The 72089-nt window shown below is 36.4% G+C and overlaps 3 protein-coding genes and 1 pseudogene across 7 annotated transcripts; 1 reads left to right on the plus strand and 3 right to left on the minus strand.

The window, feature by feature from the left end:
- Window positions 1-28331: 28331 nt before the first annotated feature.
- LOC308699492 (aerolysin-like protein) lies at window positions 28332-29283 on the plus strand (annotated as a pseudogene). Its single transcript has one exon. The product of its transcript is annotated as an aerolysin-like protein (transcript).
- A 1509-nt stretch (window positions 29284-30792) lies between these two features.
- LOC308699498 (pyrroline-5-carboxylate reductase 1, mitochondrial-like) lies at window positions 30793-40032 on the minus strand. 4 transcript variants are annotated; one of them, XM_081380345.1, is made up of 9 exons: window positions 39961-40032; window positions 39016-39051; window positions 38822-38894; window positions 37582-37652; window positions 37320-37499; window positions 36461-36682; window positions 34666-34758; window positions 34400-34563; window positions 30793-31813 (listed from the first exon to the last, which is right to left on the minus strand). In XM_081380345.1, the coding sequence occupies exons 3-9, from the start codon at window positions 38886-38888 to the stop codon at window positions 31648-31650; spliced, it is 963 nt and encodes a 320-aa protein (XP_081236471.1). In that variant the 5' UTR covers window positions 38889-38894; window positions 39016-39051; window positions 39961-40032; the 3' UTR covers window positions 30793-31647. The 4 variants fall into 4 exon arrangements, with proteins under 4 accessions (XP_081236471.1, XP_081236469.1, XP_081236470.1 ...); XM_081380343.1 differs by lacking the exon at window positions 39016-39051; XM_081380344.1 differs by lacking the exons at window positions 39016-39051; window positions 39961-40032 and adding an exon at window positions 39112-39322.
- Window positions 40033-41910: 1878 nt separating this feature from the next.
- On the minus strand, window positions 41911-45355 carry myadml2 (myeloid associated differentiation marker like 2). The gene has a single exon (XM_081363659.1). It carries the CDS (start codon window positions 44670-44672, stop codon window positions 43761-43763), a length of 912 nt encoding a protein of 303 aa, XP_081219785.1. The 5' UTR covers window positions 44673-45355; the 3' UTR covers window positions 41911-43760.
- A 5013-nt stretch (window positions 45356-50368) lies between these two features.
- Window positions 50369-62118, minus strand: notum1a (notum, palmitoleoyl-protein carboxylesterase a; the record flags this gene model as incomplete). The annotated part of the gene is made up of 11 exons (XM_081389005.1): window positions 61823-62118; window positions 57704-57756; window positions 57521-57616; window positions 56936-56996; window positions 56745-56803; window positions 54557-54659; window positions 54284-54475; window positions 52325-52422; window positions 52089-52236; window positions 51936-51983; window positions 50369-50675 (listed from the first exon to the last, which is right to left on the minus strand). Exons 1-11 carry the CDS (start codon window positions 62113-62115, stop codon window positions 50369-50371), a joined length of 1458 nt encoding a protein of 485 aa, XP_081245131.1. The 5' UTR covers window positions 62116-62118.
- Window positions 62119-72089: the final 9971 nt, after the last annotated feature.

Consider the following 72089-nt stretch of genomic DNA (forward strand, 5'->3'; position numbering starts at 1 on the left):
TAACTTAACTGAGTTACATTGACCCAACATAAAATTTTCCAATAAAGCTCAGGATGGACACATGCGCACTATGACCGCACCAGACCTATAGAGGGCAGTATAGTCATGACTCGAGTCCACTACAGGACATCTGCTCTGAAGGACAAAGAAGAAGAAAAGGTTTGTGTTTGGCTGCTTCTTTCTGATTGGAAAAATTTGCTTTGACGAGAAATTGTGATTTTGGGGTTATTATACACATTATGTTGCATCAAAGTGAATATCACAATTGACAATATAAAACAAAAAATACTCTCAAAATATTTTTTTTTTTTGCCCCTTAATTAATGAATTAAAATCAACTTATGTAACACAATTTAACATTTCGTCACAACTTAATTTAATTGTGTTCAATCCACCAAATATTACCGTGCTGCGTTTCTGTAAAGCATTGTAAGCCTAAGTAGATGAAAATAGCCTTTGTCACCAATGGTCTCTAAGATCATCTTAGCTCACAATGCTCTTGAGAAACAGAAACTCTTCCCAGCATGCTTTGCAAAGGACTGCATTAAGAGAGTACATTTAGGGATTAAAGCAACAACATGGAACTTTTCCTCTGCGGTCGCCCTACAGGTTGGAAGCGGAATTGTCCATTACCGCTGTCGTAAAATGATTTACGGTTACTGTATATGAAGCATGCAGGTTTTTTTCATATGGGCAATGATAATATTATTAATCTTCCCCCTTTCATAATTTATACATGTTTAGTAGACTAAACATTTTAACTCAAACATTTGCGATTTGCATGTCGATTGCAATGCTCAAATCTGAACGAGAATGATAGCGATAGCATCCTAACCATCTAAAACTACCATGTTAGTGTTTACTAGCTACCAGATTGATAATTCGCTTATCTACTAGCTGATTCATGAAGATAAATAAATGGAGGACCAGATGGTTTCCGTAACGTAGCCAGGCAGACAACAGATTAGAAAAACTAAAGATAGTTTGAAAGCAATTTACAGTTACTTACTAGTTCAACAGCATGACGGCCAAGTCAGCATCGGTCTGGTAACACTCCTCCTCCATTAGCTCACGCCAGCGAGCAAACGCTCGACCAATATTGATCCTCGTCCTGACTTTCAGTTTATTACTCTCCCTTTTCCTCTTCCGACTCTATTCCGACAAAACCTTGGACTTCTTACGTTTCGCTGCTGCTTCAGCCATGACGAAAACAGACGTACGAAAACAAACGCGCTGGTTGGCCACATTTGAGGAAGTGGTGGGCAAAGTGACGTATGCCGTAAAGCAGTCGAATTTTGTAGTTCTTTTAGAGCGCTGGTTACTACCCGCACCCCGAAGTTACATAGTGCCAGTAAAAGCGATACAGACCCTGTCAGGCTCTGGCAGACGTCTCATTCAACCTATTGTAAGTCGATGTACTATCACAAGGGTCTTGGAAATATATTATGAAGGTTGAAAAGTTACATGTTGTTACTTTAAGTGTTATTTTATGTGTTTTTCAGTAAAGGGAAAGATGATGGTATAGTTTATGTTAATGTTTAAAGGTCCCGTATTATGCCCCTTTTCACAAGATGTAAAATAAGTCTCTGATGTCCCCAGAGTGTGTATGTGAAGTTTCAACTCAAAATAGCTCGCTGTTTTAGTGTGTGCCCTTTAAATGCAAATGAGCTGCTGCTGGACGACACAGGGGGCGGAGCTTCATGAGCTCGCGCTCAGTCTGTCAGGACAATTTCATCTCACGGAATGATGATAATATCAGAAACTCTCAGTAACGGTGTTCAGTTCGAGTCAGACAATAGTCACAGTAAGAGCTGAGTAAACACAGTAATTATAAGAAGTGCGCAAGTACATTACGGTGGTAAAACACGATTTCACTTTTCTAACTTTAGTTAGTGTGTAATGTTGCTGTTTGAGCATAAACAACATCTGCAAAGTTACAACGGTCAAAGTTTAAAGCAAAGGGAGATATTTGCTTTTAAAGAAATTAATTTCTAAGACTAAACGGCCTCTAGGGACTACACGACATTCCTGCGGGCTTGCTGACGTCACTAAGCCCAATATTTACATAAACCCATACTATGGGATCAAATTCCCGCCAAATATATAGCGGTCGCGTATAAAAAATAATAAGCGTGAATCAAAAATTTAAAAACACATGTAAAAATATATTGCACAAACTGAAAAAAAGAATGCAAAATGATCAGAATAGCAAACAACGTGGTCACGGGTCAAAATATAATAAGCGTGAATAAAGAAATAACAAGCATGAATACAAACTTTAAACACATTAAAAGTTATTTTGCACAAAACTTAAACTTATGGTCATGCTTTGTTAAAAAGTATGGTTTTATTACTGTGTACTTTGTGCTTTCTTGCATTTTCTGCTCATATTTTACTCTTTTGTACGCTTGTGATGTTTTTCTCTTCGCTCTTCTTTCTATGTTCTGCGCTTGCTCTTCCAAATGTTGCAGTTCGAGTTTCATGTAAATTAGGGCGGGCTTAAGCGTCACCATTGGTCCACTAGTTCTAGATTGACAGATACTCCTCTAGCCAATCAATCGAAGAGGGGAGTTGACGTCACACTAATGCGACTTGTGGTACAAGCTGTTTATGTTTGTACAATTTCTTCAATTCCATTATAATATACTAAAATTTTATTTTTCTAATACTCTTATATACTGTTCAATTTCTTATTTGTGCTTTGATATGTGCATTTATTAAATTAATTATTTTCGCTTGGCATACCAGCGTGATTGCGTCACCGCCATGGACTGTAAAAAAATAGGTCACCGCACACTTCAGTGGGTGGTGCGCGCCCGTGATGCACTTCATTCTGAGTAAATATAACAACAAAGAAGCACTGCTGCACTCTCTTTTATTTCATTTTTCTTTAATCGTTATACTCCTTTTCAGGAGTGCTACACTTACAAGGGAAGACGGCAGTTCAATTTAACTTTACAAAGACTTTCATCTGAACTCTGGACATAAATAATTAAATTCTTTTTTTTTTTTTAGATAGGCCCTACATGAGAATGTTAATGTGCACACTGGTAATTGGTGTTAAACAATATTACTTGGCTCATGATGTCAATATGTTAAGGCTGCTGTAAGCGAAACATCCTGCAATTATGAAACACTACAATTCGTCGCAAAAACTAAGTTAAAAACGGCCATTGTCTGAAGACTTTAGGACTTTGACCTGTCGCCGCTACGCATTGCCTACCTTTTTTTATCAACCTCGCCAAATTTGACAAGATTATTGAAAATGATTGTTACAGAGAAGATATAGAGAAACCAGTTGAATTTAATACAGTGATTTATTACAAACTTACTGTGTTTACTTACATAGCTACATAATTGCATATTACTTTAGAATTAATGTTTTAAATATAGCTTAAAATTTGAATACAGCAACATCTCCATCAGCGATAGGTAACGTTGTTTCTAGAGTGCCGCTGTCCTGCAGAGTTTAGCGTCAACTCCGATTAAAAACCTCACCTGTCTTAAATATCCTAAAGACGATGATTAGCTGGTTCAGGTGTGTTTGATTAGGGTTGGAGGAGCTAAACTCTGCACCCAGGACCGACATTACACATCCTTGTTATTGATTAAATATGATTTTAAATATGAAAGTAAAACGGCCAGTAGGTGGTGGCTGCTCGGAGAAGATCGACGCTCGCGGTGCCAGGTCAAGTGCATTAGAGGTGAATGATGGATCATCAGACAGGCATAACTGTAACAGGTCGTTGTTAGGATGACAAATTTAACTATACCATATTGCCAGGTATACGTATACCGGCAACAGTTTGAGTTGCAGGCACACATGCAGTTTAAAGGTGTCCTGTTGATGGTCGTCTTCCCCTGTATAACAAGTAAGCATCAGTAGCCACGAGTCGCATTGGTGTGACGTCAACTCCCCTCTTCGATTGATTGGCTAGAGGAGTATCTGTCAATCTAGAACTAGTGGACCAATGGTGACGCTTAAGCCCGCCCTAATTTACATGAAACTCGAACTGCAACATTTGGAAGAGCAAGCGCAGAACATAGAAAGAAGAGCGAAGAGAAAAACATCACAAGCGTACAAAAGAGTAAAATATGAGCAGAAAATGCAAGAAAGCACAAAGTACACAGTAATAAAACCATACTTTTTAACAAAGCATGACCATAAGTTTAAGTTTTGTGCAAAATAACTTTTAATGTGTTTAAAGTTTGTATTCATGCTTGTTATTTCTTTATTCACGCTTATTATATTTTGATCCGTGACCACGTTGTTTGCTATTCTGATCATTTTGCATTCTTTTTTTCAGTTTGTGCAATATATTTTTACATGTGTTTTTAAATTTTTGATTCACGCTTATTATTTTTTATACGTGACCGCTATATATTTGGCGGGAATTTGATCCCATACCCTCCTCCCAGAATATTAAATAAGGGGGGCGAGACAATCTATTGCTTTGGAGAAGAGTTGTTGTGTAGTAGTAGGCTGGAGTGTTGTTGCCGCAATGCCGAGGAGGAGACGTTGTTATTTTCATCCTGATTGCTTGTCCACTTTGTTCAACCTTCCTAGGGACGAGGGAGTTAGAGATCAATGGTTGAAATTTATTTTTAACTCGGTCCCTCTTAATTGACCTTTCGCCGGCCCCTCCCCCAAAACGGCCATTGTCCAATCACACATCATAGCAACCGTTACTATGTGAGCAGGTCCGACAAACATTAGCAAGATGGTGAAGCGTGCGCCCATGGCGTTTGTAAATCGGACACTAGATACCCCGAGAGATTGTCTGGAGGAGTTGTGTTCTTTCCATTCCCAAAGCCGAAAACACAAACAGTGTGGACGGCACTCCCAGTTAAATGTGTCGAACATTACGAAGCATAAATACGTCTGCTGGCTGTGGTATCGATATACTTAAAGTTTTTTCTGTTTTGTTTTTCTGATCTGAAAAACTATCCTATCTGTAACTCAAAAAACATAATATTGTCTGAACCGCGAGTTTTATGATCCGTTGCCCCACTAATAATGTATGGTAAGTGCATTATGAAAGACAATCAAGGAAAGTTATTTAGATGCAAATTTAGGCTATGTCTGGTTAAACAGTTATTGTGTGATTTCGTTTGTGCTTTGTCAACTTGAAGCATGAATTTGAGAAAGAAAATCATTTTTGGAAGAAAATGCGCTACATACTTTTGTCAGTGATATAAGTTATAGCTAAAAGATTGTAAAAGCTTTCAGTTCACCCTGCCTAATTGTAGTTGAAAAGTCAAATTAAGCTTGATTAATGATATAGTGACTGATCAAATAAACTAACTTACATCGGAAATATAACTCCCATATGTTTTGCAGCATTTCAAATTTTAGTCATTGTGTTATGCGAAAAAACACACATAAGAAATTATTGCTGACAGCACTTTTATTTTCAGAGTTTTTTCTTTCACACAAAAACACAACAGTAAGTGTCTTTCAATGCTTTTAAAGACTTGATTCCTCGTTCTTTGTCATATCACAAATGATGTGTGGACACCGGTAAGCAAGCCTCGGTAGAGACGTAGATAGTAGTGTCTCCTTCATTGCGTATTTTTATATTTTGAATATATCCCTCCACTGCATACTGTAACCCCTTTTGCCTCGATCTGGAGGATATCGCGGAGCTATTGCTCCAAAAATGGTCACTGACACTCACGGGTATACCTCTTTCCGTCATGGCAATCTGTCGCGCTGGTCGTGTTTGACCATTTGTTTGTCGGACGTAGCAACAGTAACTAAGGGGGGCGGGTATGGAGCGAATTATGTGCCATAATTTAACAAACAAATCCAGCATTTTGCAAACAAACTCAATCTACTTCGCAAAGGAAAACTCGACTCGCAAACAAACTCGATCCGCTTTGCAAAGGAAATCTCGACTCGCAAACAAACAGAAAGCAATGTGCAAGCACAAAGGTCACAAATGCGTGCAGGCAGATTTTCTCACAAATGCGTGCAGGCAGATTTTCTCACAAATGCAGTTGAGCAACTTCCTCCTCTAAAACAGTAGATGGCGCTAAACTATAGGCTAATTTAGCGCTAGTCTCCCAGGAGAAGCACTGATTTGAAACTTGCCTTTGCCTACAGCTGAGGAAAATGTTCTGTCTTATTTGATCTATAATTAACCTTTTTGAGGTTTTCTCTTGCCAAACGTTTATTGCATATCTAGACAGAAATCCACATTAGCACTAGTAGCACTTCACTCTCTCTAGGATCGGGGAATCTATAAGCTGAAAGCTCTGCCATCTTGTTGCTTTTTGTCATTTTTTTCTGCATCGGACTCATGCGAAATTACTAAATTAGTGATTATGTCTACACTTGAACGAATCTATTTCTTTCGTTCTCCATAAATGAATGAGAACATTTCATTTAATTGAGCGGCGGGTTTCATTTGTGTGTCCAAAATAATAATTTGGGCACTGCATAGGCTACGTCACAGGCAAGATAAGAAACAATTGTAATTTTTTTTTTTCATTAATTATTTTATTACATTAACTGTTAAGCTGACTGAATTCCAACTAAATAAATAAATAAGTGGGAGCCTCCTTTCAATTAAATTAAATGTTCTCATTAATTTATGTAGAACGAAAGAAATAGATTCGTTCAAGTGTAGACATAATCACTAATTTAGTAATTTCGCATGAGTCCGATGCAGAAAAAAATGACAAAAAGCAACAAGATGGCAGAGCTTTCAGCTTATAGATTCCCCGATCCTAGAGAGAGTGAAGTGCTACTAGTGCTAATGTGGATTTCTGTCTAGATATGCAATAAACGTTTGGCAAGAGAAAACCTCAAAAAGGTTAATTATAGATCAAATAAGACAGAACATTTTCCTCAGCTGTAGGCAAAGGCAAGTTTCAAATCAGTGCTTCTCCTGGGAGACTAGCGCTAAATTAGCCTATAGTTTAGCGCCATCTACTGTTTTAGAGGAGGAAGTTGCTCAACTGCATTTGTGAGAAAATCTGCCTGCACGCATTTGTGAGAAAATCTGCCTGCACGCATTTGTGACCTTTGTGCTTGCACATTGCTTTCTGTTTGTTTGCGAGTCGAGATTTCCTTTGCAAAGCGGATCGAGTTTGTTTGCGAGTCGAGTTTTCCTTTGCGAAGTAGATTGAGTTTGTTTACGAGTCGAGTTTTCCTTTGCGAAGTAAATTGAATTTGTTTGTTAAATTATGGCACATAATTCGCTCCATAGGCGGGGCTCGGCGAAAGGTCAATTATTACCCAAATCTCGCTCTCTGTGCTGCACATTTTACGGAGGAAAGCTTCCACAATCTTCGCGAGTTCAATGCAGGATTCGCAAAACGGCTTGTTCTGAAAGATGGAGCAGTTCCAACGTTAAAAACAGAAGCTGTTTACGGCCCACAACCTGTAAGTATGATTTATTTTTCGTCGTTGTGTTTTCCTGTAATAGTTCGTATTGTTAATTGTACGTTGTAGCAAGGAAGTAAACAAATGACAACGCTGTTTGTTAAATGCTCTTCATATTTAAGGTTATCCGACAAACACCTAACGTTACAAACTTTTTTTAAATCTCAACAGCGAACTTTTAGGCTAATTAGTGTAAATTATTCTTTGATTAGAGCTTTTATGTGTGTTTTTTTTTTGTAATCTGCATGCATGCTTGTTTATCTACAGTCATGCTAAACAAGGTTCTAAAGGGTGCGGTAAAGTAGGTTTTATGTTGGACATTCGTTAGACATTCGCCAAGCAAATTAAGGGACTGTCTCAAAACTGCACACACACACACACACACACACACACACACACACAAATAAGCATTCCAAGGTGCGAAACCACGCAAAGCATACTAATAAAATGTAAAGATGTGAATTAAGTGGACAACCTATTTTTTTGTCAAATAGGCTTAGATAGTTTTAAGCTGTGCATGGGATATTCACTATGAATGGGTACATGGTTATTACATTGTACTCCCAAAATTTCATTTTATCTTATAGAAACAGGTGATGTCACACCACCTGGAATTTGTTCACCAACCGTTGGAGCACACCATACACAACTTGAATTTGGAAAATGTCATTTAGTCTATTTTTAATGAATTTTGGAAATACGCAAATCTATATAACTTCCTGGTCATGTGACCTGATGATGTCACACCACATGTAATGTATTCACCAACCGTTGGAGCACACCATACACGACTTGAATTTGGAAAATGTAATTTCGTCAATTTTTAATGAATTTTTGAAATAAGCAAATCTATATAACTTCCTGGTCATGTGACCTGATGATGTCACACCACATGTAATGTATTCACCAACCGTTGGAGCACACCATACACGACTTGGATTTGGAAAATGTCATTTCGTCTATTTTTAATGAATTTTTGAAATACGCAAATCTATATAACTTCCTGGTCATGTGACCTGATGATGTCACACCACATGTAATGTATTCACCAACCCTTGTTGCACACCATAGCCTACACGACTTGGATTTAGAAAATTTCAATTTGTCTATTTTTAATGAATTTTTGAAATACGCAAATCTATATAACTTCCTGGTCATGTGACCTGATGATGTCACACCACTTGTAATGTATTCACCAACCGTTGGAGCACACCATACACGACTTGGATTTGGAAAATGTAATTTCGTCTATTTTTAATGAATTTTTGAAATACGCAAATCTATATAACTTCCTGGTCATGTGACCTGATGATGTCACACCACATGTAATGTATTCACCAACCCTTGTTGCACACCATACACGACTTGGATTTCGAAAATGTCATTTAGTGTATTTTTAATGAATTTTTGAAATACGCAAATCTATATAACTTCCTGGTCATGTGACCTGATGATGTCACACCACATGTAATGTATTCACCAACCGTTGGAGCACACCATACACGACTTGGATTTGGAAAATGTAATTTCGTCAATTTTTAATGAATTTTTGAAATAAGCAAATCTATATAACTTCCTGGTCATGTGACCTGATGATGTCACACCACATGTAATGTATTCACCAACCCTTGGAGCACACCATACACGACTTGGATTTAGAAAATTTCAATTTGTCTATTTTTAATGAATTTTTGAAATACGCAAATCTATATAACTTCCTGGTCATGTGACCTGATGATGTCACACCACTTGTAATGTATTCACCAACCCTTGGAGCACACCATACACGACTTGGATTTAGAAAATGTCATTTAGTGTATTTTTAATGAATTTTTGAAATACGCAAATCTATATAACTTCCTGGTCATGTGACCTGATGATGTCACACCACATGTAATGTATTCACCAACCGTTGGAGCACACCATACACGACTTGGATTTGGAAAATGTAATTTCGTCAATTTTTAATGAATTTTTGAAATAAGAAAATCTATATAACTTCCTGGTCATGTGACCTGATGATGTCACACCACATGTAATGTATTCACCAACCCTTGGAGCACACCATACACGACTTGGATTTAGAAAATTTCAATTTGTCTATTTTTAATGAATTTTTGAAATACGCAAATCTATATAACTTCCTGGTCATGTGACCTGATGATGTCACACCACTTGTAATGTATTCACCAACCCTTGGAGCACACCATACACGACTTGGATTTAGAAAATGTCATTTAGTGTATTTTTAATGAATTTTTGAAATACGCAAATCTATATAACTTCCTGGTCATGTGACCTGATGATGTCACACCACATGTAATGTATTCACCAACCCTTGTTGCACACCATACACGACTTGGATTTAGAAAATTTCAATTTGTCTATTTTTAATGAATTTTTGAAATACCCAAATCTATATAACTTCCTGGTCATGTGACCTGATGATGTCACACCACCTGGGATTTATTCACCAACCCTTGGAACATTTTTACAGGTTTTCTAAAGTTTTCTATTTTTTTATTTTTCTAATTGATATTAAAAGAGGAATTTGACAAAGCTGTGAAATTAGATTGATTTCACAAGTAATGACCATTCACATTAAGAAATACATGTTTTGTCATATTTTCATAGAAGAAAAAGAAATTAAGTGCATACAGTTAGCTCATGACATCCCTTTATTGAAGAAAACATACAGAAGTTAAACAATCAAGAGTTTTATTTAATTTTCGTCTGTTTCTTTAAATATTAACAAATGTGAACTTATGGTATTGGGATTTATGTAGGCTAGTATAACAGTGAAAAAAGTAGTTGCATGTCTTATAACTGTAAAACCAAATGCTATATTTCAAAAGGCACCAGAGTTTTTACTAAAATGCAATTTTGATGTTAATAACATACACTGTAAAAAATTTTACAGAAAATAACTGTGATTTTTTGACGATCATTTTCTTTCATTTTAAATTGTACTCAAAACACTGTAAAATTACAAATAATATCTGTAAAATAAAAATGCAGCTGTTATTTTAGGTATTATGACATTAATGACAAATTACAGTAATTCACATTTTTTATACAGAAAATTGATTGTATTTTTCATACAGTATTTTTTCTGTTTTCTTAAATTTAATCTGTAATTTAACAGTAACAAAACAGTTAAATGACAAAATGGTCAAATGACTGTCAGCTCCCCAAAAAACTGTAAAACATCCTAAATTAAATAAACTGAAAAACGCTGTTATTTCACAGGTATTTCCTGAATAATCACGATCATACACCTTCATTGTAAAAAAAAATTGTAAAAAAAGGGTCAAATGACTGGCAGCTGCGGCTGCCAAACAAAAACCTTAAAATTAAAGTAAAATATTCTAATTTAAATAAACCGAAAAAACACTGTTATTTCACAGGTATTTCCTGCATTATTATGATCATATACCTTCATTGTAAAAGAAAATCGTAAAAAAAGGGTCAAATGACTGGCAGCTGCGGCTGCCAAACAAAAAACATAAAATTAAAGTATAATATGCTAATTTAAATAAAGTGTAAAAAACTTTAAAATAAATTTGATGTCACCATGATTGAGATCAGTGTCTGCTTTAGTTGGGCTCATGACCCTTGAGTTTTTAACTTTAGTTTTCTCATGCTGCTTTAACTGTGTATTTGATACACATTTGTTATAGCAATAAATGCAGGAGAAAATATCAGATGATCTTAATCATTCATTCATTGATGATGTTACAGTCATCATATGATGATCTGATTCACTGATGTATCAGTCAAATCTCTGAATATATTAGCTTAGATTTCATAATATGTAGATTGAGTTTAGATTTACACAAAGTCTATAATTAATGTCATAATTTTTCACATAATCCTTAAAATATTGTAGCATCAGTATTATAACACTCTGAAAATATATATATATATATATATATTATACAGAAAAAGTTTTGAGCTGGTTCATTTTTTTAGTAGTATAGAGACATCAAGAATCAACATATGAATCTCAACAATGGTGACAACCAACAAAGCCTTTTTGTGACTTTATAGTAATTCAGATTTTTTTTTTCATTGTCACCATTGTTGTGATTCATACGCTGATTCTTGATGTCTGAGTGAGTCTACATGATCCTGTCAAAACATTTTCTGTATAATGACTTCATAAAATCTGAGTATCACAGCACTGCAGGATCTGCTATAGCAGTTTTATCATGCAAAATGAACAACTAATATTTAACCATTTAATCAGATGTTTCATTCAGGTGTATTAACAAAGCAGGACACTACATGATGATTCACTAAAAAGTGACCAACATCATCTGATCTGAGTTTCTCTTGGATTGCTACAATTACCAATATGCATCAGAGACACACAGTTAAAGCAGCTAGAGAAACATTAAAGTTAAACACTAAAAGGTCAAGAGCCCAACTAAAGCAAACACTGATCTCCACCATGGTGACATCAAACTTTATTCTTTTCAATAAAGCTTCAACTTCTAAACCTCTGTTAATTCTCAATAAGAATGTTAGTATGAAAGAAATAAAGTCTGGATTGTAATAAGTGAAGATGCTGAGATCCTGAGAGATCTGGTAGTGTTTAATGATCTGTTGGGGTTTAAAGTGTTTCTGTATGGTGTGTGTCGTGTGTCACCATTGTGTTGAAGAGTAGAGCCTGAGCTTCAGTTCAGGATGAGCAGATAAACATTGATGATATGCTGCATGTTGCTTTATTTAACTGACAGTAACTGTGTAGTTGCTGATGCAGTGACATATAGTCACAACAAATCATGCATATAATTAACTGCATGTTTTTCAGTAAAAAAATCAGAAAATAAATGTGTTTTAACTGTGTGTTTCTGTTAAAAAAGATTTATGAAGATTTCTGTAAAAGTATTTTGCACTTATTTAAATGAGGATATTTTACATTAATTTTACAGTTTTTGTATGTCAGCCGCAGCTGACAGTCATTTGTTATTTTATAGGATTTTTTTACAGGGAAGGTGTTTGACTGTAATAATTCAGGAAATAGCTGTAAAATAACAGTGTTTTTCTATAAAACATTTAAGGAAAATTTCTGTAAAATTTTTTTGCATTTCATTTAAATTAGGATATTTTACTTTATTTTTACGGTTTTTGTTTGGCAGCCGCAGCTGACAGTCATTGACCGTTTTTTTACGATTTTATTTTTTACAGTGTACCAATTACACTTATGCACTCATAAATAGGTTTTACTTTGTGCAATAATAATTTCTTCCTCCACAAAGGATTAATGCACAATTTGGAATAGTAAATAAATCAAAGTTAGAAACAAAAACTTTTTTTAATGACAATTGGTTTGGGAAAACAGTGAAGTTTTAGATCATGACTTTGCTCTCTTGCAGATTCAATGTGACAGGTGTTGTAGGTTGTTTCACATTTTATGTGTAGGCCTACAGCTACCGTGCAGTAGTTCTGAAACGGAATGGTTCTGTGTGTTGTGCAGGACGCAGTAAAAAGGGACAAACAACAGGTAAACAGTTAGCCTATATGGTAAATATGTGACATGGCCCATCATCATTTTGAGTTGCTCCTTTGACCAAGACAATTTTTCCATTAAATCTCTGTTTTTTTGTGAAATTTAATTTTAGGCTTTTTTTTTTTTTTTTTTCTGACACAATTTTTAAATTGCTTGCTGTCATTAACACTTTTTGTTCTTATATATACACTACTGGTCAAAAGTTTTAGATCGGTTAGAATTTTTATGTTTTTAAAAGAAGTCTCTTCTGCTCACCAAGGCTGCATTTATTTGATAAAAAACAAGAAAAGAAAAAAAACAGTATTATTGTGAAACATTATGACAATTTAAAATGACTGTTTTCTATTTTAATATATTTTAAACTGTAATTTATTCCTCAGATGAAAGCTGAATTTTCAGCATCATTACTCCAGTCTTCAGTCACATGATCCTTCAGAAATCATTCTAATATGCTGATTTTATGCTCAAAAAACATTCATTATTATTTTCAATGTTGAAAACAGTTGTGTACAATTTTTTTCAAAACTTCTTTGATGAATAGAAAGTTCAAAAGAACAGCATTTATTTAAAATAGAATATTTTCTAACATTATAAATGTCTTTACTGTAACTTTTGATCAGTTTAACTCATCCTTGATGAATAAAAGTATTGATTTATTTTATTTCTTTCCCCCAAAAATAAAATTAAAATTCTTACTGACCCCAAATTTTTGAAGGGTAGTGTTTAATGTTACAAAAGCTTTCCATTTCAGATAAATGCTGTTCTTTTGAACTTTCTATTCATCATAGCATCATGAAATAAAAATGTAAAAAACTGTTTTCAACATTGATAATAATCATAAATGTTTCTTGAGCATCAAATCATCATATTAGAATGATTTCTGAATGATCATGTGACACTGAAGACTGGAGTAATGATGCTGAAAATTCAGCTTTGATCACAGGAATAAATTACACTTTACTGTATATTCACATAGAAAACGGCTGTCTTAAATTGTAATAATATTTCAATATTTCAATATATATATATATATATATATATATATATATATATAATTTTTTTTTTATCAAAACAAAAAATCAAACATTTTTAGTCATTACTTTAGAGAAAGAGAATGAAGCATTATAAATAAACATTGTGATATCAAAATGATAGATCACGTCACATCTTATATGAATAGAGATGTCCTTCTATTTATATATGAATTTATTTTATTTGTTTGTTTGATGTATCAAAGACATTTTTTTCTCTTTTTTAGAAAACATCAAAACAATGTATAGTGACAATGGATTTTTTTATTTTTTTTAAACATTAAATACATAATAATACTAAACAGTTGCATGGTTCGTATTGATTTTAAAGTTTTACTTTTATAAATAGTTTCCATATATGTAAATGTCAATTTTAAATTGTTTAAAAATATTTATTTTTCAATCCACTTTGGTTATAGGCCTAGTAATAAGCCATAATAGTTATGAAATCACATATAAATATTTATCTATATCAATTGTAAAACATTTAAATATCACTTTCTTCAAAACAATATCAGCTTCAATATGAGTGGCTCATGGGCATAAAATATACAATTGTCTTCCACATCAACTTTAAAGCACAAGTGTCGAATGAGTGTAGGCCTACTACTCAGTGTTATGTATCTTATATGAAAACTCATTAACTTTGTTCGTTATAGAATATCTATGAGGTGTCATCTATAATTTACTCCAATCTAAAACATGTTTCTTGAACAGAGAGTTCAATGTATTTGTAACATCAAGAATATATTTTGTTTAGAGTATGGAGCATAGGCAATTATTACATCCGTAACTTAAAAAATGTTTATTATTCAGCCTAAATTGGGAAGTACTCCAAGTGTCTCTAATCCAATAAGCCTCAAAAGTTCTCTGGGAATTGCATACAATTAAATATTAGCTAAATATTTGTAAGTTCTATAAAACTAAAGATACCATCATCTTTAATCAATTTCCACAACCAAAATTCCCAAACCAATTGTCATTAAAAAAAAGTTTTTGTTTCTAACCTTGATTTATTTACTATTCCAAATTGTGCATTAATCCTTTGTGGAGGAAGAAATTATTATTGTACAAAGAAAAACCTATTTATGAGTGTATAAGTGTAATTGGTATGTTATTAACATCAAAATTGCATTTTAGTAAAAACTCTGGTGCTTTTTGAAATATAGCATTTGGTTTTACAGTTATAAGACATGCAACTACTTTTTTCACTGTTATACTAGCCTACATAATGGTGATATTACAAAATCCCTATACCATAAGTTCACATTTGTTAATATTTAAAGAAACAGATGAAAATTAAATAAAACTCTTGATTGTTTAACTTCTGTATGTTTTCTTCAATAAAGGGATGTCATGAGCTAACTGTATGCACTTAATTTCTTTTTCTTCTATGAAAATATGACAAAACATGTATTTCTTAATGTGAATGGTCATTACTTGTGAAATCAATCTAATTTCACAGCTTTGTCAAATTCCTCTTTTAATATCAATTAGAAAAATAAAAAAATAGGAAACTTTAGAAAACCTGTAAAAATGTTCCAAGGGTTGGTGAATAAATCCCAGGTGGTGTGACATCATCAGGTCACATGACCAGGAAGTTATATAGATTTGGGTATTTCAAAAATTCATTAAAAATAGACAAATTGAAATTTTCTAAATCCAAGTCGTGTATGGTGTGCAACAAGGGTTGGTGAATACATTACATGTGGTGTGACATCATCAGGTCACATGACCAGGAAGTTATATAGATTTGCGTATTTCAAAAATTCATTAAAAATACACTAAATGACATTTTCTAAATCCAAGTCGTGTATGGTGTGCTCCAAGGGTTGGTGAATACATTACAAGTGGTGTGACATCATCAGGTCACATGACCAGGAAGTTATATAGATTTGCGTATTTCAAAAATTCATTAAAAATAGACAAATTGAAATTTTCTAAATCCAAGTCGTGTATGGTGTGCTCCAAGGGTTGGTGAATACATTACATGTGGTGTGACATCATCAGGTCACATGACCAGGAAGTTATATAGATTTGCTTATTTCAAAAATTCATTAAAAATTGACGAAATTACATTTTCCAAATCCAAGTCGTGTATGGTGTGCTCCAACGGTTGGTGAATACATTACATGTGGTGTGACATCATCAGGTCACATGACCAGGAAGTTATATAGATCTGTGTATTTCAAAAATTCATTAAAAATAGACAAAATTATATTTTTCAAATCCAAGTCATGTATGGTGTGCAACAAGGGTTGGTGAATAAATCCCAGGTGGTGTGACATCATCAGGTCACATGACCAGGAAGTTATATAGATTTGCGTATTTCAGAAATTCATTAAAAATAGACGAAATGACATTTTCCAAATCCAAGTCATGTATGGTGTGCTCCAAAGGTTGGTGAATAAATCCCAGGTGGTGTGACATCATCAGGTCACATGACCAGGAAGTTATATAGATTTGCGTATTTCAGAAATTCATTAAAAATAGACGAAATGACATTTTCCAAATCCAAGTCATGTATGGTGTGCTCCAAAGGTTGGTGAATAAATCCCAGGTGGTGTGACATCATCAGGTCACATGACCAGGAAGTTATATAGATTTGCGTCTTTCAAAAATTCATAAAAAATTGAGGAATTGACATTTTCTAAATCCAAGTCGTGTATGGTGTGCAACAAGGGTTGGTGAATACATTACATGTGGTGTGACATCATCAGGTCACATGACCAGGAAGTTATATAGATTTGCGTCTTTCAAAAATTCATAAAAAATAGACGAAATTACATTTTCTAAATCCAAGTCGTGTATGGTGTGCTCCAAAGGTTGGTGAATAAATCCCAGGTGGTGTGACATCATCAGGTCACATGACCAGGAAGTTATATAGATTTGCGTCTTTCAAAAATTCATAAAAAATTGACAAATTGACATTTTTTTAAATCCAAGTCGTGTATGGTGTGCTCCAACAGTTGGTGAATACATTACAAGTGGTGTGACATCATCAGGTCACATGACCAGAAGTTATATAGATTTGCGTATTTCAAAAATTCATAAAAAATTGACGAAATGACATTTTCCAAATCCAAGTCATGTATGGTGTGCTCCAAGGGTTGGTGAATACATTACATGTGGTGTGACATCATCAGGTCACATGACCAGGAAGTTATATAGATTTGCATATTTCAAAAATTCATAAAAAATTGACGAAATGACATTTTCCAAATCCAAGTCGTGTATGGTGTGCTCCAAGGGTTGGTGAATACATTACATGTGGTGTGACATCATCAGGTCACATGACCAGGAAGTTATATAGATTTGCGTATTTCAAAAATTCATTAAAATAGACAAATTGACATTTTCTAAATCCAAGTCGTGTATGGTGTGCTCCAAGGGTTGGTGAATAAATCCCATATGGTGTGACATCATCAGGTCACATGACCAGGAAGTTATATAGATTTGCGCATTTCAAAAATTCATTAAAAATACACCAAATGACATTTTCCAAATCCAAGTCGTGTATGGTGTGCTCTAAGGGTTGGTGAATACATTACATGTGGTGTGACATCATCATTTTTCACCAATCTAAGTTGTGTATTATATGCTGCATGTGTGTATAAATACATTGTTGGTCATTTGAGGTATTTACATAAAACAACCACAAAGTTAAATAGCCTAGATGTATTTAATTTAAAATTGGCTTAATCTATTTTTAATCCATTTACTAACATCAACTACATACGTAAAAGGATCACGTTTTTAGTGTTTTTGTGGAATAATGCACATACTTTACCAACTTTGTTGCCGATTTGGCACTTTTGAGACACTCCCTAACTTTAAGTGCCCAAGTGGGGATAGTTGTGAGGACATTTTCACTTCCAATTCTTAAAACAATTACATCATCGAATAATATTAAAATTCACATTTGACATTATGCTTTACAATGTGACCTAGACGAGATACAGCATCATCCACGACTATTAAGCCATTACATATCAATTAATGCTGCAGAAAAGATCGAATGTCTAACGAATGTCCAACATAAAACCTACTTTACCGCACCGTTCTAAAGCCAATGTTTAGTGTTCGTTTTGAGGTTAATAGTTCTTGCGACAGATATTTGGCTACAATCGTTCAAAAAATACAAAAGTAACTGTGCCATTCAGTAGTGATCACTATAGGTCCGCAGTCTTTACTAAAAAAAAAATCCATTTGAGGACTGTAGTATTATTTGTTAGAATGATTATATCTATATGAAATTCTTGTTTATGAAGCTTATTTTTTTGTGCTGTAATGATTATTACACAGTAAAACATTTTTTTTGTACTCCTTTACATGTCAAATGTATTTTTCCTCTTATTTGATTATTGATTACATATTGTAATTATTTCTAACAGACAACATCTCAGCAGGGTTCGAGTTCCCAAGAGATCTACACTACATCTACACTCCATGAAGTTGGATGTCAGTCAGACCCTATAGAGACTGAAACTGTAGCCACAGAGATAAAGCCCAAGATGAGATCAGTGGGCACACAACTTTCAATGGGTACATTCAGCAATTTCCACTTCAGGAGCATAGGTATGAAATACATACATTAAATGTGTTTTTGTGTTACTTTATCATATGCAGTACTAGTACATAATGTTTTATTTTAATTATAATTGTTATACAGGCTATTTAAAATTATGTGCATTAGAAAGTGGCTTATGCGTCTCACTTTAAAAAAAAAATTGTAATAGCATGACAGATTTTATTGTAATTATGTCTATAGGTGGAGGTGTTAAATAAGCCCAGTTGGGTTTTTTTGCCTCTTCCTGCACATCATTAAATTGATAATATTTGTCTTATTTTTGTTCATATATTTTATGTTTTGTTATTATTATTTTTGTCATTTTATATATTTAAGGTGCAAATAAATAAAAAGAAAGAAAGAAAAAGATGTTTTTGATTAATTGAATTATTTACTTTTTGTGGGCTTGATGTGGGCACTGAAACAACTGACATGTTTCCTGATGCACCGCTGTCATCAACACCAGTAAGGGACTCAATCTTTAGGCCCAGCAAGAGACCTCGTCTGGTGTTAGATGAGGAGGAAGAATCAGAATTACATGTCGAACCCAATGACTCCACATATAATTCTGTTGTTACTCAAGAATCTGAATTGACGTAAGATATAAATACATATTTACATACATTTTTACCAATACATTTGTGTTTTCAAAATATATATAACATGAAAGCAACTTCCTAATATTTATTCATTTTATATTGCCTTAGGATAGATCCACAGCCCGACCACAGCGATAACAAATACATTGTTTTTGAAGGCTGTCTTCGAGAGCTGTTTGTGTCATGTCCAATTTGTAAGATGAAGTGTGTTGTCCAGAGCAGACGAAGGGGGACATTTGTTGCATTCACCCAGCTTTGTGAAAAGTGTAACTACCACAGACAGTGGCAGAGCCAGCCCATTGTAGGGAGTACCCCACTTGGAAACCTGCTATTGTCTGCAGCAACATATTTTACCGGTGGATCTTTTAAACAACTAGAGAAGGTATTACAATTACATTAAAATACAATAAAAAGTACTGTGTTGTTTCAGTATACGTACTGTATCAATGTTATTTAATTTCTATTTTCATAGATTTTCAAGGCCATGAAGCTCCAGATGATGCATTATGTAACTTTTAGGATTCATGCCAGGAATTTCATTGAGCCTACCATAATACACAAGTGGAACCGAGATCGACTGAATCTTATTAGGCAGCTGCAAGAGGGAGGAAATGTTGCTGTGGGTGGAGATATGCGTGCTGACACCAGGTACGTTTAGAGTATAAAAAAAATCATGCTGTTTATTTTATAGTCTTTGATTTTTCCTAAAATATTATGAAACTGATATTCTCAGTAATGTTATATATATAATTATGATGTTTACAATAGGACACTCAGCCAAATTTGGCAGCTACACCATTATGCACATGGAAACCAACAAAATTCTGGATCTTCAGCTAGTTCAGGTTAATAATTCCTAAGCATATAAAATAATTTTGACGCTTTCTTTAATCTGTTATTGTTTATACTCCTGCATTTGAATTGTTGTGTACCCAACAACAGAGCAACAAGGTTGGTGGCAGTTATCATATGGAAAAGGAGGGATTAAAGCGTTGTCTCGATAAGCTGGAGTCTAATGGTTTAGCTGTTGACTACATAGTCACCGATCGCCATCCGCAGATTCAGAAGTACCTGAGGGACCGCAATATCACTCAGTTCTATGACGTGTGGCACTTTGAGAAAGGTAATTATTTATCTTTGTGTATTTAATCAAATACAAAGTTGATTCTTGTTCAATTAATTGTGTTCAACTGTTCAACCTAACTTGTTCATTTTTACTTTTGGTGTAATTTGATTATCTTGAAATAATAATTGTACAACCGTGTTTTTACTTTGTACAGGTTCATCTAAGAAGCTTGACAAACTTTCAAAAATGAAGGACTACATGTATTACATGTACACCTAATAGAGTAATATATATTTTTTTAATAAAAAAAAACTTATTGAAAAGTCTTTTATTATTAGACAACTATTATAATTGGGACAATTATATAACAACGTATCTAAAAAGTATGAGATAACAACAACAACAAAAAAAAAAAAAATTCTGAAACGTCGTTTAACAGCCGTCCTTGAACATCTTCACTAAAATTTTCTGGGTCCGATTCGGGCTCAAATTGGTATGGTTTTATTGACGCCATTATTTCTAATACCACCAAAGCACAGACTACCGGTAAAGGTAAGGGGCGTGATGTTTCCGAAAAACGTGCACTAGGCAGTTAGCGAATCACATCACACTGGGCCAGCTAACCAATCTGAGCCCATTGCAGGACTGGCTTCATAGAACCCGGAAACCATCAGACCGTTTATACAAGGAGGGACAGAGCAGTGTGGAATAAAGGTAAAATATATGAAAAATAATGTATTTTTTTAAAAACGAAGCATGAACACATGTTATAGTGCACCCCACAAACACAATCAAGCCTTCGAAAAAATGTGTTTTACCACCCCTTTAATTTCGGTAGAGTTGAGGGAGCATTCCTGTGGGCGGAGGTCAGTCAAAAAACACTTCTAGTGACATCATTAAAGAAGGAAGTAGAGGGATGTAGTCCAAACGGGCCGTTCGATGTAGGCGACTAATTTTACAGATATTATTTATACTCTAACAACAACATTACACACTAACTAAAGTTTGAAACATGGGATCACGAAGAACGGGACCTTTAATGTTCAGTTATGTTGGACATTTAGAGTTGTTTCTGTTCTGTTCTACCATTGTGCTAAAGAGCAGCGCGTGTGCTCACTGTTTAATGCTCAAGACTGACACTTGTCTTTATTAAGTGGTTCATTATGTGATTAATACATTAAGATGAACAACACTGTATGGATTTTTAGCCTCAGTAAATTAATTATACATTTAAGATTACTCGATAAACACATCACAACACACACTCTCGGTTCTGTGGTCTCTGAGAGAAGAGAAAAAATTGGTTGAAGACAAACATTCGATCAGCGGGGAAGGTCGTGGCAAAGTATTTTTGATTAAATAAAATACATTTTCTCATTTGTATTTTCTCGTTATTTCATATAACTCAAGAAATGAAAAGGTTTTAATGATATCTGTGCATCGTTAAATGTGAATGAATGTTTGACTATTCCTTTTAACTCTTTACTGTTAATGAGTCCGTTAACAGAATAAAATCAAATGTTTACAATTTATTACATCAGGTAAATGTATCATGCCAATTACATGATCAATTCAAAGATAATCAATACAAAATATCAAATGCTCTGGAATAGAGGGAAGAGATGCAAACCCGACATTAGGAAATACATGATGCTGAAGTCTTTGAGATCCTTCAACATCACGGGCTGATCTGTCTATCCCGAAGTCAAAATTGAAGTGTAGGGGGGACCGTGCCTTCTCTGTAGTTGCCCCTAGATTATGGAATGACTTGCCCATTTCAATTAGAGTGGCCTCATCGTTATTTGTTTTTAAATCCATTTAAAAACATTTTTGTTTGATACGGCATTTAACACATGCTGACGCACCATTTCATTGTATCTCATTATTTTAAATTGGCGAAGCACTTATTTTATGATATTCTATTCAAATCTATTTTTGTACTGTGGTTTTATTGTTGTTAGTTTTTTATGATTTTTTATTAATACTGTAAAGCACATTGGACAATGTAAATTGTATTTAATTGTGCTAAATAAATAACTTGCCATTGCCATCTGAGGTAGGCTACATATGATCCTCTCGTTGCATTTCATTATATAGACAGAAACTTCTTTCACATGGAAACATCTGCTAACAATGGGAATTTACATTCAGAGTTGACACCTTTTGTGAGTAGGAGACCATTTGTCTGTAGACCACCTTCCTTTGTGTGCCAGTTATATCTAAACTCTTAAAAACCTTATTAACTTTTGTTTGACTTATTTGGAAATGAGACCTTTATACCAGTCACACTGTGACATTTCAAATGATACCAAACATGTGTAATAATTATTCACATTATACGCTATATTACACTATGGAGATTCTTGGGTGAATTTTGGTGATCTCAGCATGAGGGAGGAGGGGTGAGGGAAGAGGGGAAGAAATGTAGATTAGGAATGAGAGGTATAGTTTCACAAGAGAGAGTTCAAGTGTGAATTTCCAGAAAGGTCCTTCTCGAGGAGTGGTCGTTCCTCAACCAGTTCTTCCAGTTTCTCCAGCTTACATATGTATAAATATGAATAAATCTTATTTACCAGTACTGTATCGTTCAAAAATGTAAATGAATCCTTACGAATGATATAATTTGCTCCTAATATTTCCTGAAGTGCATAATTGCTTACAGCCCTTTCCTTTAGTGACAACTAATGTTCACTATTGTTCGCTACTGTACTTTCTATTAATATCTGATTTATTGTTTCTGGATATACACATTCATCGCAATTTCCAGTTTCATGTTTCCCTATTTTACACTGTTAGACCTTTCCGGGGTTTTTTACAGTAAAATACTGGCAACACTGTTGCCAGTAATTTACTGTTAATTGTACAGTATGTTACTGTAAAAATGCACTAAAACTCGAGTTAACTAATTTCACTTGCAGAAACCGACTGTCTTAAATGAACCAACTGTCATTTAAAAGTATTAACTAAAATTTATAATGCATTAATAAAGTGAGCAAAGTATTACTGTGAACTTATTTCATTTGAAACCACAAAAATGTTTTGGTAAATAAAGAGATTTCCACTGGACCAGCAACTACACAGTCACCGCCTGTTAAATAAAGCAACATGCAGCAAATCATCAATATTACTAGATCTTCTCCTGGACTGAAGCACAGGCTCTACTCTTCTGCACAACGGTGACCCAAAAAAATAACTTTTACAGTAAACTACTGGCAACAGTGTTGCCAGTATAAACCTGTTTTATAACTTACAGTTTATTACTGTTAAAATACATGTTGTGGGTGTGTCTTTTTATCTTATACTGTTAACCCTTTCAACCCCACAGGGAAATCCACACTACAAAGAGTAAAAAGTAACATTGAGACAGTGTTGCAGTGAGATAATTAAGAGAATATGTAAGTGATTGTTGAACACCTGCTGTTAGAACAGAAAATAGAGAAACACAAGAACTACAACTGACTTCCAGACATTACACATTATTACACTTATTATTATGACTTTATTTCTGTCAGACATCTACAGAAGTTGTTGTTGAGATGTTTAATTGAAAATGTTTGGTTTGAAGTTACCATTACAGAGATCAGTGCTTGCTTTAGATGGGATGCTGATGCTAAAACATTAGTGTTTCTTTTGCTGGTTGAGCTGTGTTTTTGTAAATCACACTTGTGCACACACACAGTTTATGAATGATGGTGGTTATGTTGATTATGGTGATAAAATCATCATATAGCCTGTTCATTCACTAAGGAGTTTATTCTCACTCATTCAGAGATTAATCCTCAATCAAAAGTGTTACATTAGCACCACTGTGAAACCACAGCAATACATTACAACGACTTTTTTTTTTTAACACATCATGCATAAACCAAAAAAAAAAAAAAACAGAGCAATGCTGTCTTTTAGAAACACAGAGATATCACAATTTAGCACATAAATCTCAACAATGGTGGCAATATTTTTTTTATTATTCATGCAGCAGTGCATGCTGGGAGTTTTATACTATCCTGGAACCCAGCATGCATTGCGACATGAAACTTTTGATTGTCACCATTGCTGAGATTCATATACTGATTGTTGATGTCTGTGTGTGTCTGAGTTAAGCAGGAGTTAAAAATGTTTTAATGCACTCTATGATTACAATATTGTTCAGACGACATGATTACAGAGATATTGATTTCATGTTATAGATTCACAGATAAATATGAAATACCCATAAATTCATTGAATATATACATGAAAGATCTGAAAGTCAGACATGTCCAGGATGATTATTAAATCATCACAAAAGCCAAAAACAACTAATCATCTTCATCTTGACTTTTTCTTGCTATAACAAATGTGTTTTATATACACTATTACATCAGCCAGAGAGAGATGAATGGTAAGACGTCCAGGGACAAGAGACCAACTAAAGCAAATACTGATCTCCATCATGGTGACAACAAATTTTATTATTAACTAAATCTGTGTTAATTCTCAACAAGAACTTTTGTACATGTATGAAAGAAATAATCGTAAACTGGTTTGTAAACTGGTTTCACACTCAGTGTAGCTGGAAGTCAGTTGTAGTTTCTGTGTTTCTCTTTTTTCTGTTCTTGATTCTCTGTCCGTTCAGTGATTCTGCTTATCAGGTGTTCATCAGTGTCTCAATTCACTCACTTCTTTACATTCAAGTGGACTATATTAGTGAACTAATGTAGGGAATAGTGATTGAGGGTATAGGGTGTTTGTGAAAACAGCCTCTGAGTGTCGACTTTGAGCGCTGTTAATTCACAGTATATTCCTGTAGGCTAGTTTTATTTTCTACGGTATATTACTGTTTTAATGGAAAATGGTATGATATTGTCAGAATTACAGCAATTACAGATTTTTTTTACAGCAAGGGTTAACAGTGTATATAAACTTTGATTTAGTGTTGTATGTCCAATACATAATCGTGTCAGTATCACATCCTCTTTCCTGTTAATAACAGATTCCCCTACACAGATGTCTTCCTCTTATGTCACTGTCCCATATCCTCAGCCACCTCTTTTTACTTCAGTTCCAGTCAACCCCTTAATCTCTGTTTTACTCATTTGTACAAATAAAAAAAGCGACTGACAATTCAATAAGTGCAAATGACGTCACTTAAACACTTACATTTATTTCAAGGAGAGATGACTTAAAGTTTGCTGCAATGGTCAAAAAAACTCTAATCATTACATAACCCCCTTTTATATAAATGTGGTCACAGCTAAAAAATAAAATGCCCATAAAGATACTAATGATTAGCAAACATTTATAAACATTTACAAATAATGAATATTTTTAACTTTAGATCAGGTACTAAAAAACAAACAAACAAAAAAAACAGTCGGCATACACACCACAACAAAAATGTCCCCCCAGTGATCACTCATGTAACGGTAGACTGGAAGCAATGGTTTATAGTTAAGAGGTTTAGACCCAGCAGGCACAGTGCGTCAATGTGACGTCAGGAAGACGTTGGATTAGTTGGAGAGGAGACAGACGTCATATTTTGGTTGAAAATTAAAGTCAGGTTGACGTCTAAACCCAATGTTTGTTTGCCGTCAAGCTCCAACGTCAGAGAGATGTTGAATTTTGGTTGGAATAAGCACCGCAAATAAATGTGACATGCATGGAAGCACATTAAATCTGTGAAGATCTCAGCAGAGGAGGATTAAACAACTCCACAAACAGCATTACCAGCTTCACTTATTACTGACCAGACTGACTTTATTTCATTTCCATTTTAATGAAATCAATAGTTGTATTTTAAAGTCACCATGATGGTGGTTAGCATTTGCTTTAGTTGTGCTCTTGACCCTTGACTTCTTAGTATAAAATATCTCTGGCTGCTATAATTGTGTGTTTATAAAGCACAATTGTTGTGGCTAAAAAGCCCAGAGAAAAAGAGATCAGGTGATGTTGGCTGTTTATTGATGATGAAATCATCATTATGTAAATGCTTGAATCCCTGATCTTATTCAGTGTCTAATGTTTTGATTATATTGGACTTGTGTTTTTAATGTTGTTTAATAAAAGAGGCCATTTAAATTTACAGCATGAGAGTAATGTTGTTTGTCAAATAATATAAAGGATTTTAAAAACATTTAGTGCATTAAACTTTTTCCTCTATATTATTACTTGGCCATCAAGAATCAGTGTATGACTCTCAACAATGGTGTCAATCAACGAAACGCTTCATGCTGCAGTGCATGCTGGGTACCACCAATCAAAACTCACCCATATCTCCCAGCATGCATTGCGGCATTAATAAATTATGCAGCTGGAGTTAATCTGATTATCTGGATATTTAGTTTGATTGTCACCATTGTTGAGATTCATATGCTGTTTCTTGATGTCTGTGTGTGTCTAAGTAAAGCCATAGATGAAAGGTTTTTGTGCACTAAATAGTTTTTAAAAACCAAGTATATTATTTGTTAAACAACACTGTTAGATATGCTGTAGAATCAGATGACTTCTATTATGAATAAAACAGTTTTAAAACCACAAGTCCTATATAATCAAAGCATTAGACACTGAATAAGATCAGGGATTCAGGCAATTACATGATGATATCATCATCATCAATAAACAGCCAACATCACCTGATCTCTTTTACTAATGGCTTTTTTTTAGCTACAACAATTGTGCTTTATAAACACACAATTATAGCAATCAGAAATTTTTTTATATTAAAGAGTCAAGGGTCAAGAGCACAGCTAAAGCAAACGCTAACCACCATCATGGTGACTTTAAAATACAAAATATGATTACATTAAAATGGAAATTAAATAAAGTAAATCTGGTTAGTTGTAAGTGAAGCTGGTAATAAGTGTACGGCCATGCATTTCATATTTTTGTTTGGTTTATTCCAACCAAAATTCAACGATTGCCCAACGTTGGAGCTTGACGTCAAACAAACATTGGATTTAGACGTCAACCCGACTTTCATTTTCAACCAAAATCCAACGTCTGACCGACGCTGTAGTCTATATCCTGTGTCTGCTGGGTAAAAGTAAATATGTGCACAGAGACACAGGAGTAAAACAGATATCATTTATTTCAAGGAGAGATGACTTAAAGTTTGCTGGAATGGTCACAAAAACTCTAATCATTACATAACTCCCCTTTATACAAATGTGGTCACAGCTAAAAATACAATGCCCATAAAGATACTAAATGATTAGTAGACATTTATAAATAATAAATATTTGTAACTTTAGATTAGGTACTAAAATAATAAAATAAAAAACATTGCATAGAGCACCTTTAAACTATAGACTTCAATGACTCCTATATGTTTTACCACATGTTGAAAGAACAAACACAAAACATTTTTCCATATTTCATTTCTAGAAGCCGGGCTAAATGAGCAAGCACTTGTTACTGCAGTAATAAAAATAACATTTCAGTGATCACACTGGTAACATAACAAAGCAAAATCTCATAAGCCTAGAGAAGTCATTCAACTCATGTGATATTTCGAAGGAAAAATATTGATTAATACCTTGATTATAATCACTCATTAGATACACATTTAAGCAGAAGTGGATGCCAATCCACCCCCTTCAACTGCATATGCACTGTAGAAATACAGTAAGACACTGTGACATTTCCAGGAGAGCAGTAAGAAAAGTCCTACTGTACCCCGGAATATACTGTAATTTCCCACTAAAATGTTTTACACTGTGGCGTCAAAAAGGTAATTTACTGCTAATGTGACAACTTATTATTCCAGAACTCATTTATCCTCTAAACAGTGATTCACTGATCATTTTCCAGAAAGGGTCATTTGTGGGAAAGCCCCTTTCAGAAATGAAATTCCCTCTCTGTCTCTGGAGTGGCTCTAGTGAATCTGAGTGTGTTTTGCCAGTGAAAGCCGGCCCCCTCTGTTCTCTATTTAAGCCTGCATGGCTGAACGAATATCACTTCATCAAGTTTCTTCACTTTATCCAAGTAAGTGTATTTCATGAGGATCACATTTCAGCTTCTAATACTTTACATGTGGTTATTACACAACTCTGCAATAGAGTAACAGTATTGTAATATAATAACAGTGATAGGAGAGATCAGATGTAACATTATTTTTGTCATTAAATCTTTGGCTGATTATGATAATCTGTCATGCAAATTTCAGATCTAAAAGCTTCCAAGATGTCAACGGCACTAAAATTAATCGGAGGTAACGAAGGAGAGTTCTTTTCGTTTACTGGTGAGAAAAATGGTGCCAGTTTGCAGAGGATACGCGTATGGGTGGGGCCATCGCAGGTGAAGGCCGTCAGCGTCTGGCTTTCAGATGGGCGAGATAAAACCTTTGGATCACCAGAGGGAGAGCCCACGGAGCACAGCTTCCAGCCTGGCGAGAGAATCACCTCACTGTCCCTGTGGGGCAACGGTAATGGGACACGTCTCGGACGCATCAAATTCAAGACCAAAAAATTGGACCAACAAAAATACTTTTTTTGTGAAAATGACAAGCTGGGGTTTAAAAACTGAATACCCCATGAATGTCGGCTCTGGGTTTTGTTTGGGCGTTAAAGGAAGGTCCAGATTGGACATTCACTGCTTGGGATTTGTGTTTCTCAATAACATTCAATCCGTAGTTCTTACTGATGTCAGCTATCCCACTATTAAGCAAGTGATTCCACAGGTGGCTTTGGAAGAAATCAAATCCACCACGTACAGAAATGATAGCTCTGTCAGACAACTGCAAACACTAGAAACTTCTGAGAAAATCATCAGAACATCCTCGTGGTCTGTGAGCGAGAACATCGCGGCGACATTCAGTGTGGAGGTGAAGTCTGGGATTCCAGGGATTGGAGAATCTTCCGCAGGATTAAGTACTACCGTCGGAAGAGAAAACACTTACAGTCGAGAGAACAAGAAGGAAAAAACAGAAACTCTTTCCGCCAGTATAGAGGTTCCACCAAGGAAGAAGGTGGATGTAAACATCACTGTTGGCAGATGCTCTTTCGATCTGCCTTACACTGGCACTGTGAGGATGTCCTGCACAAACGGCAGTGTGTTTTCTTTTCAGACCAAGGGTCAGTACAAAGGTGTCACTTACACTGATATTGATATAGATACTAAAGAATCAGATCTTTGATATCAAGATTCAACACATACTGCATGTTCTTGATAGGATTGCATTTATTTATGTGAAATTCTATAGTTGTCATGGTTTTATTCTGCTGTCACAGTTACTCAAATAATGAATGCTTGCCTCTTGTTCTACTGAATTAATTAAAATAAGATAAAGTAACATGCTTCTTTAACATTTTGTCACAACTTCATTTAATTGTGTTCTATCAATCTAATATATTTAAATCTGACGTTTACTTAATTCATGAGTGTAAAAACTACATTAATCATTTTTGTTGATTATTAACTGGGCAGTGGATCTGTAGTTCCCAGCATGCTTTGCAAGAGACTGCATTAGGAGGGTAAATTTAGGGATTAAAGTGTTATATGTGTTTTTCAGTGAATGGAAATATGTTCGCTGATGTTAGTGTTTATTGTTCAGTTATGTTAGAAACTTAGAGGACTTTCTGTAATGTTTTTGAATTTTGTGGTTACCAAATTTTATTTCACTTTCAATGGAAGTAACAGTAGAATCAAGTTGGCTAAAATTATCATGTTGGCAGTTTTATCAAGGCAGGACAAAAAATAAACGTATAACCTGACAAAACTTTATCTAGTAGGAATGACAATTTTTTTTTTTTATTTAGGTTCATGCAACAAGATTACGACAAACCATTTCAAACAAATTAGATTTTGTCGGGAAAATGTAATTCAATTTCGTGGAAAACTTTTCCTTAATTTAATTAAGTTTATTTATTTGAGTGTGCCCCTATAGTTCTCATTACCCTGTGTATATATAGCCATGTTTGTTCAGTTCTTTGTCTGCCATTGTGTATAGCACAGGCCATTATCTGCTCATTGTATTTTTGTTTTGATGTGTAATAAAGTTAAAAGTGCTGCATATTTGATCTGTTTTGCCTCTTCTTGCCTGACGTAACTTTACATTAATTTCAAAGGGCTGTCAGCTCCATCATTTCATGGAAAATGTATATTTAACACTGTCTTTTTTTATTCCAGTACTTCAAATATTTAATCTGCAATGTAAAAAGTGAACATGCAGTTGTTGCTTTAAGGAGGTATTTCTACCTGATTCTACCTATAAACTAATATGTTGTTGTTGTAACCTAATTCAAGCAGGTTTATGTAACAAAACAAGTGAATGCTGTTTTAACATCACTGAGTTACATTGACCCAACATAAAATTTCCAATAAAGCTCAGGATGGACACATTCGACACATGCGCACAATGACCGCACCAGACCTATAGAGGGCAGTATAGTCATGAAATCGAGTGCGCTACAGGACATCTGCTCTGAAGGACAAAGAAGAAGAAATGGTTCGTTTGGCTGCTTCTTGCTGATCGGAAAACTTTGCTTTGATGAGAACTTGTGATTTAGGGGTTATTATACACATTATGTTGCATCAAAGTGAAAATCATAATTGACAATATAAAACAAAAAATACTCTCAAATGTTTTTTTTTTAGGCCCATTTAGGCCTAAAACGCCTGCTAAAAAAGGACTTAAACACACACAGATGTGTGATCCAGTTTTAATTAAAATCAACTTGTGTAACACAATTTAACATTTAATAATGGGCAATCATGTAGAGAATTTGGCTTTTTTTTTTTTTTTTTTTTTTCTTGTTTGGAGAATATACAGAACTACTGAGCAATGTAGAGATAAAGATAGGAAACACTTTAATTTCATTCAGGTCAGTCCAGATAGGCTTTGCAAAATAAAACATGATTTTACATTTATTTTGACTAGATCAGACATGATTTAATAAATCTACACACACAATTTTTTCAACCAATTTAACTTTTTGAGTTATCTTTTTTGCACTGACTCCGTTAAGTTCTATTTACTTAACATATTAAGTATGTACAACTAGTTTAGTTGGAATAACTTTGTGAAAGTAAGGTGAACTTACTTTTTTTTACGTTTTCAGTGCAAAAGTTCACTGTAAAAGTGTTTTTGTTCACTCAACTTCATTCATTAATTTCCACTGACTCAGTTAAGTTGTAGTTAGAATATTAAGTATTTTCAGCTTGACAAATCTTTAAAAGTTCAAATAACTAAATTTGTCAAGTTGAAAATACTTACTACTCCGAGTAAATGTACAAAAGATGACTCAAAAAGTTAAGTTAAGTTAAGCAAACGAAACAGAGCAGTGCATGGTGTACAGTGTATATCAAGAGAAACTCATTTCTTAGAGTTGGTCCAAACTAGCCAAAAAGCTAAAAGCACAATATCGACAACTGAACACAGTACAGTACTTGAAAACAAGTTCATGAGAACAACTTATAACATTTTTGGTCTTAGCATCTTGTCTGCAATTCTCTAAGTGGTCTCATCCTTACTGTAAACTGGATATGGTGATGATCAGGTTCAGCTCTTCTTGTGTTTGGGGTTGGTGCTGTTAAAGAGGTTGAGGCCGGTCCTGACCCCGCCGCCTGCTGCCGTCACACCCGGCTGCTGAAGAACCTTGTCCAAAGTGGTCTTCTTTATGGCAGCTGGAGAAATCCTCTCCTGGTCAGCCAAGAACTGAAGCTCCCTGTCAGAAAAGAGTTGGCTTGAAATGTCCTTTAGGAGACAAAACTGTTTGAACAGCCCATCAAATTAAAATGGGAGTTTTGTGAATAGATCTTGTTACCCAGGTCACCGACTAGATCACTAGTATATAAGCATTTCATTTGTTTAATATCTGTTAAGTATTAACAACAAAAGAAAGCAGATGTAAGTTACTTTATATTATATTACAAATGTAAATCTAGAAAAAGAAATTGGCCAAAGAAAGTTTTGATTGGATGAGGTCGGTTAGTCCCGCCTCCGGTAAGTGATTTCGGAGTAGAGCGTGAAGAAACAGAATGAGAGCAGTAGGGAGTGACAAAGAAGGAAAAAGACGCAGACTTGATGCGTTTGTGTTCATAGCCAATCTAAAAATAGATTATTTTAGTGAAAAATATCCTCAGAAGTCATGCTTTAAGGGTAATAGAAGCTGACAGAAAGAGAGATTGAGACGAATGGGGAAAGTTAGAGGACGGAAACTATCTGGATTAAGACCAAATCAAAAGAAAACTTTATTTTATTTTCCTCTTCACTTACCTTTTCCTTGCCGAGTACCATTTTCTCTATAATATATGTATTAAGTGGTTTTGAAACATGGAGAGTTATCATTTGAAATGTAATGTGAAAGAAATGCATCTGAAAGCGTAATCCAATCCATATTTTCATAAAAACTGTGTAAATAATGTTTATTATTCAGAATATGTATATTTGTTGAAGTAGTTATTTTATTTATGAAGAAATGCGTTTCATGTGATGCTAGCGGTGCACATAGGTTTCAATGTACTAAGAGTGAACGTGATTGAGTAGCATGTGTTACGTCATTAGAAAATTGAGTGATGGAATGGACAATTTATTTAATTTAAACAGTTTATTGAACAGCTGAATGATGATTATTTTTGGCCTTGTTTTTTTGTCTTTCTTCTATTTCTCATGTCATCTGAGTCTGCCCTATTGAATCCTGATCTCTCCCTGCCCTGGATGCTCTGTCTGAGGTTTGGACATGGTGAGACAATCATCTTCTTACTTGTACCTGGCAGTAAAAAGGACAATCATTTTGCTAAACTGGTAGGACCAGGGCCTAGGGGAAGACAATCCAGAATAAAAATAGGAATATGCCGCCCCTACGTTAACATTTTGGAGGACCGTTCTTGCTTTGGCTGCTGTGAACTCTTACCCATTTCTTATCTTACTCTATCGTGGAGTAACGTTAATCCAATCTGCGACATATTGGGTGCTCAATTGAAATTTCGACCAATCCATTCAAACAATCTTTTGTTTACATCTTACATGCACACCTTTTGTTTCAATCGGACTGAATTCACTCCGATTGATGAATCCTAACGTAGTGTTTACAAGTGAATGACATTTTGCACAAATATTCAGAGTTTTCCGCTGTTTGCCCATAATAACCATTCTCCTACATTGGTTCTTTATTTGTTTTTAAACAGCAGACTTAATATCCGTTTCTGATCACAATTTGGAGTAAATGAACATATGAACCACCGTTGTGCCGCTGCTTATATTTATCACCCAGTAAAAATGCCCAAAAGCAGTCGTCTGTGGATGAGAATCTGAAACCAGGACTGGTGGGACGTTGTCCTGCTCCCCTTCACAGATGCTGAGTGAAAGGAGGATTTTAATGACGGGACACTCACTTATGAGACACTTTATTAAACAGGAATAACAGCTCGTTCTGCACGTGTTAACGCTATTTCTACGTCACTGCACATGCGCAGTCCTTTCAGTTTCGGTTTTCAATCCGATCAAGTGTTTGCATGTCCTCTCGATCAGATTAGAAAAGGAACACATGGTTTGGTGTGGTCTTCAAAACCATGTGAAAGAAAGGGGTGGTTTTCAATCGGATCGAAATTTCATTGAGGTGTTTACATTAAGGCTTACATTAAGTCCGACTGAGCCGTCAACACGATTACTAATGGATTATTTGGCGCCCCAGTCCTACCCAAAAAACATACTCACCTTGAACTGCACTTTCTCTTTTTCTTTCTGGATTTTACTTGGATCACTCGTATTGAACTGAAACTATACTCAAATATTCAGTGACATTGGACACTGAATCTGATTCCTGAACACAGAGTTACTCTGGACACAGATTTTGAACTTTGAAATCTGGTTTTGAATCTTATATACTGATTTTTAAATCTAAATTGAACTGAGGTGATTTGTTAAAAGATTCAATTCCTTTCCAATGACAATACACTTATTTTCCTAGTAATTAACAGTTACCTATAAGTCTGAGTTGTTTTCTTTCTTTAGTTTCTGTTATATTTTCCCTACACTCCAGCAAGTCGAACCCACTTCTGTAATCTGGTCCTAGACACAAATAGATCACATGTACCAACATTATTACGCCATAAACGGGTTACAATCTGCAGACAACTATATGCAGACAAACAGTTGAAAATAATGGACCAACTTTTATCTTTAACGACTATATACTAACATCTATACTAAACATTAAATAAAGTGCACTTATGTGTAGATGCATTATATTTAAGAAACAAACTGCAAGCTGTTGACCCTCTCTATAGCTGAAAATCACTCGTTGCAGTACCTGGTTCTAATGCATGACGCCTCCACAGCGTTGATCAGGAGGCTGCGGAAACCGCCACTTTCCAAGACGTGCAAAGCGTGGATCGTAGCACCTCCAGGCGAAGCCACGTTGTCTTTTAACTCTCCGGGGTGTTGCTCGGAGTCCAGGAGCATTTTTGCTGCACCCTAGTAAAAAAAAAAACCATCATAGTACTGCAAATCTTAGACACAGAAAGATTGGTCCTATTATCAATATGAGAAATGTTTGAGAGACTGTCAAGCACTAACAAGCAGAGCCTGAGCTCCCAGTCGCACAGCCAGTCTTCTGGGCAGTCCCATCTTCACCCCTCCGTCAGCAAGAGCGTCAACAGCTAGGAACGCCTAGGATTAAAAGATACAGGGATATTCACAGTCAGAGGTGCACACAGAGCTCAACGATTGGTTTAAACCTCTTGCTTACTCTTATGCCGAGTTCACACTGCACGATTTTAGCCCTGATTTTCACTCGCCGACAGGTTTTGTGAGATCGCAGACAAATGCCCGAAATCACAGGCAAATCGGTGCTCGTTCACGCGAGTGACAGTCAGGCAGTGTGAATTATAAAGGACGCGATCTGAGAGAATCGCCGAAGAGGATTCACAATCCTGCTGTGTGAAAAGTGTTCTGACTGAAAACTACGTTGGCGATGACCTACAGCCAATCAGAGAGCAAGATACAGGGCAGCGGGATGTTCAGGGAGGAGTTATAGCCCAGAATATCAGCATTTTAATAGATATATTTACAATTGTATCAAACAGAAACAAAGCACACACATTAGCTTGACCAGCAACACATTGCAACATTATTTATTTACCTCCAACTCTCTTTGCAGAAACACACAGTCCTTGCTCCCCTCGTCTCCCCAACCATTTCCTCCTGCATAATCTGTTTTTCCTTTTCTCCTTTTCACTGCCAGTCAGCACACAGACAATGTGGATTTCAAGCTGCTTGTGGGCTATCGTTTTTATTAACAATTACAGTTTCGCGTGGTCTCACGCACACATGATCTTGCGTTATTTCATATCACTTCTCACGTGTGTTTGGTTGTGAAACGTAGTTTGCGGACCAGACAGAAGTTGTCTGCGATTCTTTCTTTTGTAAAGTCCTGCAGTGTGAACCCTCCTGTTGCTGATCCATCGTGCAGTGTGAACACACACAATAACAACTCAGGGCCCTATCTTGCACCCAGCACAATTGACTTTGTACACCGACACATGTATCATCCCTATTTTGCACCCGCGCACAACAGACTTTTCCCTCCACAGACGCACGTCGGTAAATTAGGGAATGAACTTGCGCTCCCTGGGGCGGTTCAGCGCAAAGAGGAGGCGTGTTCCAGCGCAAACGTTCCTTCATGCTATTTTACAGGTTTAGAAAATAATTCCGCCACTGACCAGGAAAAACCTAGTTACGCATGTTATTCATATGCTATTTTAAGGGCGCATGCTTGGCCATAATCAATGTAGCGTGTGCACAACGCGCATACACTTTGCTTATCTCATCTACACACAGACGCAGCAGTTCTCTTTTTATTATTATTATCATATGCCTGTTTAACCGAAGCTAATTTGGGTGTGTTTCTCCATCCCCATACAATGTCACTTCTCTGTGTTTTACGGCCCTGACGAGAGCGTTGCTCTCCTCGGCTGTGAACCGCTCCTGGTGCGCGCCTGGCAAATCCGCCGTTATAATAGCAATCCGCCATGGAACAAGCACGTCTCCTCTTAAAGGGAATGTGAGCTGACGCTCTGATTGGTTTATTTCACGTTACGCCCAAACCACACCTATGAATAATGAAGCTACTTCAGACCAACACATTTTAGATTTGCGTCGGGCGCAAGAGTCATTTATCCCGCCGGTATAATAGCAACAGCGCCCGAGATCCGCCCACAAAGTTACTTGCGTTTCGTGCTTGATACTTGCGTTTCAGATCGTTAAAATAGGGCCCTGAGTGTTGCCCTGGATTCACGCAGTGTGAAAAGAACAGTGACCCGACTACTTTGAGAGTCGTGCAGTGTGAACTCGGCATTGTGTTGATGCTTACATAGGCTGGGCCGCTGCCGCTGAGGCCAGTGACGGCATCAATCAGGTCCTCTTCCACCTCGGTGCAGTATCCCACACTGGCCATCAGCTGCTCCAGGAGCTTGCCGTCCTCCACCTCTGCATGGGAGCCTGTGGCGTACACCGTGGCCCCTTCACGCACCACCACTGGGGTATTCGTCATGCAGCGAATCACTTTAGGAGCCGGACGATACTGCAGCAGTTTCTGCACAACAGGAAGAGTTGGATCGAAACAGAAGCATCAGACAAATGCAAAGAATCAAACAAATGCAGCCTTAGTGAGAATAAGAGACTTCCTTCAAAATCTTTTTTTTTATTTTAACTAATTATTTGACTGGTAGTGTAAATGAATATGCATTTACCAAAAAAAAAAAAAAACTAAAATAACAAAATGTTTATTTACTGATTTATTATTTATTTTGATACATTTTCATTTATCATTCACATTTTGTCATATATTTCTTATTTTGGTAACACTTTACTTAAAGCCTTTGTTTAAAATGCAATATAAAATTATCTTAATAAAGCATTAATTATTATGGCTTGTTATGCTCCTTATAGGCTTGTACTGTATATGATCTCATGAATAATTGTATGTGTTCAATGACTAGAGTATGATAATCATACTCTAGTCATTGAACACATATATACAGTAAAGCGTTAAAACACATGACAATCAACCAATTTCAGATGTGAAAATATTATAATGCATTTTAACTTTGGTGTGCCTTTACAATGCATTACACATTTAGGCTTTAGGTAAAGTGTTGCCATTATTTTTCCTAAATGAAATGCTTTGTGTTAAACCATCATCATCATCATCACTATGGCTCGTGTCTGACCTTCTCTATGGAGCTGATCGTGACTCCCGCTGCACAAGAGACTATGAGATGACGGTCCTCGATGTCTGGCCCGATCTCATCCAGAACGAAGGGAATGATATGTGGCTTGACCGCGAGGAACAGAACATCACTCTTCTTCACAGTCTCTTTATTGCTGGTAGTGAAGGATGCTCCCATTTTCTGAAGGACAGAGAAAGAGATGTTCAACTCGCTGCTAGTTTCTGTGGCTCTGACGTGTGTCAGAAGCTTGTGACACACTCACTCTCAGCCCGGCGACGGTCAGCAGGTCTTTGTCCGGAGAGCTCGCGGTTATCCTGTGCGTGGCGATCACACCTGACGGACAGGAGAGGGAAACACAAAAACTTACATTAAGTATTGAAGAGAAAGTGATTCTATGTTAAAGGGTGAATCTAGTTTTTAAGTCGAGGTATTACACGCATAAATAGTCATAATAGCCCGTATATATATATATATATATATATATATATATATATATATATATATATATTTTTTTTTTTTTTTTTTTTTTTTTTTATGTATATAAAACCGATCAAAAGTTTGGACACGTTAAAATTTTTTATGTTTTTGAAAGAAGTCTGCATTTATTTGATCAAAAATACAGAACAAAAATACAATAATATTGTGAAATAGTATTACAATTTAAAATAAGGGTTTTCTATTTTCATATATTTTAAAATTTAATTTATTTCTGTGTTGAAAAGCTGAATTTTCAGCATCAGTCTTCAGTGTCACATGATCCTTCAGAAATCATGATTTGATGATCAATGTTGAAAACAGTTGTGCTGCTTAATATTTGTTTATAACCTATGATACTTTTTTCAGCATCATTTGATGTATAAAAGTACAAAACAGCATTTATTCAAAAAAGAAATCTTTTCTAACAATATAAATTGTTTACTAACACTTTTTATCAATTTAATGCATCCTTGCTGAATAAAATATCAATTTAACGCATCCTTGATGAATGAAAGTATTAATTTCTTTAAGAAAAAACTTTTGAACGGTAGTGTATATTGTATGAACGTATTTCTACTTCTTTGCATGAACATATAATAAACCTTTCATGTTAAAATAAGAGACTACGAATTCTACATTCAGCTTTTTTCCCCCGTGATGATATTGCTTGGGAGAATGACTTTTGAAAAATATTTTTTTGGTAGCATTTTATTGGCAGTTTCATCTTAAAAAGAGCAAATGTGTTGATTTACATGCATTATGTTTCATTACATATTGTGTAAATAAACAACTTTTTGAAGAAGAAAAAAAACCGACCAACTACCAAGACTGAGATCAATACAGTGTATTTATATTATTCGATATAATATGCGTATTTAATGAAATGATGCCTGCTTTAGACATTTTAAAATGACTAACGTTAATGGTCATGTTTTAAGAGTATTTACTACAGAAAAGTCTTGTTTTGTTCCAGATCAGTGTAGTGTTGTGGCGCCTCTAGCGGTCGCTGTGTGTAAATGCTGTACCTGCCGATGCGAAGCCCTTCACCAGCGCATGCGCCAACTGACCCGCTCCGATGAAACCCACGCTCATGTTGACCTATTAACAACCAGACCATTCACCAGCAGACACAAACACACAAGTTAACACTCAGTTTACAGACTCTAATATAACGTTAGATCAGCTGAGGTAAGTTAATATCAGGACAGAGTCTGCTTACCGTACACTCTTCTACTTCCTAATCGGACTGAACAAGCTGCAACGCAGCACAGACAACGAGATGAATACAGACGACTAAATGTTTAAACAAACGTACCTAAAACACGATCTTTCGATGAACTGGTAAACATATATTTTGATTGTTTCACGTTTGTTTATCGTGTTCACGTTGCCTGTTGACGTTTAGTTAAACTGCCATTCCTGACGTGGAGAAGTAGAAGGCTGTGACCAATCACGGTAGAGCACTGCTCGTGCCTCAGCCAATCCCTGTACTGTATGTGTGCACCGTGCGCCCTGATAGGCCAGCCCTGCTGACAGAGAATCCAGTTGCGTCGCTTTTTATGAGCACGTGGGCTAATGTCAACAGCAGAACTGTATCCAAGTTTGCAGTGTTGCATCCGCATTTTGTCTGATCAATTTCACCAGATTTCTTATTTTTGATTTTTACATGTCATTGATATGTATATGTCAAGACTATTGTCCTGCTCTCTGTCTCACCCGTGTTTACCGGTAGGTTACTTCCTTAGAGACTTTAAATTAGAGGCTCTGTTTTCATTTGAAGCTAAATATAATCATTACAGACTAACACAAACCCCTCATTCAAAACACTTTCAATTTATAAACCTTTACCCCAAATAAAATGTTCTCTGCTTCAGATTTAGCTATCTTCTTGGGACATGATAAATTAACATTTTCATAAAAGTGTAGGTTATAGCCACCAAAAGATAAAGAAAAAAAGTTGTGATAAATCATGAAAATAATTGTTTACCTTATTTTCATGATTTATCACAACTTTTTCTTTTGTCAAATCAACTTAGATAATTAATGTGGTTCAGATAACATACTATTTTAAGTTTCTGTTGATAAAAACAATCTCCTCGATTTTATTAACTCAAGTGTTTGTATTTCAATGAACTCAAAATTGTAAGGCAACCAAGTTACTTACTTTTTAAAGGAGAACTCGGCAACTCTAGCGAACTCTAGTCACTTCTTCGCTGATTTTCCCTTTTGTTGTCGCATGTTTTCCCCACGAGCTCCCCCTACAGCTGTGGTGGGGCGTATATTTCACAACACAGTCGTAAAAAACTCACTTGCGGCAGCCTCCTCCCCCTCTCTACCGCTGCTCATGTGCGTTTGTTTTGATCGGAGCAAGCCAACTGTATCGCGTGGAGCTATGTCTACTGAGGTGGGTAATCTGGTAATACATCATAAATGCGTGTGTGTTTATGTCGAATTGCCGTAAAGCAATTTGTGTTTCGCGCTCGTTCTCGTTCTCGCTTTCGCTTCTCACGAGACTTCCAATTTCTATCTTGCCGGGACGGTAGTGAACAAGTTGCAAGGTTGGTTTTCCGCCTGGGAACGCTGGGGGGAGCGGGGAAAGTCACCAATATCACCAGAACAGGTTGTTTAACCATCCAAATGATTTCTAGACAGTTTTATTAAGTTAAAAAAGCTACCAAGTTCTCCTTTAAGTTGAACATATGAAGAGTTCAGATGCAAAAACCAATAAGTGCCATCTGAAATGTTCTTCTAGAATGATCATTTTTATCAAGCTCATATCCTCATATATAAAACGTTTTTTGAACTTAGTTTTTTTCCTTGTCATCACACTGTTTAGAGCACAATAAGCAAATGGTAAAAAATTTTTTTTTTTTTTTTTAAATAATATTTTATTCATACGTTATGCTATGTCCTCTGTAGTGGACGACAGTTGTTTAAAAAATAAAATTACATGAAATTATATGTATAGGCAAAAACAATGGGATTTTTTTTTTTCAATCACCAATACATTTTGGGGTTTCAGGATTTTTTTTAACCAAAATTTGTATAAAGATGATTCTCAACTATGTTATGAAAAAATTAATTTATGTAAAATGGCCATAAAGTAATATTCCCATTGAATGCAATGTATCTATACGCTGTATCTAATTTGCACATTAATGTGTTCTTGGAGCAACATTTAATGAAAAAAGAAGTGTAATAATTGGAGTAATAATTGGCAACATTTTAATAATAATATCTAATATTTCATAGGAATATTGATGTATAATTTATTTCCATATTCACTTGTTGTGTCTCACAAAATGCCTGATAAACATGATGTAAGTCCTGATGTCCTCTACAGTGGACACGTATGAAATCAACGCCCTGTTCTGTAACAGAAAGTCATTTTTTTATTTGAAACCCCTTAACATTTTCCTGAGATGTTGGTTTATTAAATACAATTTGAAAAGTAGTCCAATTTAAATTATAATTACAATATATTATCATATTTCCATAAGAATGCTACATTTGATCACTAAATTAATGTCAGACATTTTTAAAGACCAAGGAGAAGTTGTTTTCATGGTGAAACCTCCAAACATTCGGTATCTCTGAAAAGTCCTGAATGTGCTCTTTACAGGACACCCAGGTTGTGTCATGTGACATGTATGATGTCAGAGAAATTCACTAAAATATAATGTCCACTACTGTGGACAAAAGTCTATTCTTGGGTCCCAGGAGGATAAAATTTCACTTAAATGGCAATGAAAATTACCTATTAATTGTAATTTAAGTAAAATTGCTGAACTTAAATATACGAGCTTGATAAAAATGATCATTCTAGAAGAAAATTTCAGATGGCACTTAGAGGCTTTTGCATCTGAACTCTTCATATATGTATATATATATATATATATATATATATATATATATATATATATATATATATATATATATATATATATATATATATATAATTTTATTTTTTTACAGTGCACCCACTCACACATATTTGTACAGAAAATTGTCTAAATTTATATGTATGGTCATTGTTGTGTGCTGGTATTTGGAGGAGGTGAGCAAGAGAAATAAACTGATATAGACACAAAATTATCCAGTTTAATTACCAACATATATTTTTTTATTAAATATGTTATGAATAAGTATCAATATACTGTCACATACTATAAAAAAAGACATAACTTATATTGGAGCCTGAGTAGACTGACCGGATAATGCTTTCTGAGCATCGTGACAATTAAGGCCATTCATGAAAAAAACTGTATGATGTTTAATCTCTGTGGACAACACATAAAGAAGTGATATATTCCCTTTTTCTCATCAGAAGTCTCAGTTATCTCATGCTTAGATATTGCCATACAAGTAATCAAATAATAACAATGCCTATAATTATAATAACATTTAACAGTATACGTAAATTAGAGGAAAATACACATTAATTTTACTTCTAGTAAGCCATATAATAACCGTACTAATCCACAACAATCTTAGTGTTTAGTAGACATGAAAAACAAAAAACAGTCTTAAAGAGATAGCCAAAAATGAATATTCTCTCATCATTTCTTCACCCCCACATCGTTCCAAAACTGTATGACCTTCTTGTGAAACATAGATAGATATTTTGGTTACTAACCTTTTTCAAAATATCTTCTTTTATGTTCCTCAGAAGAAAAGACAAAAAGTCATGCAGCTTTAGAACGACACGAGGGCGAGTAAATGACAGATTTTTAATCTTTGGGTGTCCAAACCTGCTCATGGGCTGCGTTTAACTCCACTTTTAGACACACACTCACACACGTCCCTGATGAGGGAAGTTTATTTGGACAGACTCTCGACCCCTTGATTTTGTCCGAGGGAGTGAGTCTACTAGTGCCCGTTTAATATACCCACAAGTGATCAAGGGCTTAGTGTGTCCCATTTAAACCCATTGCAAGTGGGCATCCATGCAACGTCATCAATGATGTGAACAAGACGGAGGGAATTTAGCAAGGAAAGGGCATCAAAAGTGGACCAGATACATTTTAAAATGGCGTTTTCATTAAAAAAAATGCTCTCCATCCACACTAGCATTTTCAGGAGTTTTCCAAAAGTTTCTCATCCACACTGAAACGTCATCTCACTGAGATGATACAGACGGAAAAACAAATAATAAAGTTATCGCACAATTCTTCTGACAGGATCATTTTATTTAGCAAAATATCTCACTCATTATATGTTTGGTCTAAAATGTTTTGCCGCAGGACAGCAAATGTGAGTGAATGTTCTGTCATCTTTGCAGGACTGTGATATGAAGAGTGTGCAAAGTAACATATTTTAACCAACTGTGTGTGTGAAAGTGAACGGCACAACATGAATATCTGTTGGCACAATGTGTGTCACATGGCTACACAACGAAAATGAAATGAAAACGGCGATCCACTTTGGAGAGCGTTTTCAAAAAGCTTCGTTTTCATTAATAAAAACGCCGTCTCAGTGTGGACGAAAGGCGGAAATGGAGAGAAAAAGATGTGGACATTAGTGTGGACAAGGCCTTAAACGCAGCCACTGTCCTGCAGAGTTTAGCTCCAACCCTAATTAAACACACCTGGACCAGCTAATGATGGTCTTCAGAATCGCTAGAAATATCCAGGCAAGTGTGTTGGAGCTGCTTACACAACTCTCCAGGACGTGGGCTTTGGATTGGACACCCTTGCTTTAGGGTTACAGTGACAATAAATTGCAGAGAGGCATTGGCACAGAAGTTATTTCTCCATTAGAAAGCAATTAATCTACTAAACAAAGTAACTATTTATTAACACAATGAAAAAAATCAATCCCAGCAGTTAGAAAGTCCAAACATTTTCATTCTAACCAACACAAATGACAAATAAAAAGAGAAATTATACTAGTACACACAGCTGTTGTCTGTATTTCACTCATTTCCAGTATTCATGAATCCACCGGATTGGAGAAGAGATGGCTTTACGCTGCCGAATGCGAGACAAACCGTATTCTTTGAGAGTACACCAGATCGGTGAAGTACAGCACCAGATTGGCAGAAGTGAACACGGCGATCACCAACTTGCTGTCCCAAGGGCACTTTCCTCTCGGACAGTCTCCCGGTCTCCCCGGGGTTCCGTACTTCTTGTCGAAACTAAACACGGGCCAGATCACGGCAGCGCTCAGATACAAAAGCACCGCCAGGAAGGTGTAGACGACCACGAAGCGGTCGAAAGGGAAGCGTAACGAAGACGTCCTGCCAGAGACGGTGAGCGCCACGACCACTACGGTCACGGCGAAGCACAGGCTGTAGACGACCACGCAATACTGGGTCGGGATGTGCCGGTTGTACTCGCTGTCGTTGGCCAGGGCGCCGAATATAATGCAGGCGATGAAGGCTTGGACCACTTTAAGCAAGCCGGATACGGTGGCCATATATCCGACCACGTGTCCCGGTTTGGCCCGTGTGATAAACACCTCGGCTCCGTAGGCGAAGCAACAGACGCTTGAGCAAACGGTGACCGCGATTCGGTAGTTCCTCACCTCGCATCCCTCCGACGGGCACTCCGACCTGAGGAAGTACACGGGATACACTATGGACGCCGTGACGTACATGAGAGTGGCGAGCATGGCGAAGGCCACGGTGAAGTTGTCCCAGGAGATAGGCATGCACCCGTGAAGCCTGGTCACGTCCAGGGTGAAGACCAGCAGCGTGACGGCGAAGCAGAAGCACCAGACGAACATGCAGAAGGTGCCGTAGGTGGCGCTGAACCCCGCGCTGTGGGCCACTAGGGCCATCGTGGTGCAGCCCAGGAGAAGCTGGAGCATTCGGGCAGCGCCGAGCCCCGACAGCACCGCTGACTTGTTTAGGTAATGACCTCCTTGGGGGTCCATGAGCCGTTTTTAGGAGGATCTAGACGGCTGAAATCCACAAACCTCCGCGCCCTTTGCCTGAGTCTTTATTTAGGCAGCCTTAATGACAAATCTCCTTTACTGCTTCCCAGCCCTGCTTTATAATTACTGTCGAGTGTGTGGGATCGGATTACAGCTGAAACTCTGGATGTGAACGGACAGTACTTTTAGATTTTCAAAAGACAGACAGGCAAAATATAGCAAAGCGACAGTTTGAGCACAAGAGAATTGTCTTTTAAATTCAAATCATCGCTGTTCTTTACTTCCAAAGTTCCAAAGATTCCAATCATTCAAATTCAAACGGCTCCCTTACAGATGGAGTCTTTACATAGTCACCTTCTTCTCGCAGGTCTTCTCTTGGTGTTTCTCGGCTGATCTATGCAGAAAGTTCCCTGCGAATCGAATGTCACCTGCTATGGCTGAAGTGTCTCTTCTTAATACAGAGGACGAGCAGGGTCCCGTACATATCCCACGTGAGATGGTATCCGTAGGTTCCCAATTTCTCCAAACAACTTTTAGCACTGATTACCTTTAGAACTCTTGCTCTCTCTCTCTCTCTCTCTCTCTCTCTCTCTCTCTCTCTTGCACTGTTTCCACTCTCACACACACACTGGCACTGGGCTTCGAGTTGAAGTGTACTAGGGAAAGCAGTTTTAATGAGTGTGTTCTGCCGAGCTCAGGGCCACGGGCTCCACCAGCTCTATAAATAGAGCCCTATATTCCACTGTGGAATGGGGTGGGAATCCAAATGGCTGCGTCAAGCAACAGTGCAGGGAGTCGTCTTTCATATGGTTGCAAACTGTGTGTGTGTGTGTGTGTGTGTGTGTGTGTGTGTGTGTGTGTGTGTGTGTGTGTGTGTGTGTGTGTGTGTGTGTGTGTGTGTGTGACGGTTAGAAGGTATAGGCCCTGGCACCTCTGTCTGGCTCAAAGGAAAAGTGCCTTGTAATGGCCCAGGATTGAACATCTGATGAAAGATTGCTTGTCAGTTTTGTACATATTCAGATAAAAAAAAACTATTTTTAAAAAAGTGCCTTGAAAAACATTAGCCAATGCATTATTTTATTGTATCCTTAGGGAGATTTTAGAATAATTTTACATTAACTACTGCCTACTGTTTTTTTATTTTATTTTTATTTTTTTTTTGTTTCAAATTAAGAAGTTGCTTTTCATAATTGGATAGTATATTTAGATGCTTGAGGAAATATGTTGGGGAAAGTTAATTTTAAAAGTAATGCATTACAATATTGTGTTACTCCCTCAAACATTAACTTATGTGTTATACTTATTTACTTGAGCTTGCTTGCTTGTTTTTAAATAACAAAAAAAAAAGTTATGTTTAGCAAATGTAAATGCCCTTTCACACCAAAAGTGAAATGAATAAGCCTCAGGCTGAATGAAATGCACATTCACTCCTTTAGTGTAGAGGGCACATCTCAAACAAACCTTTCAGCTGTGCTGCCTTTCTGGATCAGAGAAGAAAAGGATGCAGGGGAAGAAAGTTCAACACTTACTTTTGCAAAAAAAAATAAAAAATAATAATAATAATAATAATAATAATTAAACAAATGCGATGTTTATCTAAAGTCATTTTTGCTTATTTGTAAAGTTGAATTGGATCATTGAAAATCAACGGCAAAGACAGTGGTTAATAAAGTGAGATTAAATACATAAAGTATTTGTGTAGTTTAACATATTTAAGTATTGCAGGTATGCATAATATTCCAAGTTTGCATTTCACAGTTTTTGGCAACACTTTATTTCGATAGTCCACTCTATATATATATATATATATATATATATATATATATATATATATATATATATGACTGCTAGTTGGCATGTAGTTACTTATACTTAATAGAAGTTTAGAGTATTAGTCTGTCCGCTTAATATCTGCCAACACTTTATTTTGATGCTTCCCAACACACAATGAACTGAGTAAAAGACACTTTGCAAGTACATATCAACTTTTTCTACTAACACCTAACCCTACCAGTCAACTAATACTCAGAGTGAGAGTTAGTTGACATGCAGTTTCAAAGTTACTTATAAAGGTAATAGAATATCTGATTACGTTATTAATTTTGAGGAATACTGAATCTGTTTGTGATGAGTGAATAACTGCTCACATTATTGTAGTCCAGATCTAAAATAACCGTCATGTTCACACACAGCGCACACAACGCCTATGCACTTACCCACAATATATCTCAACATGGAGACAGGAGAGCTGTCAGTCAATACATGGGAGAAGAAATAAATAACTTGTGTTAATTTGAAAAAGTTACTCAAAAATTTTTGTTTTATTATCTTTGCTAGTTACTTGGGATAAATTATCTGATTACGTAACTTGCGTTACTTGTAAAGTGTTAGCCCTAACACTGCTAATACTTCAGGTAAAATTGTGTACCTTTAAGGTACTAATACATGCACAGGTGATTCGTTATAAAACCCCTTCTCTTCAAACAATGCTGGGTTGTATTAACCCATTTTTGGGTCAAATATGGACAAACCCAAAAATGGGTTAAAATGTAATTGAAAAAATTAACCCAACGGCTGGGTTATCCATATTTCCATATTATGTCCATATTTGACCCAACGTTGGGTTGAAACAACCCGACATTTTTTAGAGTGGCTCCAATTATATCCACATTTCACCATTCAATCTATCCCTGATAGAAAAAGTCCTGTTGCACTCAATATTAAGATATATTCACTAATTTTGGAAGCAAAATGGGTTCATAACTCACTAACACCATGAGATGGACATTGGGGCTTTGGGAGTTAAACATGTTGAATGAAAAGGCAATATTAAATGTTTCTTTGGAATAACTGTAATGTTTTCTCTCAGGGACACATACATGCATTCAACACAAGAAAAAAAAAAAAACAGAATTATTTACAATTTACAAAGAATCACTTCTCTGTGAAAATAGCATTATAAATATGATTTACATAACAAAATAAATATTCAGCTTAGCCATGTAGATTGAGTTTTCTGTTAAAAAAAATGTTACAGAACAAAATAGCAATTAGTAATACCTTCACATCTCTGTTGTTTTCTTTTCTCTTGGTTGGTTTATTTATTTATTTATTTTTTCTATAAGACTGCTACATAAAAATTATATTAAAAAGTAATTTTCTATTAAATATTTTAACAGTCTAGAATGTCTTCATTTGACAAAAGTACTCTCAAAGGAGTCAGCTGTTAATAAAACCTATACATAGATACATAGCATCTCTCCCAATTGAGTGAGAATTTGCATTGATAAAAGTGTGATCAACCATCATCTTACTGTCATGTCAGCACAACGGTGGCTTATTACATGAGGGGGAATTGCGCTCAAACAGTGTCATTTTGCTTATTTTACCATTAAGATACAAAAAAAAAAAAGATGTCACAAGAAAATGAGTGAACTGAGCGAAATCCCCCTTTTAATACAATGTGAACGAGTTAAACTGAAGGTACACCAAAAAGGTTTAGAGACCAACCTGAGTAGCAGGGTCACATTCAGGACATCGCGTGTCTAAAATGTGACTATGAAAAGGAGGATCTGTTTGCGGGAATTTACATTTCATCCAGGATTTGTGAGGATGTATGCATTTTGTTCCATAGAGAAATAGTTCTCCCAAAAAATACAAATTCTGACATCGTTTACTCACCCTTATGAATCGTTTTCAACAATGTCCAACCTTCTGTTTTACATACAAACACACAAGTGGATTTATACTGCCCAAAAGTCTCCAAAAAGGCAACAATGTAGTCCATATGACTACTTCCTTATTGTCCATACCGTGCTCCGTATCGTCACGTCATTCACACTTGTGTCCATGTAAAAAGTTTGACGTCACTCATGCTAAAGGCCAAATGAGATTTGATAGCTACGGCAAAATGGGAATAAATGCCCATTCATATCAAGGACTATAACGATAAAGACGTAGTTTCGCAGGTTCCGGAAGAATTTTTTCCATTCATTTTCTCTATGAGGTGAATCATAGCGTTACAAACTTTGATGTGAAGAAAAACTTTGATGTTTTTGAAAACTGGACGAAATGACAAAAGGCACAGGACTGTGAACTTAATGCCTTTAGTGTGAGAAAGAACTATTTTGTGTCTATTTTGCACTCTTGATATTTTAGTGTCACGTGCAGTTCTTTACTGTATCGTGGCTGATATGTAGATTGTACACAAAAAAAAAAAATTCTCTGTATTTTTGCCTATTTCCCATGGCAGTCATTTTTGAGCGCAAACACCATAAGTGTGACTTTTTTTTTTTTACAATCATTTAACTTTTTTGAATCAAATCACATAGTGACTGCTGCAAAAGTTACAAGAGTTTCATACCATTCCAATGAAGTAGTGATTTTTGTAAAATTGCGAAGAAATTATTTTTTCGCTCTAAAATGACCGAACAACACTAGAGGGTTAAACATGATTATTTTAAAACTAAGTTGAAATATCGTGGTCTGATGGCTTTAAAAAAAATAACATGGATTAACAACCTCTCAGTTCAAAGTAGGGCTGTCTTTAAAGGTTTATAAGTTAAAAATAAGTTAAAAATACATTTCCCTATGGAGAAATTGAATGGAGTTTTTACTTCTGAAACCCGACTGTTGCATATAGTTATCAGTATGGTTATTGTTCTTGGTACAGTTGAATGGATTTTGGGATATAGTGTATGACTATTATGATACTTTTATTGTGTTCTTATATCCTTTTTGGCTTTTGGCAGTATAGATGGTCAAACACGTTGTTGATATTGAGAAACAGAAGCTTGAACATTCTTTGAAAGTTCTCCAGTTGTGTTCGACTGGAGAAGAAAATCATCCATGTTTGGAATTACATTGGAGTTAGTTAAAGATAACAGAATTATTACCATTAAGGGACTGACTATTCCTTTAAATATTATTATAATCAAGTCATATTATATCAGAAAATAACCGTACCCCAAGAATGATGTTGGGTTTAGAGTAGGTGATCCAGTGCTTTCCACACACGTGTGTGTCTGTCTGTTCCAAAGTTCCTGTTTATACGATTCTTTATAGTCTTGAGTAGATCCATATATATATATTTTACATGTACTTCATATAATCTGCGTTACAGATTATAAACTCTATAATCGATAATATCCGTACGCTCTCTCTGAATGGACATATAAAACTCTAATAAACTGTGGCTAAATATATTGGTAACAAAAGGAAATAAGATTAAAAAAAAAAACACAGCTGAAGATCCGTAAAACTGGATTACATTCGTGATACTTTTATAACCAAAAGATAAATTAAGAGCAGAGATGCAGGTGTACACTGTCCCGGTTTGCATGGTTTTCATCAGTACTTTTAACCCGTACTGTGTTGGGAACGTTTTTGAACAGTCAGCAGCCCATGGTTTAACTGAGGTGGATCTGACAAGGGCTCCGGTCCAAATCTCCGCTTTGGGCATCTCCACCATCTCCAAGCTGCTCAGTGAGGGTAATCTGCATTGGTAATGCATACGCTGGAGAAAATCTGGACTTTTAAATGGATCATTAGTGAGGGGATCTGGAGATGGAAGCCCATAGAAATTTGGCACAGAGCCCCGACTAAAGGCAAGGCTCAGCCTGAGGTCGAAGCTGAGGTGGGCGAAGGGCTTGGAGGTATCGAACGGACTGATGGAAAGGAGCGAGTCCTTTTAGCATTTAGCTGCCACTGCTGAGCATGCCCAGTAGTTTACTCGGGTCCATGCCCTGCTGGTGGGCCATCTTCTGCACGTCGAAGCCCATGTGCATGAGGAACTGGATAACGTTCATCTCCTGTCCCGTCGACTGGTCTCGGATTGTCGGGCACGTCGGGTTGCAGTGAGGCCATGGACAGCTGTCAATCAAGTGCATGGGACAGCCTTTGGGAGGGGATTTGTTGTTTCTGCTGTTGTCCTGTAGACTGCGATCCCAGCAGTGGAGCGCTCTGGGTAAAGACGTGCCCTTGACTTGAACGTCGGTCCAGAAACTACAACAAACACAAGAGGGCAGAACTACTCAATGAGTGTCCCCGTTCATTTGACTAGTGGGAAAAATAACACTTCAAATGTGATTCAATGAATTCTCACCCTACTATTTTCCAGTTATATCCAGTTTAAAAAATAATCATATTTAAGGGCCCCTATTCTGCTCATTTACAGGTTCATAATTTTCTTTAGTGGGCTTGCTAGAATAGGTTTACATCATTTAATGTTCTAAAAAAACTTTTTCGATAAATGTCGATTTACATTGTTGCAGCAACTGTTTTCACCCTCAGTCTGAAAAGTCTGTTATAGTTTTTGTTTCTATAAAACCTGCCTTCTGAAAAGCCCAGTCTGCTCTGATTGGCCAGCCAGTCCCAGTCTGCTCTGATTAGCCAGCCAGTCCCAGTCTGCTCTGATTGGCCAACCAGTCCCATCTGCTCTGATTGGCCAACCAGTCCCAGTCTGCTCTGATTGGCCAGCCAGTCCCATCTGCTCTGATTGGTCAACTGCTTGGAGCATGTGTCGGAAATGTAATGCCCCTTACCATAATCGGTGGGTATCGGCACTACTGTAACTACGCTAACTATGGCATCAGGTTTGCCGTATCAGTTCAAGCTCAAAAGTTCAATAATGACAGTCAAGAAGAACAAGCTGATCGGCCTGAACCACATTTGTAAGCACAACTTGTGCAGGATGATTCACAGTGGCAAATCTGTATCTCACACCTCTTATATTTTAGATGTGATGTAATAACTGTTTCATTTATATTTACGCGCATAGGTTTAGTTACCTATGATCACGCGCGTGAACTCTGCAATCGACTACTTTGGACTTCAAACGAAAACAGGATGTAAACACAGGTATTTGCGCTGGCTTAAATAACATAATTTTTATACATATATTTCACATCTACTGCAGTCAGATTCACCGTGTTCACTCTGAAGGAATCACTCACATTTTCTGTGCACTTGTAATGACACATCAAGGATGTTAAGAGGCTAAAAGCTGGTTTAAAACTTGCCCCATTGAAGTCAACAGGGTGCAAATTTTAAAAATAGAATAACTCGGTGTAGGCAACACCGATTTTTGTCGTTGTTCTCTGTATTGACAGCACTCCAAATGTACAAAAAAATTAGCTCAATGTTAAAATTGACCGGAGTTCTCCTTTAATTGCTCTTTATTTAATTTGAAAAGTGAAAACTCCTGAACTGACAGCACACCTAAATCTACAAGTAGAGATGCACAAAATCAAAGAGATCACTTACTTTCTTGTTATGAATTCGTGCGAAAGGCAAGCTGGAGCAAACATGGCACTGCAGGGGAAAAGCAGATCATCAGAAATAGCGAAAAAGTGATAACTTTCATTGTGAAGACAGCATGAATGCTCATTCAGTCTCTGAAAGGCCGGTCATACTTACGGGACGTCCTTCAGAGTGTTCCTCAGCTCCGTCCCCAAATTCTGGATATAACGCCACTGGCCTTCTTGAACGGGCTGACCCGTCAGATGAATGTTGTCCACCGTTAGCTGGGCTTCATCAAACAGCCACTGCACTATAAACACAGGGCCTGTAATAAAGAAAATCACACTGGGTTAAAAAAAGCAACCAAACTCAATGGTGTCTGTAAAGAACTAGTGGATGGTGCCTGTACTCACGTTTAATGGTAGGATAAACTTTATATCCAAAGAAGCAGTTCCATTCTTTTCCTTCATAAGCCTGTCGGCATCGCTCAGGTACAACACCACCCCAGTATCTGTCCACAAGAAGTTCATGACATTATATTTACAAATATTTGGTGTGATGAACATTTTAACTTGAATAAACTGCTGTTAAAATTGTCTGTTCAGACTATACAAACATTTGCATGCAGTTGTATCCTGTGTTGTTTGATAAAAAGCTCAGCTGTCCAAATGCCTGCTTGAAAACACGTAAATACTATTTGAATTTCTTCGCCGTGAAAAGCGAGTGTCAGAAACTGAAAATTGTGCAGCAATGCCCTTGTGTACTACTCTATTTCTGCTTTTACCCATAAGCATTTTCATTCAGCCCAATGCCATTTTTCCACAATTTGCAGAAAGATTGAATTTTTGAATGTGATTGAATTGAATGTGAACAGGACTTTAGTTTGGTCACTTCTCACAAGAAGTTGCGATGGTATAAAAATATTTTTTATTTCATTTCAGAGATTTAGCCACTTTAGTGATACAATAGTGGTACAAGAAGGTGTGGAACGAGTCAAGTCCTCTTTAAAAATCTATGTAAATACAGCAAATCGTATTTCTGTAAGAACTATGTGACCCACCTCTCTGAAATTCTCAATGGACTTCATTTAGTCACTTGCAACAACCCATCCCAATTAAAATCAATGTATTCAGATAGCATAAACTCTACAATGCAACCATTCTTAAGGTTAGAGGTTTGTTCAAATCCCTAAATCTTAAGCATGAGCAATAGCTAGATCAAATTTGTCTGTGTTAAAGGCAGGGTAGGTTTTTTGTTACTGGTTGAAACACTCAATGCAGAGTTGTAGACAGACGTCAGTCACAGAGCACCACAAACAAACAGCAGCCATATTTTATGCTGCGTTCATGCCATAACTACCATAATTAAGAGATGGCAACCCATGACTTTCTCGGATTTATGCATTTTTATGTCAACACTGTCAATGCTGAAATGAATCTGCAGCAGTCAGGTGGTACAAGTAAGAGCTCTGTAAGCTGTTTACGTTCATCATTATTGTAATGTTATGTGCTTTCAGAAATGAGCTAATTTAACACAGTCTCTTGTCTCGTGACACTTTGCAGCCTCTGTTTTGGCTGTGTGAGTTCATGGGCCTTATTTTAAGGATCTAAGCGCATGGCGCAAGTGCACTTAGGGTGTCCCCGAATACACTTTTGCTAGTTTAACGACGGGACAAATGGTCGGCGCTCCCGGCGCATGGTCTAAAAAGTTTGTCTCTATTCTCTTAATGAGTAATGGGTGTGTTTTGGGCATAACGTGCAATTAACCAATAAGAGTCTCATCTCCCATTCTCTTTAAAAGCCAGTTGCACTCGCGCCATGGCGGATTCGCTATTTACATGGAGGAATTTGATAGTGGAATTTGACTCGTGCGCAAGGTAAAAGTGTGCAAGCAGACCATCTACGAGACAAGCCGGATTCCACCATATCTTTATGTACACAACAATAATCTTTTACATTGTAATCATGGCATGTTTGTGTGCTGACAAGTGCCTGTGTGTGTAATAAGCAGAGTGTACGCACGTTGTGGAAGAAAAAATAAATAAATTGTGCCATTGACTTTAGACCAGGTTTTTGTTGGCCAATCAATTTCAGTTGCCTCAAAATAGCAACGCGCCAACAATGCGCCTGAACACACCTCGTTTTCAGACCAGGACGTAAAAATGAAAAATGCGTCGGACTGAAACTAGCAAAAACCACTCACGTCGCGCCTGGCGCTGCATTGCGCCATGTGTATGATAGGGCCCCATGTCTTTTGACATTGCAGACGCTCTGAAGAGACAGTGGGATCTCATGCTTTCAAAGCTAACTTGCTATCGCTAGCGTCTCCAAAGATGCCTACCCTACCTTTAATGACAAGTGTGATATTCTTACTTGATTCCTCTCTTGATGACCTCTGTGGGCGCACAGTTGATGGTGTCCACACAGTCAGTGCAGCGGTACTGTTTGTTGTCCAAGAACCAGCCAGAATCAGCCAGACCCCTGACCTGGATGTTGGTGTGACCCAACTCCTCCAGGAGCTCAGATACTGGGTCCACGTTCAGCAACACCCCAGTGCCGCCCGCGCTGCGCACAAGACACACACACTTAGTCGACATCCGTTGCAGACATCGGAGTCAGAAACTATGGTCTGTATTGTGGACTCACCTGCTTCCCGCTAACAGCAGGATCTTGGCATTGTCCAGACCCTTGGTGAGCAGGTCCTTCACCACTTCCTTTATGATCAGTGAACCCATGAATGCATAGTCATCTGTACACAATAACCAACCGATTAATGAACGGCCAGTGCTAACTAGCTCATAACAGTTATAAAAAAAGATCAGGGGCCGGTTTCACAAAGCTATTTTAGACCGGTCATCTTCGAAACACAGTTTAAGATATTTTAGATTTAGTCTGAGAGCTTTCTGTTCCTCCATTGAAAGTCAATGGACGGCATACTGTCCATGTCCAGAAAGGCAGTAGGCCTACAGACATCATCAAAGTAGTCCATGTGACATCAGTGGCTCAATCTTAAGTTTATCAAGCGACGAGAATACTTTTTGTGCGCAAAAAGTAAACAAAAATAGCGACTTTATTCCACTATTCATTTCCTTCTCTCTGGGCCTCGAGTGAGTTCACGTAGTATTTTTGCGTAGTGCGTCTGTATTGTACGTCACACGCATCACACATGACCAGCGTCAGCCAATAGTGAGCCTACGTGAGACGTACAACGCAGACGCGCTGCGCAAAAACACTACGTGAAATAGCTCGAGGCCCAGAGACAAGGAAATAAATAGTGGAATAAAGTCGTTATTTTTGTTTACTTTTTGCGCACAAAAAGTATTCTCGTCGCTTGATAAACTTAAGATTGAGCCACTGATGTCACATGGACTACTTTGATGATGTCTGTATTGCCTTTCTGGACATGGACAGTATGCCGTCCATTGACTTTCAATGGAGGAACAGAAAGCTCTCAGACTAAATCTAAAATATCTTAAACTGTGTTTCGAAGATGAACGGAGGTCTTACCGGCTTGGAACGACATGAGGGTGAGTCATTAATGACATAATTTTCATTTTTGGGTGAACTAACCCTTTAATTTAGACCAAAAAAATTAGACACCTTACCCCCAGGCTAACTTAGGTCTAAGACTCTATGTGACCTTGGCAACCCGCCGTAACAATCAGTTACATTACAAACAGCCAAAAGAAAAGGGAAAATTGCTCATAATTTAAACATTTCTTCTTGTTACTACATTCTCCGCTAAATTTCCCCAAGTAAAATGTCCTTGTAACTGTTATACTCCTCCAACAAACACATATTTTCCACTGGGGTAAATTGCACTGAGCAGTTGAATGTGCTTACTCGAACCACCATGTTTTTTGTTTTGAAAAGTGTCTTATTTTACCCAGAATGCATTGCAGTGTAGCGTAGTCCTACTTAAGATAGTCAGAGTCTTAAGTGCTTTGTGCAACGGTCTGATTTTGATGTCTATCTGAAGTCTGACTATCTACTATATCTAAGCCATAGTCAAAGTCTATCTTTGTGAAACCAGTTGTTGTTAGATGTCCACTACAAGAAAACTATAGCATCCTACTGTACTACTACAGTGATGGTATAAAGTGGTAATATATTGGCACTGTGATGTGCAAACCAAAGGTTTTGGGTCATTAAGATTTACAAATTATGATTGTAAAGCACTTTGGGTGTACAGTAGTATATATGAAAGCGCTCTATAAGTGCCTCATTCAAGATATTAACATTGAACTTTTATTCAGAATCAGCAAAGATGCATTAAATTGCTAAAAAGTGACAAAGACATTTATAATGTTACAAATAGATTTCTATTTCACATACATGCTGTTCTTTTGAACTTTTCTATTCATCAAAATCTTGGTTCCAAGTGAAATATGAAGCTGTTTTCAACTTCGATAATAATCATAAATGTTTCTTCAAATGCATCATCATATTAGAGTGATTTCTGAAGGATCATGTGACACTGAAGACTTAAGTAATGATGCTGAAAATTCAGCTTTGATCACAGGAATAAATTACATTTTAACATATATTCACATAGAATATTATAATAATTTAAAACATCTCTTTTCTATTTATATTTATATTATTCTAAACTTTTGAATGGCAGTGTATCCGTAAGTCTGGGCCTTCTAGTGAAAATCTTATATTTGGCATTCCTATTATATTTAGTACATCATTCAGTACATCAAATTCTCTTGCATTCTTTTTTCAAGGTTAAAGTAAAATAATCTTTCCAATGTGGTTTCACTGGCATTTGGACCATTCTATATAACATAGTACACAATATATAATCTTTTATATATATTTTGAGTCTTACTTTGATCAGTTTTTGGTGTGGCTCCACTCCATACATCACTCGAGCAGTATGGGATGAACCTGAAAAGTCATAAACACAAAGACTTCAGGTCCAAATTTGTGCCAGCGTAACCGTCATGAAAACCACCCTGTTTCATCTCAAGCGAAGAAAAAGAGTATCATTTACACAAGTATTTACAGAGAGATACTCACACCATGTTGGCATTCCACCAGTGTGGGTTTTCCTCTGGAAGTGAAGACAGTATTCCTGTGCCTGAAGTTAAAACAAAGATATAACTATGAGATAATGCAAAATAACAGAAATGAGAATGATCTTTCTATAATTGTTTTGAAATCTAGTTTATGTGTGTTTATCGTGCCAAAAATTTGGCCTGAGTCTCAACAAAGTCCATTTAAGGATAGTCGGTCGGCCATCTTTGAAACCCCTCAGCTACTTCAGTCATGCGAATACACCTCCTAATATCTCTTTGAATGGGGAAACATCACATTTTCCAAAGCTCTTCAACCAACGTACGAATAAATTTCATATTGAAATCGACAATGGAACAACAACTATCTCATCAATTTTATCTTTAAACACTCAAATCATGCAAATCAAAGGCAGCTGCAGTGATGCAATGACGTTACCAACTGGTGATTGGCTCTTATTTAGTAGGCGGGGCTTATTCCGCCATATTGCGCGTTGCAATGTCTTTCTGTGTAGCTAAAGTCTTTTGGTGCGAATACCGATACTATAAGCAATGAAACCACTGTTGACAGACTGTTGGCATCTCTAACCTGTCTTGGTTTGTGGCCATTTGGATGAGCTCATGAGCCTCCTCATGGTCTCGTATCTGCTGTCGCAGTTCTCTTTGTTGAAGCAGTACCAGCCTCCTGCACAGAGGACACACGTTCAGCATCACATGTACACACAACGGTCAGTGAAGAAATTCTTCTGATGACTGAAAGCATCACACTTACCCTCCAGAAATATTAACCACCTTCTGCTTCCTTTGGACTCCTTCAGGTAGTACCTACAGCAAAGCAGACAACCATTAAACCTATACTTATGTGCACAGCACTGCCATCAGTTCTTACATACATCAATTCAAATAACAATTCAGTTTAAATAGGTCTGAATTGAACAGTTTCTCAAGATATAAGCAGTTATTGTCAGCATTATATCAACAACATATGAGTCTAATCCTAAAAAAAAAACAATGAATGGATATAAAGCAGAATGAAAGTCTCACAGAGTGTGATTAATTGAATGTGCATGTACTTGAATTGTAGTGCACTTCAGATCTTAAAAAAGGTAACACTTTATTTTAGTGTCCTTGTTACATGTACTTACCATAGTAATTACAATAAATTATGCATATTACATGCAACCTAATCCTAGCCTAACCCTATAGTAAGAACATGTAGTTGCTTAATATTACTTAGTACTTATATACAATTTTAATGAAAATGAAGTGTACTAAAGGGACAGTTCACCCAAAAATGTAACCCTGTAAAAAAAAGTGAATCCTGTAATGTCAAATTACAAATTTGGCCTTAAAGTACATTTTGATTCATAATGTTTTAATATTTTGTCGTGTTTTAAAGAAATAGCCTTAATTTGATGTGTTGACTAACATACTAAAGCATGTGCAAAGTACTTGTACTTGTTATTGGATATTACATTTAAAGTTAAAATATTTCATTTATACTAAATCACAACTTCATTCCAAATGTGTATTAATTACAAACATATGTAAACATGACACACAGTTTCAATAGAAATTACATTAAAGTATGTTTTAGTGCACCATAAATGCTGGGCAGTACATTCAACAGTACAGTTAAACCATATTTCAACAGAATTATGAAATTACACATAAAGATGTACTTAAGTGGGTCAAACAAAATGTAAATAGTCCATTTAAAACTATATTAAAACTACATTGCAATAAATATGCAATTAAGTGTCTGAAAACATTGCATTTGGTTCGCACTTAAAATATTGGTTAAAAGTATATTATTTCATAATAAGTAACTTATTTTTCCACAATGGATGATGGACTGAGAGGTTTTCGTGGCTATCTGTGATGTTCACCGTATCCACAAGAGGGCGTTCAGATATTGCATAAACACAAACTTCAGTCTCTCGTTGCTTGTGTGAGAAAAGCTCCGCTTGTTGCTCTGAGGGGCATCAGTCTGCCATAATTAAAGACAGCTTTAATTTGCATCCAATTTATGCCACTGGTGACCACATTTCTGGCATATGGTGTACATTTCTCACTATTACCCACCTCACCACTACTTACACGGTAAAAAATTTATGTTTCACTGCATTACAGCTTATAAAGCTATGGCTGCAAGCACTCATAAACTTAACGCATTCAGTAAATGTTTTTATAAATGCTGGAAAATTAGGATAAGCCTGATCCTAAAGGCTTTCTGCAGTATCTAGGAGTTTCACACACAGAACCTCTCAAGCATAGTGATTACATGATTCCTAACTTGGAACATTAGGATTTTACAAGAAAACAGATTGCCTATATCCAGCTATTCATATCTTATGCTTATAGTTTGCATGCACCATAAAAATTGTCAATTACAAATGAAGACATATGAAAATCCATTTCTCTGTTAATATTCTTTAACTCCAAAACACTGTGATGTGCATAAAAGTGATATGCATTAAATATGCTAAAACTGCTTCATATAAATGGTTTTTGAATGTAACAATCATTATAGCAGCAGATTTGTATGAATATAAGGCATATCAAAGTTTTATATAAAGGATCATAGTGTGAGTTTGTTCACTCTATAGCAAGAGTCAAAAAGATCAGGGTTTTCTTCACAAGATGTGCAGGATAAAAAAACAGGTTTACAAGATTTATCCTATATAGATATCACTGTTGTTATAGATTATTTAGCACTGTCAACATCAGCCTACACATGATATTGTCAAGGAAAGAGTACTTACACGCAAGCTGTTTTTTTGTTTGTTTTTTTTTTTTACTTCTGAACATCTGTCCCCACTTTTACTTTTTACAAGAGTCTAGATTTTTTACTTCAGTGCTTAAGATTTACATTTACGACAGCAGAGGCTCAGGTATGTCATGTCATGATGTGTCTGGTGCCTAATCAATTATTCACATGGTAAATAATGTACACTGTAAAAAAACCATATGATCAATAAGTTATGACAAATGTTTTTTACATTGTTTTAACTCATCAAAACAAGTTAAGCAATTTTCATCTTTTTTTAGATGAAAGCTTTACAAGATTCAGTTCACTCATTCATAAGTGTTTAATGTAATTTAAGTTGATTTGACTTAAACATCCAAGTTGATTGTACTTAAATTAAGGCAATAACTTCTTTTTTTACCGTGTAATCAATTATTGATATTGTAAATAAAGCACATGGCAGTCATTTTGTAGTGTCTAAACCCAAGTAATATACTGTCTAAATATCACAAAACATGACAATCAAGCATATGCTTTCATTATCTTTCATTAGAATTACACACAGATAGATAGATAGATAGATAGATAGATAGATAGATAGATAGATAGATAGATAGATAGATAGATAGATAGATAGATAGATAGATAGATAGATAGATAGATAGATAGATAGATAGATAGATAGATAGATAGATAGATAGATAGATAGATAGATAGATAGATATCCTAGTAATTGGGTATTTTAGCCAATTAGCTTGTGTTGTTTTGATCTCAGTCTTGAATTGAGTTTATACTAGAGTGGGGTCAACAACAAAACACTTCAACACTTGGGGGTTGAGGAGGGGGAGGGATGTGAATTGATCATTGAAAAACCAACAATGATCGGCAAATACTCAAGGGACGACATGCTATGTCATGGTGCTTTTGGGCTTGTTCTGATGTTTGCCGAGACACAGATTTTTCTCTGATTGTAACAAAAGTAAAATAGATATAAATTCTGAATGATCAGCAGTGGCAGGTGCACATGAAATCATCTCACAAGCAGACACAATAGATCACGTTAGAGCACATATTTGCCTCTTACTGTACTCAAGCCCTGCCCACCTGTCACTGTATTACTGTTTATTCCAGGTGATTCTCTCGCTATAGTCTTTCTCAACCTGATCCTGAACAGCTCAACTTGCTCTGACAACACCTTACATTTGTATTATTGGATTGGTATAGTAATATTGCTTTAAAACCTGATTTTACCTAACAATGAAACTTTCAGGTCACTGTCTTTCATGTGTGTCAAAACCCTTTTAGGAGATGCTTAGACTGTACTGGAGAACACACTCATCGCAATTCATTTATATCTTAATTCACTCATTTTATTGATGCCATAAACCAATGTAATGCATAAAAGTCAAAGCTTTTTCTTAAGCGCTTGGAGTTTAAACTCCAACTAAAATCAGGAAGCAATGACAGAAATTATTGTAACAAGGTGGGAAAAAAGGTTCAAGCAATGGCATGATTTTTGGTTCCCCAAATAACATTTCAGTTAACAGTTTCAAAAGAACTATTTTTTGCATAGTGTGAAGAACATTTTAATCATCTAAAGAACCTTTTGTTCAATGGAAAGGTTCCATGGATGTTAAAGGTTCTTCTTGGAACCACAGAAGCCAATAAAGAACCTTTACAGTGTAATTATGTTCTTTTTTTTTTTTTAGGTGTAAAAACTACAGTAGTCAACACTTGAAGTGGATCAAAAAAGTTCATCAAGTTGTCCTAAGACAAGAACGGGTATTGTTCAAAATTCATATAACTTTGATGAAAGGTTTTGATTCATTTCAAATGTTGACTACTGTACAATGGTAGCCATAACACGCTTATAGTTTAAAATACCATTGTTACTGGAAGTAGACTCATAATAATATGCCTCTTCTGACAATGAAAGGAACTTATACTGTATAAGTTCTGACAGCGATGGCTCAGTCAGTTTTACTGTAAGGTCGCAACAATACCGCTCGAGATTATATGGTGCGAGTCGGCGCGCGCCTAGATGATGCCGCACGCGCCTGTGATGCCCAAATACGGTCCAACATAAGCATCCCACTGTCATGTAACCTAACGTTTGTTATTGTAACCGGCGTGTTTTCTTACCCTGCTGGGGTCCCGTCGTTACAGGTGACTGATGTATTCTCCAGGAAATGTAACTTCATGTCGTAGTCGAGCTTCTGCGCCGAGCACGGGTACAGAGACTGCGCGAGGTTCTTCACCTGAGTCATGAAGTTGTCCATGTTTTCTTCCACGGCTGTGAAATCCAGTGAGAAGCTCTCGGTGGTTTCGGCGCGGTCGCGGGACTGTGCGGAGGGGAGCACGCGTCGTGGCTGCGGGTTTCGACCTCCGCGGAACCTCCGCGCGTCGAGCGCGCCGCACTGGATCAATCCCAGCATCACAGCCCATTGAACGACGCTCATCACCCGCACGCTCCTCTGCGACGCCCTGCACTTCATCACGCGCTCCTCCAAATCCTGAGATGCTGCAGAAAATCTGCACCAACAAAAATAAAATAAAAATAAAATAATAATCTAAAGCGCAGTTACACAAAGCCAAAAAAGAGTGGAACAGGTGAGCTTTCTCAGTGCAAAACTTAGAGGTCCTTTAAAGCTTTTCTTCCTTTTCTTTTAAATACTTAATACACAGCTTCCTCCACTGCCATGAAACTCCTCTGACTGTTGCGTGCTCTTCTGTTCAATACCTGTGTGTTTAACCCGCTCTGGGTTTTAACCCTGCTCTCTTTCCCGTGAACCAATCGCTGTGGAGGGGCGTGATCCAGTCGCGCTCATTTCTATCCTTTTCATTTATTGAAGAAAAAAATAAAAAAAATTGCTCATAGTTTGGTTCTTTTGATCTGCGATATTTTTCTTGATGTGGTCGTTTTTTATTGGCATTGAAATGCCGTTTTCTTAATCCACGCGAATTTATAGAGTGAGAATAAGACTTTTCTGACACTTGACTCTTGTGGATTGGAAACAATTCTATATAAATATAGTAAATATACAACAAATAGCGTGAGAATTTACAAGCAGCGGTGGCTACTTTATTATTGGTGTATAGTTTTGTTAGCCTATAATTTACATTTTACAATGTATTATTTGGTGACTAAATGTCGCTTTAAATAAAACATATAAACTAAAAATATGCACTCTAAAAATGCTGGGTTGTTTCAACCTATGTTTGGGTCAAATTTGGACAAATCGAACTGTTGGTTTACATGTTTTAAAAATTAGAATTTTAAACCCAATGGTTGCTTTTGTCCATTTTTGACCCAAAAAATAAACAATATCATCAAATCCAACCGTTGGTTTAAATGTTTTAGTTAATATTTTGTCCACATTTGACCCAAAAAATAAACAAAATTAGCAAATCCAACTATTGGTTTAAATGTTTTAGTTTAATTTTTAAACCCAACGGTAATTTTCTCCATAGCATTTGACCCAAACATGGGTTGAAACAATCCAGCCTTTTTTTTTTTCTTTTTTTTTTTTCTCTGTGTGTGTCTATTACAGGTCCAGCTACCTATAATCTGCAGTCTTGTGAGAACAAACTTTTTTACTTTCATAATGGGAACACAAACTTGTCTAAGTTGTGCGGGTATTTTTGTCAGTGTAGCCTACTTTAAGAGATTCCGCGCCTTTTTTATCAACTGGAGTCTGTTGACGAGGGCCTCTGAAGATCAAAGGAGTCAGTCATCACTCCTCCACCCTCACGAAGACCCTTCAGACTTTCCCTCTGCTGTATATTTGGAGTCGGAAGGGAAACCCGCACCGAACGCTCCTTTTTGTGGGCAAATTAAATGTTGCATTATTTTATACTGGTATAATTGGTGTCAGTCAAAAAAAAAAAAATTAACAAACTTACACTTTTCCTTACCACAGCTTTGTCCATCCATCTATCTTTGCTTATTTTACCTCGAGACCTTTCTCTCTCCCTTTACAATGTCTTCATTAAGTGTTTCACACATCGCGTTAATGTAATGGTTCGCTGGATTCCTGCTTCGGCCATTGAGCGCGCGGTGGGATAAAAGGGTGTCAAGTGGCTGGTGTTAACGCGACACTTAACTTTACACAAGCCTGTTGTTTCAGACCAGTGCTTTCACTTTTATGCATGCAGTGCGGGGGAACTCGACCATTGGCGTCGATTCATTCCTTCAGTTACCGACAGACTTCTTTTGTTCAGATGCTAAACACTTGAAGAATAGTCCAGTCACACTTCATTCAGACGTGAACCATTAAACACTCAAACCCGAAGGTAGGTCCGTCTAACGATGGCTCCAAAAAAAAAAAAAAAAAAAAAAATCTTATTACAGTTGATAATAAAGTGTTTGGACATGTAATTGTCAAATGTGATCTGGTTGTCTACATCTGTGGTTAGGAGGACACCTGTGGGAACTTGAGGAATGATTTCATACAGCCACTAGTAGCCTGCTACTGCCACACCAATTAAGTGTCTCTGGTGCTCTTCAGTCACTTTTGGTCGAAAAAAATACCTTTTTTTTTCATCGGAATGGTAGGATACTTGGTTAAGGTTTTGGCTCTTGCTATGGTGTGAACAAAAAATAAATAAATAAATCATGGTCATGATTCGAAGATTTTGAACACAACTTGCGTTAAACATATTTCATATAAAAAAAATCACAACAATAAACGTAAAATTCTGTAACTTTTTTTAAAGTTTAACTTTGTTTCACTTCAGCAATAATCTGCCAAGTGTGGTCTTTGAAAAGGAATCAAACTTAAGGTCTGTGCTTTAAAGCATTCAAGATTTATGACAGTTTAAGTTGGACTTTTTTTTTCAGGTCTATGCTCAAAAAGTGAATAAATGGATCATAAAAACAGCGGAAATATAATTTAGTACCATAAAATACAAAATTTTAAATAAAAAACATTATCAAACTAAAATATAGAACATTCGTTTGAATTAAAAATTACCAGCACCAGAGGGTTAAAAAAATATATATATATCATTAATATATATATTTGTAAAAAAAAAAAACTTGCTTTCAGATGCCACAATAATACATTTTTACAATACATTTTCATGTGTATTTTTCAGTGTCAACTTTTTATAACAGAAAATACTGTCACTCTAATAATAGTAAACCAATAGTAGTGAAATATTGCCCATTAAGAAGTACATATTAAATCATGCTGTGATTGTCACGTTTTGCTGCCGTATGCCGCAAATCCACAAAGAGAAAGAGTTATGCAGGGAAATTTATTTATTTTAGTCAACACCGAGATAAACACAGTTCCACGGCTCATTATTGGCAAGTTTCTGCGTCAGCATCACGCTCACATGACCAGCGTCGGCCAATAGCGAGGCAGCGTTCTGACACAGAACCAGGAAGCACTGCACTGTTTACACTACTGCCTTGTCCAGTTACCCACTTGACCACAAGGTTTCTGACCCTCCATAGACTGTAACATCATTGCAACCTTCAAGGCCAAAGACATTGTTAAAATAGTTGATTTGACGGTTCAACCTTGCCATGTCCAAATACCCACACTTGTGGTCTTGGCCACTTGACCACTTGCATGACGTATTTCGTCTATTTGGCCCATATGTTCAAGTAGGCGTAAAGACTGCAAGTGTGTGTAGAACTTTTGATTACTCAATGGGACACACTATTAGTCTTGCATGTGTTTACAGAGCTTTTATTTATTATATTTTCAATACTTTGCATTTTAACATAAACTTCTACATGCCTGTTCAGAAGTCGCTATGTAACTAACAGAAGACACACATTTAAAACTGCGGTGCTTCTAATTAAGGGATAAAACAGTTGCAAATGTTGTACAAAATAGGTCTACACACACCATATTCATCTTTGCACCAATAAAATGTGCAACACTTTTATGTTTTTACTACCAAAATATATGTATCTAATTAATTTAAATTACAGTGGAATGTTTTCCTCGACATCTCATGATTTCGGGGCACATGAGTTCCTGAACATAATGCATGATGGGATACGCATAGTGATAGTGTGGGTTTAGTGTGCATTAAGGGCACTGCGTTTTGGCATTTCTAAGACATGTGACAGTCTTGCGCACTTACTTCCTGTCGCGTGCACTCGCTCTCAAGTGGCCAAGACCACAAGTGTGGGTATTTGGACATGGCAAACGTCAATAGCAAAAGGAGAAGGACATGGAAGAAATAGTTGAATAAAGTCGTTATTTGGGGGGGTTTGCTCACAAAAAGTATTCTTGTCGCTTAAAGGTTGAACCGTCCAATTAATTATTTTAACAATGTCTTTACTACCTTTCTTGGCCTTAAAGGTTGCAATGATGTTACAGTCTATGAAGGGTCAGAAACCTCTCGGATTTCATAAAAAATATCTTTGTTTGTGTTCAGGGGATGAACGAAGGTCTTACGGGTTTGGAACGACATGAGGGAGAGTAATTAATGACAGAAATTTCATTTTTTTTTGCGTGAACTAACCCTTTAATGAGGTTGTGAAATGATTTAAAATTGGACACAATTTTTTTTTTTTTTTTTCATTTTTTTTCATGGAAGAACCAGGGTTCCCACAGTCTTGGAAAACCTGGATACAGTATATAAGGCAGCCTAATGCCGGGTTCAGACTACACTATTATTTTGTATGTTACAATAATAACTGTGTCAGATTTTGACTCCTAAATTCTTGTTGTGTCGTGGACAAGAAACATGTCAGACTTCACGCTTCTTGACTAATCATCGTTTGCCGTGTTTAACGACGTGCGTGATGACATCGAGAAGGCGAATCTTTACACAATGTATGCAAGACTGTAAGTCTATCACTCATAGCCTCGTTTTTATCTGTGTAAATTCAATATGCTGTCTAAACTGACTGAGGTCTATTGCTTGAAAAGCGAGAGAAGCACAGGCTTTCTACAGAAGAAGTTCAGGTGGGTTTGGAAAGACAAGAGGGTGAGTAAATCATGACACAATTCCCATTTCTGGGTGAACTATCCTCTAAAAAAATTCAGTTGTGGGGACAGTATGGAAAAATGCAGCGGATGTACAGCGCACGTCACACGGTTCTTCATGAGCAACAGAAGGAGGTGGTCGTCCTACATGAGGTCACACCAGCAGGACTGATGGCTTTCATTGAGGAACTTCAAACAGATGTTTGTTGAGATTAGAGCATGTGGTGGACTCAGAAGGGTCTGTCCCTGATTGAGTTGAGTCACTTTGACCCATACCTCCCATTTTATTACACATCATCTCTGGAACTGCAGTCATTAAATCACTCACAGATGGATCTTCACTTCTGCTACACCTTCTCCGGGGGCCCCGTCACACGTGGTGACACGACATCGGGGAGAACGTTACTGCTGTGGGAGTTACTCATCACAGGAATGAGCAGATCTCTGCAGTAACTCATCGCTGTAAGATGTCTCTTGTGCTGGTCCAAGTGAGTCAATCTAAGATTAATTGAAAGTTACCCAGGAGCTCTGATGCTTCATGTTCCTCTCTAACCCCCTCTCTCTGACCCTGTCAAAGTCAAAGGCTGTCTGTTATCTCCTATCAGTTGCACATGCCATCCTCAGGTTTCACTAAACTCTTGCTTGGCAGGACCATCATGCTTAGCATTCAGGTTAATTATAATCAAACATCACAAAGAGTGTGAGAGAAAGAAAGTGAAGACCCTGTTTATTTTATGTGTGTTTCTGGTCTTGTGCACCACCATTCATTGATGCACAAAATTTCAAGTTAGCTTTTCCAATAAAATGGAATCATAAGGTAATTTACCTTCATTATAGTGACTGTTCTGAGCTGTGACATGAATGGCAACATAGGGGGAAATATGCCCGTTTCTTACAACAATCAGTCAGTGGTAAAACCTAAATAAAGTTTTATATCTGATATATAAATTTATATAAAATTAAATATCTGAGATTTAATGTTGCTTGTGAAAAAAATCATCAGAATACATTCCTACACACTGCCATCAATGGAGAAAGATATTTTCTGACCCTATATTGGTGCACTGTGAGGACTTAAACGTGTGAAAAGATTATACCTGGTCCGACTGCTTGTCACTGGGGGAGTGCTCTTAAAGGCAAAACTTTTGTACCTTACCTACACTTTAAAATATTGAAAATTACTATTATTGCCTTTTTAGAGTAATAGTACCCTTAAGGAACTACTAAGAATAGTTCTTATGGCACAAAGATGTCCCTTTGAGGGTTCTGCCCAAGTGATAAGATGATGTTGTAATGTCTTGTGAACTCAGGCTCTGTTTATATCTCAATATTAAAGAATAGCAGAGTTCACACCACAACTATAACGATAACGGCATAGAGAAATTATATTATTGTAATCACTTTCAGAACGATTTTATCCAGCTGATGAGCGATAAAAACACTGACAGCCAATCAGAATCCATCCTGCTTGAGCATTTAAATGTAACAATGCATTTAAAGATATCGTCCGCTGGTGTGGACACTAATATAGTTATCGTTCTTGGTATGAACGAGCCTTTAGGACTTCAGCAGACAAAATGTAAATCCCGTCTGGCTAGCGCATTTTCCTAGCCTAGAAATCTAGACGCACCCTAGCGGCAGCAAAATTTATTTTGCAGCCAGGGTAGTCTAGCAACTCTCCATTGACTTTCGAGCTGGAAAAAAACAAAATTAGGTCAGGCCAATCACATTATGTATAAAGTAGGCGGGGCGGGCTTAAAATAATGGTGACAGAGTTGCGACGTTTCCCTGCTACTTGAAAACAAAGAATGGCGGCTGTTGCTGGAGAACAGTCTGTCGAATCGGCTTTGGCCGCGACTCTGGAGGACTTGGAGTTAAGTTTTTCTTTGAGAAAAGAGCAAAGAACGGCACTGAAGTCATTCTTAAAAAAGGAAGATGTGTTCGTAGTTTTGCCGGCCAGATATGGCAAAAGTTGAATCTATCAACTAGCTCCGCTGGTGGGAAAACGCTCTGGTTGGTTGAAGCGCTGTCCTATTGCGTGCAGAGGGAATTTGAAAGACAGACATTTAGCCGTGTCTATGGTGAGTTGCCAGACCTAACATCTTGATGTAGGTCTGGCTTGCCAGGCTAGCATTTCCCATGATGTTTACTCATTAGGTCAGCAGGCGGTCTTTTGTGGCCATTCAAACGCATGTGTTTTCATCTACCTCTGGAAGAGGACAAGCTCAAAACTACTAGACCCCGTTTACACCAGTATTTAGCGTCGTCCACTTGTGAGCCGATCGACCAATACGCCTCTTAATGCCAGATGTAAACAGGGCCTCAGACACGAGCGAGAGCAGGATCCAACTGAAGACAAACATTTATTTAATAACAATAATAACAAAATAAACACAAGAACCAGGAAACAGAGGAACACAGGCAATGAAACTGAGCACATGACGGCACATCCAGGGCAAGACCTGACTGTGAACACTGGAAACACAATGGCTGCGCCTGAAATCGCATACTCTCTTGCATAGGTACTTCATGACCGCTAAAAAAGTATGTCCTATATAGTATGAATGTGTGTAGTAAAGTAATCCAGACATATTACAGTACATCCACCTTGTCGTTATTGTCACATGGCTTACTAGGGTCATTCAAGTCAAGTCAAGTCAAGTCAAGTCAAGTCAAGTATATTTGTATAGCACTTTTCACAATACAGATTGTATCAAAGCAGCTTCACAGTATTAAATTAAAATAATACAACAAGGTTTGTTTCTAGTGGAATTTATTGATTGATAAAATTAAATTAAATATCCCCAAAATATTCACAAATCCTCTCCCATGGCCTCATGGGATATTAAAGCAGCGCTATGCAGTTTTGGCAATTTCTTCGCTGTTTTCTCGCCTTTTTCTCACGGGTTTCTCTATAGAGCTCCCCCTACAGCTTCGGAATAGATATTTGACTATTGAATATGTCACTATGAATACTCTCCCCCCTCCCATCTTCTCCCTCTGATCATGTGCATTTGTTTTCAAAGAACCCGGCGAACGCACGGAGCCATGTCCACTGAGGTGTGTACACTGTAAAAAGTTTAACTATTATTTACTCAATTTTATTGGTGAAACATTTTTACACTCAAAAAAATTTAGTACATTTTAAAGCTGTGAAATCAATGAAATATACTGTATGAATTGAGTAAATGCAAGTAAAAAAATTAAGTAAATCTGAGTAACTGCATCTGGTACATTAACAAATAAAATTGAGTAGAAATAATTTAACATTTAAACATTAAAAAAACAATATTTATGAGTAATATTAACTGTTTTTATTAATGAGTAATATTAACTATTTTATTTTCTCTAAACCTTTGTAAAATAGTACTCCAGACAACCACCATTATACATTACATTGGCCTTTATTTTCAATGAGTACAGCAATACAGCACATTTTAGACTGTTTTTTCATGTATACAATATTGCCTGCATTTAAACTTATTTAACAAGTAAAAATGAAATATTTAAACATTCAGGTAGCCTAATTTAAGTGTAATCAACCACTCTGTTATCCAATATCCACCGAATCTGCGCTGGTCCTCGTGCCGGAGACAGACTCGCGCTCTGCGGGTGAACTTTGAACTTCATACCGCCGTCCTGCGGGAGGGGGGGGGGGGGGGGGGGGGCATTGTTTTAATTGAGTAAACTTACTCAATTTTAAGAGCGTGTTAAATATATTAATAATATTGATTTGAATTAAGTAATTTTTTTTGTTTCTTGAAACAGATCAGTTTAATTAAACATTCTCAAATATTTTGATAGAAATTTCACATATATATTAAGTATATTATAAAGAAATAATTGGTTAGTCAAATACTAAATTATTTTATTGAAAAAAACTTAAATATATATGTAAATTATTAAACATTCTCAAATATTTTGATAGAAATTTCACATATATATTAAGTATATTATAAAGAAATAATTGGTTAGTCAAATACTAAATTATTTTATTGAAAAAAACTTAAATATATCTGTAAATTTTAGATAAAATTAACTGTTGGATTTTTACTCAATTATTTTGGTATGTTTAACTCAAACAATCAAGTAAACGATATACAGAGATTTTATTAAGTTAATAAAGTTAAAAATTTCTGTAATATTTACTAAGCCACAGAATTATTTTTTACAGTGTATGATACACAGAAGGCTAGCATATAAATGTATGTGTGCAGTGCCGTAAAGCAATTCGTTACATCGCAAGACCTGATATCACGCGATACTTCCTGACGCTGAGGCCGGCGGCCCAAAGTTGCAAGGGTGTTTTTTCCGCTCACAGGCGCTAGGGGGGTTGCGAGAAGATCACCATTCAACCCGAAAAAAGTCATATAACAATTCCAATGACTCCGAAGCTGTTCAGTTAAGGTAAATTAAGCTAAAAAAGTGCCTATCATATACACACTTCAGAGTCTCTCCATATAGGTTATCCAGGTACGTTTTGTCTACTCTTTTATGAGTACTGTGAATAAGGACATACTTCTTTTGTCACATGCTGTTTTTCTCATGGAAGAATGTAATTTCAGATGCAGCCAGTGGCTTAAATGCATAAGGACTAACCAGGGTAACAAGACACAGATGAGAACAATCATTAAATCACAAAGTTTAACAGGAAACAGGAAGACAACACTACAAACTAAAAGTCCATATATAAAAGCCCTTACTTTAACCACCTGGCATCATTCTGGTTATTATGTAATGCCCACTTTTCACAAACTAATCCATCTCCTGCATTTTATTTTCCCAATTGAATATCTTGTTTCATGTGGAAACGTGTCAGATTACAGAAGTAACATGAGCTGCAACTGGTGTTTCATGTTGACTTCATCGACAGTTTTTCTAACCTAGTTTTATCCATCCTTACTTTTGGCTCTACTCATTTTGCTCAATTCTCATATCTCCTACGCAGCTAGTTAAAAGAGCCCATCCAAAATCATCAAATTCTTCTCGCTGGAACTGTTAGGTCAAGTTACATCAAAGAGATCAAGAAGGATCAAGCTCTTAAAAGGGACAGGCTCCAGCTCCCATCATCAGAAACAGGTGGAAGTCCTCATTCCTAGAACAAAGCAGAGATCACCATCTATAAAACCTTTGTAATTCACTAAGAAGTTTCTTTAACAGATTTCTTTAAAGCAACATCAAATTTGGGGGGGGGGGGGTATGGTTTCAGGGTTAAGCGTGCATGATTGCATCTTAGGGCGTTGTTGGAGTTAGAGTCACACTTGAATTTGACTCTGCATTTGATGGTGTTAATCTACAAAGAGTTTGAGTATGATAATCCATTAAAGCCTGAAGAGTCTGAATCAGTAATGTGGTGTAAGTCTCTAGTGCTTTTAGAGCATCAGATGTTGTAATATAATTATGACATAAAAGCAAACAAACGTTATTCAGGTCTTTTTTTTTTTGGCATGTTCTAC

Source organism: Scardinius erythrophthalmus (genome assembly GCF_964197995.2).
Source record: "Scardinius erythrophthalmus genome assembly, chromosome: 1".
Lineage (NCBI taxonomy): Eukaryota > Metazoa > Chordata > Actinopteri > Cypriniformes > Leuciscidae > Scardinius > Scardinius erythrophthalmus.

What these genes read in the sequence shown, in the direction of transcription:
- LOC308699498 (XM_081380343.1), bottom strand. Translation starts at nt 38,888, where the DNA reads ATGAGCGTGGGTTTCATCGGAGCGGGTCAGTTGGCGCATGCGCTGGTG. An exon ending in TGACCGTCGCCGGGCTGAGA is followed by an intron (nt 37,500 to 37,581) that starts GTGAGTGTGTCA and finishes TCTGTCCTTCAG; the next exon opens with AAAATGGGAGCATCCTTCAC. An exon ending in GCGTCATGCATTAGAACCAG is followed by an intron (nt 31,814 to 34,399) that starts GTACTGCAACGA and finishes CTTTTCTGACAG; the next exon opens with GGAGCTTCAGTTCTTGGCTG.
- myadml2 (XM_081363659.1), bottom strand. Translation starts at nt 44,672, where the DNA reads ATGGACCCCCAAGGAGGTCATTACCTAAACAAGTCAGCGGTGCTGTCG.